The 72,089-nt window shown below is 39.3% G+C and overlaps 1 protein-coding gene across 1 annotated transcript; it reads left to right on the forward strand.

Annotated features, from left to right (window-relative positions):
* The first annotated feature begins 20,556 nt into the window (after nucleotides 1–20,556).
* syndig1l (synapse differentiation inducing 1-like) lies at nucleotides 20,557–55,968 on the forward strand. The gene is given in 7 exon segments (XM_029462593.1): nucleotides 20,557–20,853; nucleotides 28,976–29,365; nucleotides 29,367–29,441; nucleotides 29,443–29,634; nucleotides 44,874–44,927; nucleotides 44,929–45,012; nucleotides 53,102–55,968. Coding segments are annotated over 6 exon segments (804 nt in total). The 5' UTR covers nucleotides 20,557–20,853; nucleotides 28,976–29,125; the 3' UTR covers nucleotides 53,261–55,968.
* The last annotated feature ends 16,121 nt before the right edge of the window (nucleotides 55,969–72,089 follow it).

Consider the following 72,089-nt stretch of genomic DNA (forward strand, 5'->3'; position numbering starts at 1 on the left):
GAGGGAGACAGGAACAAGAGGGTGAGAGCAACTGAGAGGGAGCCAAAGAGGGAGGCAAAGAGAATATAAGAAAGAGAAATGAGTAGGTAAATGAAATGTGCACCACTGATGATGATTCTCTTTGATGGTGCATGGGTATAGCATCCAATGGGCCGTGCACTCATTAGGGGATGAACAGAGCGCCATTTCCCTCCATATGCCTGGTGAAAGGAGGCCAAAAGTTAAAATGACAAAACCTAACGCAATATTAATCTTGCTTTATCAGCACATTAGCGCAATCCTCAAAGTGTCGATCTTGTGTTTTTATTTTTAGTACCTCTGATGAGAAGGGTCCGGAAGAAAGAGATGTTACAGCACCCCATGGGAAAATGGGGTCAAACATGTCCCCTGTATGCTTGAGTTGAATTGTAGGACAAATATCGCATCCTTTTAATACTTTTTCTTGAGGGTTTCTGGGCCACTGCAAGTGCATGTGTCAATGCATTTGTTGTGTGTGATGAATTGCCCAACTCCCTTGGTTCTACGAGTCTAGAGAGAGGATAAAAACCCTGCTCCACACTAAAGGAGGAGCTTCTAAATGACTCTAAAGTGCTTTATTCACTTGTTGTTGACCACATATCACCGCTGCCATCACTGAGTTTTTTGTCTCTTCCCCTCTTGTCCTCTGGGTTTAGTTTTTCCTTTGATTTGTTTCCCTTTCACAGACTGTAATGAACATTTGTGAGAATACATAAAAGGATAGTTGCATGCTTTTATCTCCAAGGCAGTCTAATATCAGCCGGAGGCTTGGTATTATCATGCCAAAGATGATGCAAACTGCCTCACAGGCAAATGAAACCAAACCATTTAATAAACTATTTTTTTTTACCAATCTGTGTGTGATCGTCTGGCAATGCTTACAAAGAATAGGCTTACAAAAGCTTTCAGAGTGTGTGCCGCATTTATAATTTGCTTGAAATCATTAAACTAACATCACACTTGTTCCTCTTGCTTTTTGTTTGCCTCTGATATCAGAGGAGGTTGATGGCGGAGGCGGTTGGTGAGATCGAGGCTTAGAAATAGTAATGTAAGCACATAGACAACTCATCTCTATTACATTTATTTTTTCACAAGCATTGTAAGAGGAGGAGAGTAAAACACATGTAAACGGCAGAAGGTAAGGGTTCACATCGATTCATTAGAAATGATTTGCAAGCTTCTCTGTTAACTGCCCCTGCAGACATGGGATTCCTTTGGGTATAATACAGACACGGTGGGAGATGGACAGATGGACAAACAGATATACAGAGGAGCATCAACAATCAATAATCAATTTTAAATGACTCCTCCCTGTCCATGATAGGAACGAGGATATTAAAAGTGGAGTACATGCAGAGGGGAATCTACGGAAATGTCCATTCCTGCGAGCTGTACTAGCACACACCCATCAACGAGAGCTGTATTACTTCAGATTTTGCCCAGCCTGTCATAAATAATCTTTTTTTCTTTTAAATAATGCTATTCATAATGTTTGTCTTTATAGCTTTATAAGTCCAGAGAGACCTCACCCTTTAATCATCGAGGAAAACACAGCTGACCGCCGCGTCACACCTGTTATTTCATCCATGGACATTGTCACCGTCTTGATGCTAATATTCCATTAAAGTAATCAGTGTGATGTATATGAAGTGCGAGCAGACTGTATGAAAATAACTCTTGTCACAACATGTTACTATGGTGACTAACCTCTCCGACCTAATTACCTAAATATGTCAAATGTAATTTTCTGTCGCTTTGTCCTAGCACTAAGAGCAAAGTGTCCTCATCAGCTAAGTGATATGTTAGCTAATCAACAATTCCTCACATTACATTAAGTGAATCAGTAGTCATTGTACATCGCGGGCAGGCAAAGACCTTTAACTGCACATATCTGCAGATACCTTTAGAATTACCAGTGCAGGTTTGCAATTCTCTGAACATAATTAAACGATTCAAATAATAGTTCACATCTCTTAATATTAATTGCAAAATGAGTAAGAGTAAAAAGCTGAACAAAATGGATGTGGTGTCACAACACAGTAGCTCAGTCCATTGAAACTCGGCTTGGGAACCGGAGGGTCAAGTACCAAGTGTGGAGTGTGGGCTGGTGTCTGGAGAGGTGCCAGTTTGCCTCCTTGGCACTGCAGAGGTGCCCTTGAGCAAGGCACTGGAGCCCCTCACTGCTCCCTGGGAGCTTTATAGTAGCTGCCCAATGCTCCTAAAACTAAGATGGGTTAAATGCAGAGTCTAAATGTGTGTGCTTTGCTGTTTACGTGTGTGACCATTAAAGGTTGTTTCAATTTGAAGCCTCCATTTCCCACACTGCTTGTTTGTATGATATCTTATGAAATGTTATTCCTAATGTCCTGTGCATTCTTCTATGAATGTCCAGCACACCGTGTTACCTTCTGCTGGTTAACATGCATACATTGTTTTTGAAATGAACTTCTCTTTTCACAGGAAACTACTTTGTTAGGTTTAGGAAGAGATCGTGGTTTGGGATAAAATAAGTAAAGAAGTGGTAAAGTCACGCAACAAATACATTTTGTTTAAGTAACTACGGAAAATAAGGCAATTTTAGTTTCGCACGGGAAATTAGATTAGATTAGATTAGATTAGATTAGATTAGCGCGAGATTAGAGTGCATTACTTTTTGTAGGTAAATCTACGAACTGTGTATGAGAACAGCCCGACATTGTAGGGGGTTGTTTCTTTCTTGTTGAGTTTGTGTGTATATGTCAATGTGTGTCTGTGTGTGTGTGTGTGTGCACGTGCATGCTTAACCAGGAGATGCTGCTCCAGCCTCACCTTCACTTCTCTGGTGCATTTCAAATCTGGCACACAACAGAAGTTGACATTTTCTGTCCTAGATTTATCTCTCTCCACAGAGACTCACGCCTCTTGTTCCAGAAACAGAACACTAGAGGCTCATTCATTCCTGCAGAAGTCTGTCAGTTCCAATAACATGCCCCCTATGACTTAATTGAAATGCCAAGCAATGGCAAAGGTATAACAGAAACACCTCCTTTGTTTTAATCGTAGACTTGTCAGATGGTGAAAATTCAAATGAACTTTAGGGCTCTCTCAGTGATCCGATGTCCAGGCTGGGCTGAACAGGACTTTGCCGGGAAATGTATCCTTAGGAGAGAAAAAAACGTTCTGCAGATTTAGCATATGAGGCTAATGCAAATTAATCTATAATGATCTACAAGACTCATTCCCTGCTAAGTAAACAGAACATCTGTTTAATAGGAGAATAAAAGTGATAACTGAAATGAATGGTGTTTCCCGTAAGATGACTGATTGCACACACCCAGCATCAAATGTAAGTCTTTTGACAACAGCAGTGAAATAGAGATTTTATTCCCGGCAATTATCTTTTGATATATTGTTAGAATTACTATCCATGAAACACCCCTGATTATTTTGCATTCAAGTGAACACTAGCTTTATGCCAGTCTGTAATGTGCAATATTTCATATACTCCATTAGTGTTATGCTGAATTGTGCAGGAACACAACAAGTGAAAAAAGGTCATCGATTCCATTATTCATTTACTTGCCCTGCATCATAAAATGTACATTCACAATAGAATTCACAGCATGATACGGATTATCGCGCAGAATAAGGCAAAGACAAAGAAGACATGTGACTTCCCTGTCAGAATGAATGCTTGAATAGCTTGCATCAGTAGCAACTCCTCTGACAAATGTCTGTTTGTAATAAAAAAAACAAAAGCAGGCTCTGTGAAGACACATCGACCCAGACAGGAGGGATAGACAAGGAAACAAAACACATCAAACCCCAATGCCAAAAACGTTGCCTCTCATAGCATCCTATTCTAAGCTGACAGTCAAACTCTGTCTGACACTCAGAAAAGCCAGCATTCATGTGCCTTCTACTGGCTATTAAGATTATTTTGGCTAAATAAAGGGAGAAAACACAGAATTTGAGGTGAAGGCAAGGTGTTATTATATCCTCGTGTGCTTTAGAAGCTTATATAAACACAGCAAGAGAAGACAACAAGCTGATTTAAACAGCCAATTTGGTTCGACAATGTTGGGCTGTTTTAAAAATAGCCTTTACGTATAAAGCCATTTAAATGGCTTGGCTTGTTCTGTGCTTGCTCATTTAGCCTGTTCAGCTTTCCACAGGATAATGGAAAAATTGCCTCTGCCTGCTCAGGGATGAGGATTTTTGGAAGGCAGGAGCAGAGTGGGCTGATGTTGACAAAAACAAACAAATATCATGTTATTTTTTGCCTGGATTTCTCAATTTCAATATTGTGCTGATTTGAGAAAATGCTATGTATATAACTTCAGTGTTTGAATAAATATGAACACACATAAAAAGCTTTAGCTAAAGTAAATCTTTTTCCCAAGCATGGCATCAATAACTGTCCAGTTTGGTCTAACAGTTGTACGTGATATGCAGCACTGTATGCGCATTAGAAGTTTGGTTCACACATTTGATAGTTAAACTCAAATAGTTTTACTCAGTGGACAGAATTGGACTTTGAACACGATGTACATGTAGCTTCAAAATACCTGCCCAGTTGAGACAGTCTGTCTGTGTTTTTTCACTTCTACTCTAAAGTCTACTGTCCACTGTTTGTCGATCTGTCCACTCTGGTCAAGAGCAAGATGCAGTATCTTCACCACTACTGTCTGATTAGCATGATAGTGTGCATTCATGGTCTCCAGATGATGAATCACAATGATATTGGTGACCTTTGTTCTACAATTTCGCAAGTGATAATGCATTAAGTTCTTAATGAAATCTGTTGCACCATGTTCCCCAAAGGGTGACCCCTTATGTTTTGAGCAATGGTCTTTTAAAAGTGTTATCATAATCAGTTTAAAGATATATGCTAGCAGTTCCTGGCATCTCATTTCTCATTTTCTAAATGAAGAAGAAAAACATTCTCTAAAATTACCATGATTTTAGTTGTTGGTTCAGAAGGGATTCATTTACAGCTTGTATCTCTTCCTGGGAAGGTTGAATGCACTTTGTGTTAGTTGATTTGAACAAAACTTAATTAATTTAATGTGATTTCATGTAATAGACATGTACTGCACACATTCATGCTTCCTAGAGAATATACCCTTTTCATTTTGGATGGGTTTGGATAGCTATCCTCTTGCAACACCCTGAGGTCAAAATGATACACTTGATAATGAACCATTCAAATATGTATAGCAATTCATGCTCCCAGGATGATACGTTTTCTTTTATTTAAATGACCTCAAGCCTTTTGAAAATCAGTACACCAGATACCAGAGCTTTCAGTACACTCTGAAAGCTTTGGTATCAATATGCTATTTGTACCAACATGTATCCAACAATTTTGTAAAGAACACTGCAGCCCGAGAGGCTGTAACAGAGCTTTGGACCTTTCAGTCTTGTTTGTATGTATACTCTGCTCTGTCTCATACATCCAATTAGTCGCGGTGTGAGTCACTCCCTGTACGTATGTGTTGTCAGAAATAATGTCTGAGCACTCAATATCATTTCAGTGTTAATCTACGACGTAGCTGCAGCAGGGTGGTGCTGGAATACTGATAACATCTGACTGTTTTCAAACAAGAAAAAAAGATAACCCAGATGAATAAATCTGCCCATGACAGGACTAATGGTTTGGCGGTTGTATTAATCAATCCTCATCTGTAAAAAAAAGAAATGGCAGATTTATGATCTTCACACAGAGCTCTGCTTTGTCTGTGTCCGTCTGCTACACCAAAGATGGTGTGTAAGAAGTTGCAATTAATTGGTTTTGTACACGACATGCAGACGCGCTAATTATTTATTATTATAAAAAGTGTTTTCTATTTAATTAGGACATTGACCTACCAAGAGGGAATGTGGAAATTACCAAACCAAGTAACTCTGTCTGCCCACCTAGATATTTGATATGCCCTTTTTCTTGTATTACTCTGTAATGGAGATTAGGACTGCAGATGACAAATAATGATTTGAAATAACACAAGGAATAACCTGCAACAAAGGTCAATAGCTCCAAGTACTAAGTGCTCTTTAGTCTAATAAACAGAACAATAAATCATGCTCTGTTTTTGAATACATTTTAACAAAGAGAAATCCTTTTTGGTCTCTGGTCTCTACAGTCCAAGTCAACCAAACTTTCATTCAACTTCCTGGCAGCTATTCCATATTTCCTAGGACCTTGTTGCAAGCTGCTTTATTGAAAAAGTAATTTATTTACAGGGCAACCACTCAAATCTCCAACCTTCCCACCCACTCACTCTCTGTCTCAAAACATTTATAATACACCCCAGCGTTATGCATGGACCAACACAAAGTCTGATATTTTAATTGAATTTTCAGAAAAGGCGTTAACAGTCACATTATCTCAGCATGGTATAGTAACTCCAAGCTAAGTTTTATTTCCAATATCCACCTCCGGCTGAGTCATTCAGTCATAATCTCCGTAGCTTGGAGGGTGTCATTACTTTCTGAAAAGTGAGAGGAAATTCATTGCTCCACTCTTAACCCCCTTTAGTCGTCAATATATTTTACAAAAAGATTAGGCTATATAAGACATGCTGAATGAGGCTTTAATTGAATTGGGGCATTAGCAAGAAGCTTATGTCCACAAACCTATTCATTTATATCAAGCCCATATTTGATGTACTTGTGAGTTGTGAGTTTGTGCTGTCATAGATGTGACCAGAAAATCACAGTTCAGTGAAGAGATGTTCTATTATAAATGAATAGGCCGCCATATTTGAAAAGAATGGTGATAACTCTGCAATACTTGACAAATTCATTTTAACCAGAGCATTCATTATTAACAAGTCATTTAATATTAAGGCAAACACTAAGGGGGGAAAAGGGAAATGAGTAACTATATGTTCGGATCTACCTTTAGTCAGGACAACATCGTCGTAATCACAGCACTCACACAAATTAATAATTGCAGACATGCCTTTAATATTTGAATGTATTGTAAATATATATTTTCTTTTATTTGCTGAAATAGCCACATCTACACATTTTGCTTAAAGCATTAAAATGTCAAAGTTGTAGCGGTAAAACTGTGCAAGTAAAGCTCACATTAATTTTGTATTAATGTCAAAATGAGCTCAGCACTAGAAACAGTTTGAGCTAGAGATCGGTGATGCATAGTCCTGATTCTGTGTCTTGTTTTGCAGTATTTCTGCTCTCCCCAGGTGTGTGCGTGTGCGTGTGTGCGTGTGTGTTTCAAAACTCATTCTTGCCATGTTATCAGACTCCCTTGCCTCCTTCAGCACTCATCTGTGAATATTCTTGCTGCAGTCCCATTGTACATTCTGACTCATCAAGAGATTTCTTCAGATGTCTGCCCACAATGAAGGTGACTCCAATAACCACCTTTATACACAACAAAGGCAGATTTGCATTGTCAGTAAAGGATAAGGCTGTTATGCAGGTATTTTTGAATTTGACATTGTTGTTGACCTTGATGCAATAGTTAAGTCAAATTAATTTGTTATGTAAGATCAATATCACAATGAAGACTGATCACTTTCAGTCCATAATGATATATACTAAGATTTTTAATGAGCTAATTGTTTTAAAAGTAAATATATTTATTTGTTTCTTAATGCAAGAGGAGACTTTATCACCATAGTTTTCAAGAATCAAATGATTTGATATCCCAAACATGCTTTTGTGGTAAAAAAAAAAGAATAAAAAAAAGAGAAGAGAACAATGGGGAAAGAAATGCAAATGAGTTCATGATTATGCACCAGAGTCTATCTAAGTAAAAACTTTTTTATTTTATTTAATTCCTTAGAAGAACAATAGTAACATGGTTAACCTGGTTCTCACACTGCAGAGGGTGTGAAATAAAAAAAATAAAATGTGAGTTTGAAAAGCCAAGAAAGAAGAGCAGCAACATATCCTGGAAGCATAGTACAACCCCTGTGAGCTGAACGCAAACATGTCACACAGCTCTGAACAATCATTAGGATGAATGGCTATATACAGCTGAGTGTCATCTGCAAACAAGCAGACATGTATCCAAAAATGTATATGTGATCACCAAGAATGTACAAGAGCATTGAGGGATAATATATGGAGACACTATTTTAGTCAAGATAAACTACAACCTCTTTTATAGCTGGTACTGAAATGACGACAGTGCTAGGTTGCTGACGCTAATTGAACTTCTCTCCTTCCAGGCCAGAATTGGAGCAACTGTCGAGTTTCCTTTTCATATAGCAACCTGGATATCTGCTGTCTAAACTACTCAGACCACTGTCCGTCATGACTTCCAGTATGGGAGCGATGTTACAAATTGTTCCAGAGCTGCAGTCTCTCTGTTTTCCAAAATGGGCTGAAAATATATTTTTATGTCACTCCTGATTGGAGAAAATAAAATAAATAAAAGTCGTGGGATACATTTTGGGAGGGCATCAATAAATACAACCATGCTATCACAGCATGTGTTAAAAATCAGTTCCAGCGTGGAAAGATATGCAATTATTATTTATGATATATTGCAAGAGCATGGGCAAGTAAATATGAAGAAGAACTGAGGATAGGAATAGCAGAAGACATCTGGGACAAGGGCCTGAAATATGTTAATATCTGATCCCTTAACGCCAGGCACTGTTTGATACCGTTTAAAATGTTACACAGGTTTCATTACTCTAAGGTAAGGGGGGGCTGCACATTAGTTGAGCTACCTAATATTGTGCTCCATGGGGTTGTGTTTTTTTATGTTTGTATTTATATATTTATGTTTTTGTTTTGTCTTTTTTACTCCCCTTACAGAAGTCTGTACCAGCCGCTTACACAGAGCATGGGACATCACCACAGAGAAATATTATCTAAAAGCTTGAACTGATGATTAGAAATTTCCACAGGGAGCTGCATGAAATATCAATTGTGCCCTTTGACTGGCATTTGGACACGCTGCTCTACTGATTACCCAAGGTAGCCAGCGCTGTATTCTCTGCTAATAGGGCAAAACTGACATGCTGTTCATTAGTGAGGCCAAGTAATCAAAAGGTACACAGGCCCTCATTAAACAGTTGCCAATCACGTTTCCAGGATCCAGTCAGAGACATACGCAGGAGGCTTTTTTATGAGCACTAAGCTAGGCCTGGTATTCTGACAGGCACCCTTCCTTTATGTTACAACTGAAGGATGCACAGTAAGTGCAGTATATGGATTTGAGTTGGATTTTCTGCCATGCTGAAAAAGCCGGTTTTCTTTCCTCAAAGGAAGAATGAAAGGGACTGCACCAAATAAAAAAATGTTTAGAAAAGAAAAAACGATTAATAATAATAATAACAGAAGCACATTATACCCAGCTGCACAACTGCAATATATTTTCATTAAGATAATTATATTTCAGTTTAATTAATTGCCAAGGAGACTGTGATCCTGAAGTCATTATAATGTATTATAATGCACGCAGGGGCATTTGTTGGAGAGACTCATTTTCAAACATCAATGGCTCAGTATGTTGTTCCGTATTCACTGGTGGGTGGATTTTTTGACCGTATAGCAATCTTTAGGGGTTATCTGTGGTATCACAAGCAGACATGCTGAACGGTTGGTGGTTGAGACAGATATTGTCAGGCACAGCACAACAAGCGCAGGCAGGTAATGGAATCAAAGAACCAGAAAGGAAAGCTTAATAGGATACCTAAATGCTGGAAGTGATGCAACAGAGATGGAGAGGATCCTAATCAAAGAGGAAGATGAGCTGATAGCGGTCCCAAAGTAGTGAAGTAGAATTGTTGCACTGTATCTGGTATAAGGCTTAATATAAATGCAAAATGCAGGTAAAACACCATTCAGACTGATACTTGCAGTTCATTGGCAATTTTAACAAGAAAATACTGGCTTAACGGTCAATGCTTTGCATTCATAGACTTTATTATATGTCGATGCACCAAGCGGGAACCAATGTGGAAGTGCCTTAAACTTGCATTTTCAAAAAGGGGGCGACTTCTCTGGTTACAAAAACACTTCAGATTGTATAGTACAGTGGTTCTAAACCTTTTACAGTCGCAACCCTTCAGAATAATCAGGTTTGTGTTCGCAGGAAATGCTACAAACTCAGCTGCTAGCACACTAAGACTCTCACAAACACAATCTATAAAATATATTCTAAGGCAAATTAATATACTATAATATGTATTGTAGCACCTTGAAATTGCTTTTAGCCATGAAAGGCTACAAATAAAATGTATTATTATTATTATTATTATTATTATTATTATTACTTATAAAGGAAATTTAATGTAAAAGCCATTCCCCAATCTAAAATGTTTTCTTTTCCTTTCAATATGTTATTTTCTTTTTTTCTCCTTCACGATCTGGCGACCCCCAGGTTAAGAACCACGGGCATAGAAATCTATGAGAAAATGACCCTACTTTTACTTGATTAATTATCTCAGTAAACATTTTCCTAATGAGTTTATGGTCTCAATCGCTACTTTCAAGTATTCTTCAATACAGCATGATCAATCAATCAATTCTGCTATTTGAGCTGCTATTTTATACTATTTTAATTCTGCTATTTTTATAATAGTACTTCAGACTCATTTACATCTACACTGTGATTATTGTACTGTAAATGCTCTTATTCTGTCTAATCTTGTACTAAAAGTTATGTTTTTGCTGTGAAGCACTTGTGCAATTCTTGTATGAAAGGTGCTATACAAATAAAGCTTATTATTATTATTATTATTATTAATAATCAAAAACTTTATTGTCATTTCGAGCTATACAATGTACAATTCAAATGAAATATCGTTTGTCCTGGCTTACTGTAAAAGTGACTGAGTAAGTGGTCATAAATATTTGAAAGTGTCATGGTGCTGATGCAGAAATATAAATAATTAAAATGTGTACTGAAAATATAAAAATGATGCTTATTTAGTTAATGTTGGTCGCATTTAGAGCAAAATAGGCAACACAATTGTTTTGGGTGTTGCGTATTTTCATTTTAGAACTTTAACCCCTTCACAGTGTTTTCAGTTCATCGAAGTTAATTGTAACAGTTTGGTCGCCCAAAAATACCTTGTTAGCTTCGGTTGTTCTTATCTCCACCCTCGTGTCTTTTGGTTCCAAAAAAACAAGATGACGAGGTCCAAAATGACAAAATCAAGGCTTCAAAACCGTAGTCCCCACACGCACACTTCTTATATACTTTCTATCTACACTCGCATACATGTTCAGATCTATGTAAGGGTTAAACCTGAAGCCATGTCCGGGGCTTTACAGGTTCACTTTCAGGAACAACCCCGCCCTATTTTTCATCTCTTTTTCTATCATTAAAGGCACCACCTTCATGCCAACTCTTTATTGTAATAATTAATGTAAATTCAAGTCACCGGCATAACACTATGAATCTGTCCAGCCAGTTACTCACTAGAAAGGTTTATTCCAGACTGAACAAATCTGTGATTATTTAATTATCTTATCTTGAAAACCATCTATTAAGAACAACTGACAATAAAAGATTACTATGTACAGTTGAACCACCAAAGCATGTTCAGGTTGCTCTGACAAGAGATTTTGTGGTAAAGGATTAATCTAAGTCTGAGTAGGTTCTACATGCCTGAATGAACTATAATCATTTCTTCTTCTTTTAATGTCTACTTCCTCTTTTCTGCACCAGAATTCATTCATCTGAACAGTTTTGAAATAGAGATTATAATTTACTTACAACATACTCTGTGTGTGGTTAACGGAAGAAGATATGCATTTCCTCCCTATAGGACAATTTTAGAAGTAAAAATATGGAATATAAAAACTATGATGTATTAGCAAATAACAATTGCTTTTAATGGCACAAGTCAGTATTTACCCTTCTTTTATGAGAACAATAAATATCCAGAAATCTGATGTTATTCAGACTAGAGAACTAAGACCGACGAGAGTTATTTTTTGGCAATCTAATAGACAAAATGTAATGGATCTCTGGGGGAAAATGAAAATTGCGGCATGATTTTTAGAGGCAAAGTGGGTAAAATGTCAATCTCAACAAGGAACCGAGAAACTAATAAAATGAGATGCTTCATGGATTCCCAACACAGCTTATTAGTAAAAGGCCAGTTACTATAAACAGAAGGGTTCTTACATGCATAAAAACAATTAATGTTTGACATGTGGTAGGCGAAAAAGAAAGCATTATTGAGGAGTCGCTGTGGATGTACATTAAAGATGTAGCTGGGGTGGAGAGATATGTCTATACACAGTTTGTCTTGACAGCTTCAGTGCCTTCTGCAATAATCTGCTGTGACTGCTCTCTTCATATTCAAATCACAACACAATTCATGAAAGACTTTCAAAGTCCTTTTTAGAGCAGTGTGTGTTCAGCACCAAGGATGAGTCCACTTTTAGCTTGATTATTTTCAGACCCTGTTTTGTTCTCTATTTCATTGGAGAGAGCTTACAGCTCTGTTTGAAAAGTTACTGTGATCTGCTCTCAGTCATTGCAAAATGTCCATGAATGTGTAAACAAAGTTAGACTAACCTCTAAAAATGAATGGGCTTCCAATTAAATCATTGAGGCAAATGTTTTACATTCAAATGGACTTGAAGTCAAAAGATAAAAAAAAGCAATTAAAAAATACTAGTTTGGTTTTCTTTATGTTTCAAGTTCAGAGGGATGACAATGGTGTGTTGATAGCATGTGTCTCTCTTCACAGCTCAGAATGATCTGCAACACTGGTGTGTAGGCGCTTTGCTATAGAGGGTATGTGACTGAAGTTCTTACTGATCTTACTTTCAACAGAGTTTAAAGCCCCCACAATCTTTTTTTTTTGTTTACCTCTAGGTGGTTGTGTTTAGTATGCTGCATGCAAACCTTCAGCTCTTCTGCTATAGCCACATTAAATACATGAGGCGAAGGTTGGACTCTACCCACCCTGCAGCTATCACTATGAGAACACACTTTAGCCTGAGGGTCATAACTATAGGTATATTGTGGTGGATTTAACATGACTTTCAGCAGAGTTTTGGTAATTTCGTATAGATATAGATTATTATACTAATTATTTACTGTCACATTTGAAAAAAAACAGGGACCAGGTCCATTTGAGTCTGAGTCAAGATCAAGTCCAAAGGCAGTCAAGACGGAGTCCAGAGCAATTTGATTCCAGTCAAGACCATAACAAGCAATGGTGTTTTTCCAATGCTAATACTCTGCGCTCCTGTGTAACCATGCACACACATCTTGGATAACAGCTCATTGTGGTTAATGCAGGTTGTAACAAAGGTATATATAGACCATGTAACAAAGTTAAAAGTAGATCACTGGCTCGTAATACTTAAGCATTTGCGTTACGTGACCAAGACAATTCCAAGTCCATCAAAGCACAAGTCCAAGACTTCAAAAAAGTGAACTCCATACCGGGACCAAGCTCAAGTACTACAGCCCTGATCTCCTTACCACAACTATTGACTATTCTCAATGCATATATTACAGGGCGAATAATCGAATACATCACAGACACATTATAAATGCTTCCTTAAGTTCTCCTTTGTGTGTTGAAGAGATAGTTAAACATATAGAGAAAAACACTTTATTTTCGAGAGTTAGATGAGAACATTTCACTCTCACATCTGTGAGGTTAATGTAGTTGGAGCTGTACAACTTTATGTCTGTACAGCTTAGTTTAGCATAAAGACTGTAAGCAGGGGAAACAGCTAGCCAGGCACTGTCTAATACTAATAATACCTCTAAAGCTAATTTAGCAATCCGTACAACAACAAAATATATTATAATCTTCCGATTTCTCCAGTCTTTATGCTAAACTAAGCTAACTAGCAGCTTCGCTCCAGTTTTATATTTACAGTATAGCTGTGAGTGTGTATCAATCTTCTCATCTAACTTTCGTCAAGAAAGCAAAACCCAAAATGTGAAACTATTCCTAAAATGTACTGTAATGTATACTAAATTCCTATATGGTATAATATTTACACCAGAGAGAAACAGTCATATAACAGTCTTTATATTCAATACAAGCTTATGTTAAGAAGCATACACCCTGTTTAAGTTCAAGAACAGATGGTAATCCAACAGTATTGCCAGCGGCACATTTCTCCTTTTGTGACTTAACTCAATTATTACATAACTATCTATAATTTTATAACCTTTATCTAGTATGTGTCAACACAAATGTGTTGTTCAATGTAAAAATGTGAAGAATTAAGAGGCAACACACCGTACACACACACACATTAAACATAATAATACATGCAATATAAACTCTGCATAATGTATGATGATATACATTGGTGATTACCATCCAGCATCTGTAAACATCACCATCATCTGACTCAGCTGTATAGAAGTTATGGCTTTTCAAAACTTTCCACATTTCCACATTATTGCTCATTTGTATTCCCTCCTGTTCCTCCCTGTCAATGTCTGCTGAGAGGTATGAGTGACTCAGATGTTGTAACTCTGAGCACGACACTGTAGATGAGGCCTCTACCTTCTAAACTCATTTGGGAGAAGGTCTCTAAAGGTGATAGATGAAACCATGAGGGGAAACCAAGCAGAAGAAAAAAGGTGAGAGAGGACAACAAAGGGTTTATAAAGATGAGATACCACAAGACTTAAAGAATTCTCACCATGCTTCTGCCATTATCCCAGTGAGCATGTCTCCTGTCTGGAAACAGACCTGTGAGCCACTGACCCCAGGGATATTAATTTGCAGCCCTAATGTTCTGTGGCAAAGGAATTGGAGTCATCTCAGCACAAACAAATTGGATCTTGCATCTCATCTGTAATGCAAGTCATGCCTGCAGGTACAGCGGCAAGCTGAATGACCCCGTCCGGCAAGCAGAGGAGGATATGGCTAAGCTCTCCAGTGTTACAGCGGTTTAGTGGTCAAGCTGGGTTCCAAAAATAAAAAGGAGTGAAGGAAAGAAGTAAAGCTGTGTATGATATATATGATTGATAGGTTTCTGATGAACTCCTGAGTGCAGCTGGCCAGTGGATCAGAATCTATTTGTCAGATATGATTGCAGTGATATTGAGTTAGGGGGGAAAAAGAAGACAGTAGATGACAACATTATAAAAATACTGAAATGCTGAGAGAGTGAGAAAAGAATAACAGACACTGCAGGGTAAGAACAGAAGGTGGTTTGTGAAAAATGTTGAAGCGGAGATGTGATCAGTGTTTCGGAACACTCAGGCTATTACACAGCCTGTCAGAGCCACCTCCCTTTGTGCTTGCTCTCTTTTCACTCCCCCATTGTCCATCCCCTGGTCACACCTCAGCAATGTGCAGCTACAAGACTATATTTGATCCTTTCACTTTCAGGTTGTTTGTTGACCTTTTTTTCCCCCCGTCTTGCGTTGGAGTGCTCATGTTCACATGCCAAACGTACAATACATTGTACATGAAAGAAGGGAAGTGTCAATACAAACAGCAGTAGCATTTTCTTTAAATATCAAAATGCCCAGATTGTGGTCAGGACTCCACTTACGTACTTTTAAATAAGATTTAGATGCCAAATAATGATATGGGATTTGAGACCTGGCACAAGGCTACCTTTGAAGTTCACTCACTTAAACGAGCTACATGAACTTCACATTAACCCCGTGGAGGCTTGAACTTTAAATAATGACCTTCATTTAACAGTAGGAACATAAATCACGCTTCTTTAAGAGTTATTTAATCAGAAAGTTTAAGCTCTACATATATACTAAGGTTCAACATCGCGTCATCTACATTAACTTGTTATTTCTAATGACTTTTTATTATCACATTTCTAAATATGAAATCACCAGAGAAAATGACACCACTGTTATGGAGCTGCACTCTTCCGTCTTCATTTCCACAGCGTTAGTATAATATATAATATATATATATATATATATATATATATATATATAATTTATATATATATATATATATATAATTTATATATATATATATTTATATAGTATATCACTCTTAATTCTTTTGGAGATATTTGTTGAATTTTCTTCCCTTCAATCGCACTCTTGTGTAAATATGTCTTGACTTCTGTTAACACCAAAACACGGTTAAAAACAACTCATGTGCAAAAAGATATATAAAACGTGCACACAGAACATGAAGTCTGAAAAGAATTTGGATTTGTCAGATCAAAAATCAGTTTCTTTTCCTCACATCTTACTGTGTGTGTGTGTGTGTGTGTGTGTGTGTGTGTGTGTGTGTGTGTGTGTGTGTGTGTGTGTTTGTTTGATGTCTGTTATTTTTGTACCGAAGAACAATAACAACAAGAGATTCAAAACAAGAAGACAGCTAGCCATACATTGAAAATAATGTGCAAGTGCATGTGATTATTAACTCTACAGCAAGGATGGTCAAAACAATAACCCTATTAATGTCTGGTAAAGAGGTTGTGAGGTTTACAATAAATGATCAGGCATCAGCTCCACTTACAGCAGGGGTCGGGAACCTTTTTGGCTGGGAAAGCCATACAAGCCAAATATTTTTAAATGTATTTCCTTGAGAGCTATATATTTAATAAAATTGAGTTTTAAGTATATCACGTCTCCAAGTACTAAAAGCGGTATCAGCGGTAAACTGCCCCGGGACAAACTGACGGGACTGACGACAGACGGATTAGTGCAGGATGCGGGAGAAGATGCAGCGGGAGAACTGTGCAGGTGAGCTGACGGTGTATCACCGCATCACACACCAGGAAGCGCTGTGTTGTAAAGCTCTGGAGATGGAACATGTAATAAGCACCGTAACACAGACAGGAAACGTTATAAGAGTCAATGTAAGTCTTTTCCTGAAAAGATACATTCTGAACATGGCGGTGCGATGGCTGAGTCGAGGGAAAGTGCTGAATACATTTTTCGAGGTGCGTGAAGAAATCTGGCCGTTTTTGGAAGCAAAGGGAAACACACCACAGATCTCTGGGACGATGTGAGCTGGCCTGTTTGTGCGACATAACGAAGCATCTCACTGTTATACCTGCAGCTTCAGGGTGATCATGTGTGATGCAGTGAGAGCATTAAGAAAACTTTGGTCACTACGTGTTTCCAAACACTGACAAACATCTCCACCGCTGTGTTCCCGACTGCGCATGAACTGCTCAGCAATCTGTTTGGAGTTGACGTGGAAACAGCACATATGAACATCCAAATGGAGCTGATTGAGCTCCAGTGTAACGACACACTCAAGGCAAAGTGTGACTCTGTGGGCGCTGCACAGTTTCCAAGCTTCACCCCCGAAACGATGTCTTCATTTTGGCCCTCTCTGTGATTGAGTTTGACACCCCTGGTCTACTGCTTGCTTTGCGCAGTTTCTCCAACACACACACACGTGCGCACACAGTTACAGTCAGAGACTGAGTGGAGGAAAGGAGAGGGGAGAACTAAAACAAAAGCCGCTGCTGAATGTTTTACTTTAAAATGACACAGTATAATTATTTATTACTTGTTAATCATGTTAAAAAATGTCAGCTCAAAATGGTCTGTGAGCCATATTGCGTCATCGAAAGAGCCATATATGGCTCACGAGCCATATGTTCCCACCCCTGACCTACAGGGAGCTAGAATTATGAAATGATTCCCAAGTCTCCAGAAAGCACAGCAGATTGTTTCTATTATTTCAATTATGGTAAGTAATATGATTTCTTCGCTAGAGTGAGGGTATTAGCTTACTAGCATCATTGAAGGTATTAAGCGTTGAGATTGCAAACAAGATATAGGGTGGTGTCAAGGGGACCACTCTGAACAATAATTGTGGATATTTGTGTCCACAATTGGGATGCAGGGGGACAGTTCCATAATTGTCAGGTACTTGCATGGTGCATTTTTTTTTTTGCTACAAGAGAGGGTCCGAGGGTCAGTTTATTAAGAAATTCAAGTTTTAGTTTAGTGGATTTCCATATCTGCATTTCGAATGATTGGTTTGGAAGGTCGTATCTTGTAAAGTTCAGCTCGATCTTGAGTTGTATTAGTAAATGCTGATATCTCATTATTTATTCATAGTATTATAGGGTTGGTTTCATATCTTAAAGGCACAATGAGTAGGATTTGTTAGTAGCAGTTTGTAAACTCAACATTCAAAGTTGGAACCTCCTCCCTGGCTCAATGGGGATTACGGTGCTCGCCAGCGAGTGAACGCCAACCCTAGTTTCAATTTGTTTTGGAACGAGCTTTGTCCACTTACTGTTTAGCCTCGCTATATTTGCATTTTTTCGCCGCTGTCCGCCATTTTCATAGCTTCATCTTGGATGCATGCTTAGGATCTACCACCTGGTTGCTATGTTTTTTGTAGAGGTTGGCTCCGAACGCCTCACTCATTGACCTGGTTAATACTTACAATGATAAACTCTCCTCCTGTCTTGACATTTTGCCCCCATAAAAACCAAACCAGTCTCCTTCACACACTCCGCCCCCTGGCTGGTACACTGACCAACTCCACCTCCTCAAAAGCCAAGGGCCGTCAGCCGGAAAGACTTTCAAACAGAACCGGTCTCACTGTACACCTGGATACCTACAGACTTCACCAACAAAAATACAAATATGCTCTCAACAGTGCTCGCTCCACCCACTACTCCTCCATCATCCAATCTGGCTCCAACAACCTCAAAATACTTTTCTCTACCATCAACAAACTCCTCAAACCCAAGGACACCATCTCCAACTCCTTCCCCACCAGCAAATGCAACTCTTTCCTCTCATTTTTCAACACCGAAATTGACACAATTCACAAACAGCTGGCAAACCCTCATGGATTTCAACCCAACTACCCCCCACCTCCAAGCCACTCCACTTTCATCCTTCAGTGGAATCACCGCGACTGACCTATCCTTTAATGTCACCAGCATGAAGTCCTAAACCTGTCCTCTTCACCCTATCCCCACTTCTCATGTCAAGACCTCTTTCCCTTCTCTTACCACATTCATCATAATCAACTCCTTCTTGTCCACTGGCCTCTTCCCCCCCCCTCGTCCCTGCTGTAACTCCCATACTGCAAAAACCTGGACTTCACCCTGACATTCCCAAAAACTTCCGGCCTATCTCCAACCTCCAAACCCACCTCTTCAAGATTGCTTTCTCCTGCTGAACTCCTTCCCCCCCATCTCATGACTCCGCTACTTTTAACTGCTCTCTGTTCTGGTTTTTGTTTTGTTCTGTTTCGTCTTTTGTTTACACATTGTGTGTGTGTGCGAATTTGTGTATATGTCAGTTTTATACGAGTACGGAATGTTTCTAAATTATAAAACGTCTTTGTGTGTCCATAAAAACGTCTTATATATATATATATATATATATATATATATATATATATATATATATATATATGTAAAATGTTATAAAGAAACTGTATTATTATTATTATTATTAAAAAATATATAGGCAGAAGGTTACAGGATCCTTATAGATACAGACCCCGCCACGCCCAAGTTTGACTTGATGACATAAAATATTTACGACTAGATAAGCAGTAATCAAAGTTGTTTCTAAAATGGTTAATATTTATTAAGAGTTAATATTTATTAAGAGTTTAAAACTTAAAACTAGACTAGTCTGAGTCATTAGGAGTCTGTGACAGATGCCTGGCAAGATAAGCAAACAACCCCACATCTGTCATCAGACTTTGATTAAAATGTTGCTAAAACCTGACTGTTGTATGGAAGTAGGGAACATCGTCGTTATTCAAATGAGTCCCGCCCACTTCAAATCAGTAAGAAAAGCCAGGACAAAAACAAAAATACCGAAATCTGTCAAGAAAATAATATTAACAATAGTTCTAACTTAAAAATGCTGTGATTATGCTGTACTTCATCCATCCTAATAAGAGACTGATTGAGAAAAGATATCTTCAGCTCCTTTAAAATATACCATTCATTAGTCTCTCCACAGGTCTATTTTAAAACTGAAGAAAGTAAAAGTGACTACTTTGAGTACCACACAGGTCAGAGTGCTTTTTCTGACATTAGTTCCTGCCACTTGAACTAATCAAAACAGCTCACAACAGACATCACTGGTCCACTCAGAGTAATTGTAGTGGCTGTCTAAGAAAGCCAGGTGCTATCTGCTATCTGCCCTGAGACTTTAACTCATGGGAGATGACAATCCACTCACCCATTCACAACCCTGCTCACTTCTAAGTTTAATAACGAATATGTGCTATGTGTTTATACTTTATTACCACTTGCGTAACATTCATTATAGTGTACAGGCTTGCCATCTGCTTCAAAACTGTAGCTCCTACTGTGGGGTTGTGGTTTAAATAAATGAGTGTCCTGTTTGTTATTGTCCAGGATTGGGTTTTGGATATTGTTGCTTCTAATTATTTGCAGGGGGAAAACATCTGCTGTATGAGAACAACCTCCTTCACACACTGGAAGTATTCAGTGAAAGTGAGCGAGGGTGGACCCTGTTTTCTCTCTGTTTGCGCGCATTGCGAAGCGCATCGGACTCTCCTCCTCTCTCCAACCGCGCCTGCCTCTGTGAGCCTCCCTGCTCTCTCTCTCTCTCTCTCTCTCTCTCTCTCTCTCTCTCTCTCTCTCTCTCTCTCTCTCTCTCTCTCTCTCTCTCTCTCACGCACACACAGAAGAGGTTTTAACTTTCCGAACGTGACAACATTTCAGTCGACTCTCAAGGTAAACGCTGTATTGTGGGGGGAGACCTTCATATTTATAGAGGAGAAAGATAACGAGTCGTGTTTGACGGCGGCGTTTTTGCCGAGCGGAGACCTGTTCAGCCAGAAATTATTAAAATGAGAAAGTCTGAGAAATGTCTTTTTCCCTGGGCGACACCTTCAGAATCCCAGCCATAATGTACAGGCGGGAACAAGCGAGTGTTTGCATCCTCCAAACAATATTTGGATTGTCAAGAACTCAAAGGTAAGGCATTATTTCATCAATTAAAGCTAGAAACTAACCAGATTTTTGAGTTTGCTTTTAATAGCGCGTGTTTTGCTTTGTTTTAAAGCTGTAAAACGTTTGGTTATAATTGTCTAAAATTGACAAAAAAAATGCAAAATATGTTTTTAGATTTGCGCACATGTTCTTATTTCAGTGTTTCATTGATTGCATCGCAGTGTGTCTGTTGTGACGGAGGGTGTTGTTAATAAATAACTCTGCACACAGTTCCCACCTGCAACCGATGGAGCATAAATCCCATCCCCTATTGTCTTTGTGTGTGTTGTGATGTGAGATATGCTCATGGCATGAAGTCATCAAGTCACTGTGTGGGCTCTGCACTGTAATAGTGCCTTTTTATGTGTGGAGATTTGTCAGAACACTTAGTCAGAGAGTGCATTTTCAACCTGTAAACAAAAGACAACCAAGAAAGAAAAAAACAAGAGCGTGATCCGATAGATATTAAAAGATATTTTATCAGAATTATCTTAAGTTTTATACTCGCAGTAGGTTGTTGTATGCAGTGATGACAGGGATAAATGTTGCAGCCAAGATTTAGCAGCTTTGGGAAAATAAAGAGGCATGCAGCAAGGAGCTTATGCCCTGTTTCTCTAACACACACACACACACACACACACACACACACACACACACACACACACACACACACACACACACAGAGAGACACAGACACAGACAAACACACATGCACGAACACAGCTATCAATCTCCACCTTTTCCCTCTGACCGGGTGCCTGCAACAATTGGGATGACACAAGTGATGTATGCAGTCCTAATAGATTGCAGAAAGTAGCTTATTTTCCACTCTCTATTTCTTCTTGGAAATACAGATGTTACTAAAATGTATCTCAGACTCAATCGACTACACATTTATTCTACTGTGCTTGATTTAAGTGTTATGTTTGTTTTAGCTGCCATACTCTATCTCATCATATTTATGCATCCATCCATCTATGTATTAGGGGTGAACATCACAAGTTTCATCACAATATGATATTATATCGATTTGTTTGGACAAGGATACAATATTACAATGCCTGCCACGATATGATTTCAATTTGATTCAATTCAGGGGCCTGCTATCAATATGAAACAGTGTTATATGCCCATTTAACACTCTCTGTTACATTTAACTAAAAAAAAGCAGCTAAACTATAATTTTTCTATTATATCACCAGGCTCTTCTGGACATTTAAATGAAAAACAATCTATTCTTTTTAATACAAATAGACCTGCCACATTCCCCATGTTTAAGCACTGTTTTAATGTTTAGGAAGGACGTGTGCTTGGATGGAAATGGTGACACAGACGAGCCATAGGATTTTTTAAATAAAGGCGTATCTTAAGGATGATAATATGTATTAATGTTTTCATTTTTGCATCAATGATATTGGATCAATGATTATTGAATCGATACATCTACTAATCCATCCTACCTACCTACCTACCTATCCACAAACAGAATATCAAGCTCTCCAAAATGAATGCTATATAGTTAAAACTCAATCTAGATTCTGGTGTCTTGCCATCATCTACTGGAGACCTTAGCCTGAGCCTCTCATTTACAGCAAACCACTCTAGCAACATCGTTTACATGGCTGCTATTGACAGCAGCGTCCTATTGAATTATAGAAACACATTTACACATCAAGCAACACTTTAAAAACATCCGACAGAGGTGTGGAAAACACTAAGCCATGTGATAAGAGTGTAGCTGTACACAAGAAGATACAAGGGTCCTGACTCCTCTGTGGAAGGTTCCTTTGCTAAGGGTTTAATGTTTTATCAGCTCCGCAGATAGGCGTGTAGACAGAGGGGACAGACTATCAGCAGTGGCTGCTGACACAGGAATAGGATTCAGATTAATTTCAAGTGGATTATGACATTTTACACAGTCTCCTTTGATGATAATAGTTCATAAAGGGATCAGTCAACACGGTTATAAACCCATTACTCACTTCATCCTTTTCTGTTGCTTAATCTGTCAGTGGACTTTCATGTGCTGAGGCTAGGGGGTGAGGTTCACTGACAAAAATGTGCTTTGGGATACATTTGCATTTTTCGCAATAAGCTCTCATGCATTACCCTGATCTGTAATCATTAATAACTACCTGACGTTACCTTATTATGCACATTATACGCCAGGCACTGTTTCCAAAATGAAATTACAGAAAGATTAAGTTGTTGTTGTTGTCCGAGTGCAGAGTGAGCAGTTCTCCACATACGGTATCCAGGAAAATAGCTGCGAGAGACACAGGCCGGATGAAGTGGGTAGATAAACATGGCCGACAGATAAGACACATTGGTATTCAGCTGCATCTCGCCACACTGGCCCCGAGGCCTCGCTGATAATACCCGCTCTCGGCTTTAGGGTCAGAGGTCTGAGGTTGATTGGCAACGGGCTGACACAGGGAAATAGAGTGTGCTGACTGGAGTGTAATGGGTTTTAAACTCACAGACGTTTCAGCGTGGCTGGCATGTTAGCAATGCCACGATCTCACTCTTACCCTCGCGCACCTGGATGCTTACAGGTTGTTCACTAATCTTTTAGCCCCTTTGTCAGACACCTCTGGGCTCTCTTACGCAGCAGCACTGCAGCACACAGGCCTGTGCTTGTGTCATCTCTGTCATGCTGGATTGTTTTCCTCACACACAGTGAAGTGCTGTGCCTCATTCGCTTCAGCTGTACCTCCCAGCTCTTTATACCTCCCAGCCTCTGTTGTCTACATGCCCAAACGCACTCAACCGGAGAATCGCATATAAGTATGATCTCCCTCTTTCCTTCTTTTATCACTCTCTCTTTCTCTCACACCTCCACCCACTCATGCACACATATATTTACTCACAATCATCCATGCACAAAACATAAACGCCCACAAACAAATGTGCGCACACACAAACACGCAGATTATTTCTATGACTCTCCGGAGGTGTCCTATATTGCACAGCTCTTACTGAAATAGCTTATTCACACTTAAATTCCCATTTGCAGACACAAAAAAAAAATCCCTTTTCTGCACCAACATCAGCGACGTATTTGGAAGCATGACAACACCAAAAGGATTTCTCAGCGCATCCCTAAGTAATGACACGAAAAGTAATCCGCTGTCAGTTTGCAGCTTTTGTGCGGAGCAGGAGTGTTACAGTAGCAGAAACAGGGAAGTACTCACAGTATTATGGCTATATGCATGACCATGGATGAGCCTACCGGGCACAGGCCTAGAGGCCCAAAGTGTCAGGGGCCCCCCTAGCTTTTCACCTACAAAATATGTAGGTGTAGACATGTACCAACCAGGAAGAGACCAAAATGAACACAAAGAAACATAAAATGACTACAAAATGACCGAAATGACTACAATGCAAAACAGCTGCAAAGAGACACAAGACAACAAGAGACTCAAAATAACTACAAAGAGAAAAATAAAAATGCAAAGAGACTTGAGATGACAACAACGGGATACAAACCAACCATAAAGGGACTGAAAATGACCACAAAGAGACACAAAACCACAGAGAGATGCGTAACGACTGTGTGTCTTGTTCTTATGTAGCAGAGGTGGTGGGGCCTATTGCATGTCTGTGTCCAGGGACCCATTGTTTCATAATATGCCCAAGTGCATAACAGCCACCTTATCTGTTTCCATGTCAGAGAGGAGTTGATTAGCATTGATCAGTTTGCAATACCTGATGCCCTTCGCTTACTTAAGAGAAAACAAAATGGTAATTTTTGTCTGAGGCTCAACCATCAAACTCTGAAATCTTTTTGGAAGAGCAACATCCTCTCTTGTGTTGTTGAGGTAATATCTGTTTGAGCTGCAAAATCACACCATCAAAACTAAACTGTGGCGTAGAAGCCAAGCCAGTAGAAGCTTCCTCTTCCTCTTGCTGGCTGTCTCATTTAATTATGTTAATCATAGCGGAGATCCAGTATTAATGCGGTGGTGATTTATTGATGTTAAAATGCTATTTGTAGCCGTTTCAACTTAAGTGACTATCCTCTGATTTGAAAAATATGCTTTCTGACATTCTAAAAACTCACAAGGGTGCGTTATGTAAAAGTTGCCTTTGACACCCAATTCGAACCAATGAATAGAAAGCAGTACACATTTTAAAACACTACTTCATGTCCACAATATCTGTTTTGATTCTAAGTCAACCCCACCCAAGAGGTCACAGCCTACACAGCAACAAATCGGCAGTATTTTAAGGCCCTGTCACACATGTCCGTATGACAGAAACGTATGCTGGCGCATATGAAAATTAGTCAGAGTCCAAATATGTCCAACTTTTCATCGGATCGGATCTGAAAAGTGAACATATACAGATCCACATGTCTAACCTATTGATAGTGCATCACTTCCTTATACAAAATGTATCAGACGAATACCCAACGAATGCACAAGATATACAAAAATATGGCATATACAAAATATCGGCAACACGCTGGTGTACATTGATATAAGGTAAGGTATAAGTAGTATTCGTTAAGAGCTCACTGTGTTACGCTGGGGTGCGTTGTTGAACGCTGATGTTTTGAGCATGTTCAAAATTACTGGACGTACCCGACGTGTGCTTCATAAGATATGCAGACGTTACATGACGTTAGACATACGTGAATACGGAATACGTACGTGAATACTTACCTACGTAAATACAGTACGTGAATACCTACGTGACTACGTTAGAGGAACGTTAGATATAGGCTACGTCGGCTGACGGTGAACCCTACAGCCAGTTTATTGATAACGAGTGGATAACCTATTCCTTCCCTATGTTAAGATGATGCCTGACGACGGAGTAACTTGTTAACGTGTTTCTACAGTACAACTAGCGTTCAGCTTTGAATATAGTATATAGGGTCCCTGTGAGTAGTTCATCCTCACTTCTTCACAGCACGTCTTGATGAATACATCAACCCATCATCAGAGAGCATGGAGGATGCTGAGAGGCTGCGACAAGAGAACATTCTGTTCTCCAGCATCAGCATGACGTGAACCAGATGGCACTTTTCCAGCTCCGTAGGCCAGACGCTCTGATACATTTTGTATAAGTAAGTGATAAGCTATCAATAGGTTAGACATATGTATAATAATTAGTTATGTATTCGTTATGTATACGTCAGCTACAACACCGCTGTGGAAAAGTTGGACGTATTTGGACAAATTTTCATATACGCCGGCATGTTTCTGCCATACGGAACTGTGTGACAGGGCCATGTGTCTGGCGTGTTCGGCGCGATCGGCGTGTTCGGCGTGTTCGGTGTGTTCGGCGCGTTCGGCGCGTTCGGCGTATCGTCTGCGTCCTTCGAACGATGACAACTTACCCTTAATTTATATCAACGTATTGCCGATATTTTGTATACGCCAGCATACGTTTCTGTCATACGGATATGTATGACAGGGCCTTTAAGAACAAACCGATGCCACTACAGGTTTTAGAGACCATCCTGCCCCAGAAAAGTAGCAGTAGATGCAACAATAGCATTCTGAACAGAATACAACCTCAGCACCTGCTCATCTTTAGTTTATCATTAGAATGTGTTCATAACCTCAAGTACTCACACTTCCCCTCAACTGACTCAAGACCTGCAGGATGGTGCGATCCCTTGAGCTATACGTGGACCTAAGTGCGCACTGGTGTGGAACAACAATGTCAGCACATTCAGACGCAGGAGGTCCAACAGGGAGGAACCATGAAAACTTAGTTGGCTGTCCGGTGCTTACTGAGCTACAGGAAGCACGGGGAGTGTGGGGCTTGTGTTTTATTCATGAGGTAGAAAAACATGAAAAGTATAGCAAACCAAAAAAAAACCCTATGTTGGGGGAAATGAGGAAGAGAAAGAGAGATTTAGAGAGAATATAAAGAACCGCAACATAAATTAGTAAGGGAATCTAAAAAGCAAGTGACTACACTGTAAATAAAAGATTACAACAGGAGTTAAATCGTTATATGACAGATGATGGTGCATGAACGTGGGGAGGAAACACTGCAGGTTTACATTACAGTCAGTCTCTTTCTTCTGTCCGATGGGAGGTTTTACTAGAGTACATGTTCCATAACATGCTGTAATACGGAGCTTAACAAGTTGAAATAAGGAGGAGAGATCTTGATATTTTCATTAGTCGTCCTGAACCTCTCTTGGAAAAACATGCATAATGGATATCTTTTTAAATTAGTGTATGACACAGAATGTAAAGGTTAAGCAAAAATAAAGATAAACATTGTGTTTGCTGAATATGAATCAGCAGAGGTTTCTGACTATGATTAACTAAAGGATAAAGACAATATAGGAATCATCCACAAGATGATTAATGTACAAGTTAACCTGTGCACCAACAAGCTATTATCCATATCCCATCGCCACAATGCTATTTGGGATTATGTGTAATCTTGTTGTTTTCAATTGGAAATACCTTCTCTTCAAGCATTTGGAAAAAGTGCACACATGCATGATTGGGGTCATGAACGCAAGAAATAGTCCTTTTTTAGGCATTTCTATTTTATGCGCAGAATAATCCGACAAAGGTTCAGGGTGACAGAATGTTTTATTTTGCATTGTGGGGGAGGGAGAAGTTTATAATTTGGTTTTGATTTTGTGAATGATTTTGTGAATGTAGAGACACCCAGAGACTATATTAGTATTCAGTAATAAAAGGATTGATCAATGGTGGCTTACTTATGCAACTTCTAAAGGCTGAAACCGTCTTTTTGTGGTTTCTTTGGTTTTTATGCTCCTGTTGACTGGTTTACATTTATAGTGAAATGTCAGAACATTTAAGGCCCCAACGTTGTCAGCTTTGTGACAAACAACCCCAATTCTTTTCTGGGGGAATGTATGGAAGCAAATAATGGCCACAAACATGTAAATCTGCTTTCAGAAACTGAAATGAATCTATTATTATCTACTATTGTTGTGAAAAACATGAACTTCTGGTCAATTTTCACTTTTGAATGATTATTAGAACACAATCAATGAGCCTGAATGTCCTTACTTAAATATAAATGTATTAGAGCACACATCTGATATAAGAAAAGACCATGGTACAGCATGTATGCATGCGTACAGATATATCATACACTTAAATTAACATTACATTTGTTCAGCTTTATACAGTATCACATCACACAGAAGCATGTATAATCGCGCGCCCAGGGAGGAAGCAACAACGTTGTATAACCCTCGGTCTGGACTTTTTACAATCGGAGTCGGGAACATCATCAAGGTCCTCATCTTATCTTAACCTCCAGACAGCCAGAGCTTTCTCACATAAAGTATTCCAAGTGAGAAGGAATCAATGAAATACTCAATCTACCTGCTACCAAACACCAAATTCCATTGTCAAATTAAAGTTTTTTAAGTTTCAATAAATATTTATCAGAGGTAGCTCAATTTGACGTGGTCAAGTTCAGACACTATAGAATTTATCCAGCGAGTGATTACATTTCACAGTTACGTGTTCAGTTGTTTATAGGATTCACATCTTAACAGCCACTGGTGATTACATAGAAATGAGACATTAATGATTATAATAAAGTTACAGGTCGGTAGCAAATTCTTCCATTTCTTCCATATTCTTTCTAACTGTGTTTTTGATGCTCATTTTGAACCCTTAATCTTTTTCTTTTTTCTTTTACTTTGTATCATATATTCATATAGTTAATAGCATTTGTAAACAATGTCAAACCAATTAAGGTGTAGGAGGCCTCAACTGATCCATATCAGAAAGTCAGACTAATGGCATCTTGATGACACCTAATAAGACCCAAACAATGGAGTGATAACAATCTAATTATATTAAAGTAGATGGCAACGCTTTAATGTATTGCTGTTACTACTCCCGTAAGTGAGTGTGTGTGTGTCGTTGACTTAATGTGTCTAGAGTGAGGAAGCAAATTAATTGAATCCTCTGCAGGGTGCTCTTGACAGGCGTGATGCTGTAAAAGTTGTTGCTGCTGAGGAAACGACATCTAAACTTTGATCTAATGTGAGCAAGTGTTTGGTTAACTGTTACCTGCAGGTAGATGTCAAATCAAATCATCATATACTGGATCTAAAACCTCTCCCCGCTTGTTTCCTCTTTAGATCTCAGAGTGCTGAATGGCATTAAAACCTTGACTGACATCAACACACTCCATTGAGCAGCACGTCCCGTCTTATTTCACCTGTCACTTTCCTTACAAGAGCTCACGTCCCTGAGAAGCTCCACCCGCTCACCTTTTGACCCCTGTTGCTATGGAGAATCTCAGTGAGCTCCAGAACCCGTTGTTGGACAAAAACAGTAAGCACATGGTCAACGGTTATGGGGGCGACTTCCCTAATAACCAGTACCAGGAAAACATTATTAACTACTTTGCTGGAGGTGGAGGAGAGGGAGGAGGAGGAGGAGGAAAGGTGAATAACGGCAACGTAGTGAGCGGCGGTAGTTACAATACCAACGGGAAGATGAAATCTCAGCAGCTTTTGGACGCCACCCTCGCTGCATCTGGCGGTAGAGGCGTTCTACAGGCCCAACTTCATCCTGTACAAGGAGGACAGTGGCAGCATCAAGGACTAAGGAATACAAAAGCGAGTGCTGTGAGACCACATTCACAGAGAAGAAAGCGAAGGAGGCGTCTAACACAGCGGGGGCGGACACGCCTGGCACTGAGGATCCCCAGGCGAAGCTGCTGGAAGACGGCGAAAACATCAAGATCCAAACGGTTTCCTATGAGGTGGAGGAGGAGGAGTACGTGGAGTACGAGGTAAGAGAGAAAATGCATGTGTGGAATAAATGAAGAAACCAAGAAAGGTTGCATTTGACCAGAATGTTTGTTTGTTTTTTAAGGTGATGAAATCAGCTGTGAGTAGCTAGTTTCTGTAGTATTCAGTGTCACATTTGATCATTATAATTAAGAAACGTATGTGTAATTTTCTGCCACAAAGGGTCAAAACAATAACAAAAGATGTAGTTTGGTGGCGTTGTGAAGTAGCGTGGAAGTTGTTGCGTTCACCACCATTGTAGTTAGGATTCCTTCATTGTTTATTGTTCAGGAGGTTAAACACTAAATAAAGTACTTTCAGTGTTTCAAGACGCTGTTCGGTGGACAAAGAGCTACGAACCGCGCTGCTGCTAATGTTTGCTTGTTTCTCTGATCATTTGAGATCCAGACATTGGATGACTAGAATCCTTCATCGGGTTAAAATATATAGTTAAAAACGACCAAGATCTAAAGTGTATTGTAAAAATAAAACTTAAAACTGTATAAAAGGTCAACTTATGACAGGTTCTGGCAGATAAGCACAACGCTGACACATAGTACAAAGTAGATACATTGCCATCACATGCGACCAAATGAAACTGTTACCTTGATTCAAATGATGTATTTACGGATTTCTCTGGGTTTGAAAATTGTTGGAAACATTGGAGATATCGTAAGTACACAACTCAACAAAATACATAGGTTTGAGTATTTTTTAGACATTGTATTGCAGTAAAGTTACATGTTATACCTTTATACTAGAGTCATATGCTTCAAAACAGTGCATAGACCATCAAGGATGCTAAAACAACCCGAAGAGAGAGAGAAAGAGCGAGCATGCTTGTATCCCTGTAGTATTCCTACACTTGTAGCATCACATGATTGGGCTCGATGCCTGGATCAGACTGACGTTTTATTAACCACAAATCCCATTTGAGCCACTGACCTTGGCCTCAATTCCCAACTCTAGTCAAATTCCCCATCAGATAATAATAAATCACCCATGTCTGGCTCACCCAGGGATACAAGGTGCTACAGTACCACAGCATTACACAGTATTTCACTCTCAACTGGTGCGGCCAATAGCACAAAGCACTCTAAAGTATTTAGGGGATTGGACATGGGGGAGAGGTTGTTGAGTTTGACCGATGACCTGCAAGACCTGCAAGACTGACTTCCACAAACCCAGCGAGTCTGCTGGAATTAACCTGGATTTCTGTGATAAACATGTAGCTGCTGAGATGCAACGTGACACTGTTATATATAGCTTCGGAGGTCTGCAGAGAGAGAGTGAATTTCACATCATGAATAAAGAAGGAAAAAAAACATGGTTGCTCACTAACTTCACTCAAAGAAATAGATTAAAAAGTGCAGATACCAAAAAGCAAATAACCTAATTGAATTATTCCTTCCGTTGTACTTTTTCACTTGTAAACGTAGGTGGATGCACACAAAAGAGAGAAGAGATGAGTTAGATACAATGTTATTGCACCAAATGGAGGATCCTCTTAGCCGTTCAAAGGTTAAGTGAACACATTACCATATTGTTCATATATTTCCACACTCTTCCTGTTCACAAATGAACAAGCGCATAAAAAAACAGCATCATCAGCCAGTGTGGAGGAAAATACACAGCGGGACTTATTGTGTAGACTCCCAGCAGTAGACCTTTGACACCACAAAGAGCAGGGTGTCTGCACACAGTCTGACACAATGCAAGGTATATGCAGGTATTTAGACCCGTCCGTAGAAAAGAAGTAGAAAACTGGTTGTCATAACATAATCGTAACATTATCCAGGAGTTCAAGGTTCTATGTTAAGTAACATTGAGAATATAGTTTATAGAAAACATTGAAATGGGAATACATAATGAGGAAAAACAACCTCTCCTACTTTATTATGCATGTTGCATTAAATGGAAGGATTGTATGAGCTGTATGAAATGACACAGAAACAGTTTCTTTACATGTATTACTTTGTTTCTGCACTTCACAAGTAATTATTGGTGCTCAAATTTGATTTGATATGATTTAATTGATCAAATCCCGGGTGTACTGTGGGTTTTCATTTCTGTGTGTGAGTGTGTGTGTTTGTGTTTAATTAAGTTTGTCTTTTTTTCCAACTGTTAACACATACCATACATTCACCATAGTAGTAGAGTTATCTCCTAAAAGCCTTCACCAGGAAACTCTGAAGCAGAACTGGACTGAAATAGAAAGCAATCTCTTATTCTCTTTATGAGGGACGTACAAAGAAGAAGAAAGGTTTAGGTAGTGAGACTTCCTCGGAGGACGGTAGGATTGGGAGTGTGACGAAGGGATGGAACATGATGTCCAATTTCTGGTATGAACTAAACTGTTCTGTTCTTCATAGTTACACAGCGGGTTTTGTGTGTCTGTATCGGTGGATGGGGGAATTTTAGGGAGCTCTTTCTTTGAGGAATATATGGTTGAGGCACAGCATGAATCCTCATGTATTTATTTTTAAGCGGTACAGTAAGACAGTGAGGTAGCTTGGGAGCAATGATACATGAGAGGGCAACTTATGCTTCTATTATGGGTATGACGGCAGTAAAATAACATCTTCAAAGTTATTGCTGATCATTATGTCCTCATACTTTAAGCATGACACGTGCACTGCTTATTAGCTGAAGTATAAACTGCCACACACAAATGATATGGTTTACAGACTCTTATGAGATATGATGGAGATATTATGGTCAATGTTACAAACATTTACCACCTTTTTAATAAACTAGGTGAAATTGCTCACTTACTGAGTGAGTCAGCTGTGCTGCTGTTTGGTGTGAGCAGTTCTTACGGAGACCTTTTAAAGCTGCTCCTTTTTCAAACTCCACATGTCAACTGTGTTTTTAACGTTGCTCTTTACGTGCAGCTCCTCCTTAGTGTTTTGTATAGATTTAATAAAGGAATCGGTAAGGTGTGATAGATTTTTGCCTGATTCAGCTCAAAAGTGTTTGGCAAGAAAAGTCTGTGTCACAAAAAATTATGTTTTCCACAAATCACGTTGCTTGACTGAATCTGCTTCTTGTGCGATGTCTAATCCATAATCATTATAATCCTGCGATGTGGAAGGGTACGAGCATTACAAATACATATTACACATTTTCTGAATAGTTTTCATCAGCATTTTTGAACTAGTTGAGACAAAAAGAGTGACAAAGCTAGAAAACTGGTTTACCTGCAGAAGCTTTCTTTGCTTTTCTTAACACTCAAAGGTCGATACAGCAGCACACATGTTACGGTTCAATACGTAACCTGCTATATACAAAGGATTACAGCGATCAAAGTTATTATTGTGAACTTCGCTAAGAGATGGAGAAAGACTTAGCTTGAGGAAGTGACAGAAGGATTTTAGGAGGTACGGCATGTAAGGGAAGAAAGGGAAGAATGCCACTGCTCGCCAGGTTTTACACACAATACGGAAAATTGTGTAAAATATAAACTGCAAAATCCTCACATATTAGTAAAAGGTCATTAACTGCAGGCGGTACAAGATGTGCTCGTTCTCCTTCTCACTTGCAGATATTAAAAGCCTGCTGTTTTTCAGAACCCTTCATAACAAATGTGAAAAGGGAAACTATTGCAGTGGAAGAAAGCATTTTATTTTAAAACGGATTCATTAAATGCAGCACAAATTCTCCAATTATCAAGTACATGAGTAAATTACAGATACCCTCTGAGGAGAAGTTTCATCAAACAGATTTCAATTTTATTTTATTTTATTTTCATTTTCCTACCTGTCAATCTTCAAATGCATTATAAGAAACTACTGGAAGTTATTAATGGTATCACTCGAGACATATGTGCTTCTCCTATGATTTGAACATTTTGTTCTCACTTTACAGTTCAGTAATAACGGCAGAGGTCCTTTTATTCAAGCGTAAACACATCTATTTATCACTTCTCGGTAAGATTCACCGAAAGGGTTTTTACAAAATGTATTCTCTTTGTCAACAACCTTTTTGTGCCTTACATCTCCACACAACAATTCCCTTTATTACTTTTAAATCATAAGAGACTTATCCGTTTTGTATATCCTCAAGTAACAACACTTTCTCTTCCTCTTTTTTCATTAACCTGCATTTATTCTCTTTGAGCGGAGTATTGGAAAACAACAGCGCAGTTTGTAAGAAGATCGTCTGATAAACAAAGGGTACATGAGGATAAGCCTTAACCCTGCTCAAGTGCCCCTGAGCAAGGCGCTGGATTGCTCACAGCTGCGAGGTCGCGGTCGTGCGCTCTGCCCTCTGTGTAGAAGATTAAAGGCAAGAGGATTTTGCCTTCAGAGGCCAACAAGCCTAACACAGAGATACAGTCCTTCCGAGTGAGAGTCTGCTGTGCCGGACAACCAAGACAATTGTATCCGTCTCCTTTTATAAGCTCCAGCCTTAACATGTGTACAGTAAGCACTGGAGGTCTGCCTCTGTCTCCCTCGGAGACTCATTGTTCTCCGAAAGATAAAGCTTCTCTGTTTTGGCTTTCCATCCATACCCACAAATCACATAAGACATACTGTCCTGCTCACATTGCCTCAGTTTACATCAATGTACAAAGTGTCATCACTTCATCATTTTATCCTTTCTGTGAAATTGCCATAATTAGTGTATGAATTCTTAACTGCACATTTTAATCAGTTCATCCTGGATTCCAATTAGATGTTTGTGCAAAATTTGAAGACATTCCCTGAAGACGACATTCACGACATTCACGACATTCACGACATTCACGACATTCACGACAATGGTACGGACCCGACATAAAGCCATATTGCCGGTCTTGACTGTGAATGGCGTGGGGGCATATAACAAGTCATTTGATTGCTAAAACAGCAGATGACACAAGAGAAGCAAACCTGTATTTATATGTATTCTGTCAGAAGGTTTCTAAAGCGTGAAACAGTGATTTGATTGATGTTGTCAGCGCCGCAGTGCCCAAATTACAGTTAGCACGTAGCATTTATGAGCCGCTGGCAAATTGCTGCTTTACTTTATACTCATTCTGTTTTCTGACAACAGAATCAGAAAAATGTCAACGAAAGCAGATAAATTGTGCGTATTACTATACAATTAAAGTGATCATGGGGAATAGGAGTGGATATAACAAGGGTTATGTTTGTTAAAAAACATTAGTTTGTCAGTGTTGACGGAGAACTTTTTGCAAATGACCCGAAGATGCTGGTTTTACGGTGTTTTTAGATTTATCTGACATTGTGAGATGCAGAGACAGAGTCCTGGCTGAGAGGGGACAGAATACTGTTGCTCCTTGTTAAACCATAGGAGAAAATAAAATACAATGGTTCACCAAGAACCATTGAACCAACAAGGTCGAGTTTAAACCACTCAACCCTGTGGCCAGAGACAGCCAATCAACAATCAACAAAAGAAACGTTTTGAGCAGCTACTCCGTCAGAAATACAGCAGAAGAAGATGATGAACTCACGCAACTTGTATTATTCACACTGCAAATCACTGTAGCTGTACAGACCTGATTATGCTTTCGCTTCAAAATGGCTGGATGTTCTATTCTCTGGATTACTGGAATGGCAGACTTCGCCACTGACTTTGCAAACTGTTGTATAGAGAAGTAACGACTGAATAGAAATACATTAAACGGTTATAGCGGATGAAATACGAGGACAATGCTCCCCAGCTGACGTGATCCTGGATATCGCGGCTCTTGCCATCATGCATTAGAGTCCATTAAAATGGACAAATGTATTTCACATGCATAGGAAATAGCACTTGAGCTAAGGATAAGACTTGCCAGTTCTATTTGTCTGCCATCTGCTACATCGTCTCCAGTGCATGAAATTTGCATTTATCAGACCATTTTCTATTCACATAATAATCTGAACATGGTGATAGCCTGCCGCTTTGCAACATTTCAATAAAAATGGCCTCGATTCACCTTTTCTTAATGAACCCTTTTTCTGCCGCTCAGGCATTGTTGTGCTAAGATTATGGGCGTGGGTGGGAAATCAATAGTGAGATCAGTTTTTAAATAAATATATACCCTCTGCCTCACCTCTGCAGCATTTTAAACCAGAGGGGTTATCCGTCCTCACTAAATCTGAGGGGACATGAGCTCTTTCGCCTTCATTAAATCTAAAATGTAGTTCAGTGCACACATATTGTTCCTTTCCTGAAGGATCCAGCATCCAATATGAGCCAGTCTCATGTACTCTATGGTGAAATCTTTCACAGATATCCCATTTCTCATTAAGCAGTAAATGACAAACCGATCTCTTGGATCATTTCAATTCAGCAGTAGGCGAGTCTTTCCTATTGGATTTTAAAGCTTGCTCTTAATAAATATCGATATCTATCCCACAGTTTGGTGGGTTTCTCTGAGCTATAGCACTCATAAGCTGCTCTCTGTGGCTCCAGAAAAGAAACAGAAATTGTAACATGTCAAAGAATATAAATATATTGCTGAATTACTTCTGTAATTGTACCAAGAATAAATAAGTCCCTTTTACTCTTTTCCAGATCCCATAATTCACAGTTTTTAGATGGTTTAAAACCTGTGAAACTAACCAACCAATCAGATATTTCAAACATTGTAATGTCTAAGCAACTCATAGATGTTTAATCGTTCAAAGAAGCAGCCTTGATGAGAATTCCAGACACAATTACGTATTATTTTCTATATTTTCATTTCCGCTTGGTACAAGTTCAAAAAAGTCAAACGTTTCTCTGCCTGCGCCTTTTCACATAGCTTACAAATGTGACATGTCAAATCTCAGAACTATAGAGAGGTTCAAACGCTGGCTCCTTTCTCACTTTGAAGAGGTCTGATTATAGAGAAGGATGAATGATGATTAATATTACTCAGAAAAGTGAAGAAATAATCATTGTAGCTTGAGTACTTTTATAAATAAGGTCTTAAACTTTGCTTCAATGTTGTTTAGTTACACTTAACATGCTGTGGGCATTGTGCAGAGGGGAATAATAAAAGCTCACAGTGCATACATCCCTTACACCATCTGAAAGACCATCATTGATCATTGAGAGGAAGCTTTCACCCACCACTGCAGCAGTTCTTTAACTGTGGACCACAGCTATAGTGATTGAAGCAGGTTGATTGTTCGTCTACTCACTTCTTCTGCCTATACTCTTCCCAGAGTGAGTGAGAGTTAGCAGCACAACAATCTGGGCCCTGTACATATGCAGCTTCAGGTGTAGTCCTCACGTACACAGTTGTTTTTACAAAATGTAGATTTATTCTGTGTTTCTACACACAAACTGTGTTTTAGGTCACTGAAAACTGACCTTTTGAAAAACTCCAGGGGGAAGATTTTCAAAAACTTGTTTTTTTAGTGTTGACGTGTACACAGGGAAAACGTTTTGGCTTGTAACATCAGAGTGTGCAGCGTTATCTCCAATGTAAGGCATTACTAATGAGAAGACATTTTGTGTAGTGACGTGAGTGGCCAAAAGAGTTCTAACCTTGCTAACCCGGATACGTGTGGATTAGGCATCATTGGGCCCCAGTAACCCATAGTAATACATCCATTGTCACAACTCTACAAATAAACGAAACAACCAGTAAACACCTGTAGCAGTTATTAGGGTATTCAGTAATGTTTATTTTTGCCATACGTTTGATGTTGTCATTATACCCTGAGTGTAAGACAAAGGTAGAAAGCCATCTTACTCTGGTCCCTACACTGAGAAAGAATTACCTAATACTACATAATAAAACAACCCCTTAAGGTTGTAATGTGTAATTGATAAGAACTGGTTGTACGACCTCGTCACAAAGCTAATAGTTGTTCTAAACGGCCACACTTGAAGGCGGGGTGGAAAGCGGACCATCAAAGAGAGTGAGGTGACGCAATATGGGTTAAATATGGGAACAATGCTGCACTTTATCAGAGAGTAGCTCCTGGAAGACTTATAGTGTTGCACTTGGTTGTTCATAAGGAAAATGACAGAAGAGAGAAGTTATTTTCTTCTGTTCCTCATACGCATTAGTAATGTTTTAGCAGTATATGATCATACTATTTAAATTTCTAATGTACAATTCTGAATTACAGTTTCAGTAAAGAACATTAAATGTGAAACATGTGGCTATAAAAGTTATCTAGACAGTAAGACATTAAAGATTCTCCTCTTTCTTGGTTTGGAAAGTTCCTGAAAAAGAACAAAAGTAGCACAGAATTCTGTGTCTCTGCCAAACTTCACTGGTGCTTCCCTAATCCTCGCCTGAACAGCGGCTCAGAGTATTAAAAAAGTAAATAATGAGAGAGATGCTTCTGTAATGCAATGAGTTCTGAGTAATATCAGCCCTTCGGGGATGATTACATGTTACAGAGCTGAGCAGTTTCTGGGGGGAATAATTGTCCATCAGTCTGTTGGATTTTGATGGGTTTATATTTTTTTATTCAAAAAGAAACAAAAGGGACATAAGACATTTTTTAGATGCACGTACAATAAGTGGGAAATGTTGCTCACCATTACTCTGGCAGGTCACGTTCTCATATGTATTACAACCTTGTCAAATGTTATATTAAACTGCGTTATGCACAGGCTAATTGATTACCCTCTTCATTGTCACAGTCGCACTTATCTGAACATGTTAACAGGTGTTGCTTTAGCAGGACGTTTTTGGAAATTGGATCGTGCTTCTTGAAGGATGAGTGCATACAGTCCTAACGTTATTATTTTGATTGTTTAACCAGTAACCTGCTTCCTTTGGCTAAAGTGTTGCTGTGAATGTAATTTCTTGCTGCAACCAGTATGATTTGTAATATGCTAAGTATATTATTATTACCTCCCCAAGGAGGACATGTTTTCGGCTCGGTGTGTCTGTCATCAGGGTTAAAGAAAAACTACTGGCCTGATGTTCACTAAAACTTAAATTTGGTGGAAGGATGCAGCATGGGGAAGGAAGAACCCATTACATTTCAGACAAGATTCGAACCACGGGACAGATACACAAATGATGTTTTACTTTGGTTAAACTTGTGAGATAGGGCATTTGTGCTGCATTCATGTTGTGTCGGATATCGGAAAAATAAGTTCTCGACTGGGAAAATTCCCTCAAGTTGGAACAATAACTCAAAAACAGAAATCTATGTGTTGTTTATACGCTCTGACCAATAAAATAAAAAACATCTTTCAACTCACATTACAACTTAAAGCTCATGAACACACCACAATTGGAAGAATGACTTGCTAAATCTGTAAATTGTATCATCCCAGGAGCATGTGAATGCACTATTGACCTTGGCGGAGGTCTGCGCTCTCCGACTGCCATTCTAGTTCATTCTATACTGTTTTGTTTTTAGTTGTGATGTTACTACCTGATCTGAGATTTTTTAAATAGAGGCTCGTTAAACTTGTAAGCAGCAAGGCCCCTGAACAACTGTTTTTTTTACAAACATGGAATATACAAGAAGTATTAGATCTCATGGGACAAGAATTTCTTGTTATTTTTGTCAGATTTAATCTCTGAATTCTTCACAACACAGTTGTTGTTTTTTTTTCACTTCAACCCGTTTACATAGCACAGTGATAATACCAAGCGTGATGTGTAGTGTTTCCCTGTCGTAGCCTCATTACACCATCCTAATTTGCACACCTGTCAACAAGAGGCCACGGGGCAATAAAGAGAGAGAGAGAGAAATAACAAGTATTTTATTCATAAATTCACTGCAGGTAGTACATTCCCCCAGAAGACTGTAATACATGTTTGAGAGGATGCTATGATGACGAGCCTCTTATCATTGTGATCACACACGCTGTGACCCTCTGATGTTCCTGAGTGTGGTGGACCTCATAGGGCGGCTGAGCCCAGGCACTTTGTAAATCACAAGGTCGTATTAACTGCACGGTAAAGCTTGTAATTAATTTTTACCAGCCGTCCCCTTTGCTAGCACTCACACCGCCTGATAAATGACAAACCCATAAGACAACACCCTAGTCACATCTGGGCGTATAGGCTCCTAAACCGGAATAACTTAACATGACCATCTGGAGCATGGATACAGAGTGGATGTTGCACTGATGCTGCATTAGGATGCAAAGTAATATTAGTTAATTAATATTAGTCTTAGCTAGAAGTTCCTCGCGACAGACAGAGAGGCCAGATGACCTGCGGATGATTCTTATCAAAAGTGAACATTCACCATGTTTTGTTGAAATATAATTAGATGAGAGGAAACTATTAAGAGGCAACAGATCCTAATGACTTGGTGTGTTTTCTCATCTACATAAAACACTGTTGCTTTCATACAACACTTTATATGACGCCCATGTAAATAATGCATTATAAACATATTTATAACACATTATTATCTGCTTATAGCACCATATATGTATGGTTATAAGCACTCATAATTATTCATAATGCTTTATAATAATAATCATAACACATTATACATATTTGGCATTTTACGTTTTTGCAAAACCACAGATACGTTGAATGTCAACGTTTCATATTAGCCTGGAAAAACACAGCATACGCATTTTATCATAACTTATAAGTATCATAATACTCCCTAATAATTCCCATTATGATAATTGTATAATGCCATATCATCAAATAACACATTATTAGTATGCTTATAATGCATTATAGACATGGGTGTCATAGAAAGTGTTAACGATGACATCGTACGTCATCATTTGTGATTTCACAATGAATTCTCTATCGGGATTGTAAATGTGCTGAAAATGTCATTGTGTGCCGTATTGCATCTTTAATGGCACTCATTAACTTTGCTTATGCATTCAGCCAAGTAATTGAATTCCCTTTGGTTGTGCAGAAGCTTCTTCCTGCCTCCAGATTTCTCTCTATACCGCTACCTTTGTTTTAGTACAGTACGCAATATATTGATGTCATTTCAAAGCTGGCTTTTTGGTTGAAAAGACAATATTAATTTCTGTGGGTGCTTTAATTTGAGTGATTTGATTTCAGTGTGCTCAGTTATTTATGTTATGTTATGTCTAGTTTCCCTTTGTCCCTCTCTTACACATTCCGGCAAGCTAGCTGCATTGCTCAGATCCAAAAGAGGCCTTTTTTTCCTCCCAGGCATTCGACCTTTAATTGTACGGTTGTTATCGACTGACTGCCTATATTGGATGTGTTGTTAGGCATGGCAAGGGGAAAATATATTTTCAGAATTTTCCCTATAGAGCCCTGTGGCGTCAACTCTCACAACATGAATCTGCATTCAAAGCAAATTATTGATATATCCTCAAAGACAATACGATTTAGTATTATCGCTTTATTTGAAGGGGGACAGAAAAATAATGTTGTTCCTTAGAAATAGCCAAAATATGTGGCAACAAATGTAGTACCACAGTAATTTTACATGCTCCAGCCACATTCACGGCGTCTTTTTGTCACAACACGATATTTATATATTTTCTTTCATGAGTAAATCATGAACAGGGATCATCTCCGTCGTGCTTATTTTGAATTCGTAAACAGGTTCGCGCATCACAAATAAAAATAAAAGCAAATAAATGTGACATCCTGTGAGACACTGTGTACACTGTGGAGGGGTTCAATTGACAGATGCCTTTAAAATTCATCTTCACCCTCATGCCATCCTCACATGATTAACATCTCCCATACAGGACTGATGGTACGACGCATTCACTTGACATCAGGACAAAAAAATAACGGTATAAAGGCAAATCTCTGGGGAGAATGAAGAGCAGCAGGGAGTAGAAATATGGACAGGGGAACATTTCCTGCATGCTGTGGAGGCAATTTGGCAACAAATAAATTACATGAGCCCTCCCCTTGGTTATGCTGTCATGGCAGAGTGGTGAAACCATCTATTAGTTCTCCATTACCTGTCAGCCTGTTGCCACAGGTTGACAGGATTTACACCCCACAAGACATATCTGAGCGCAGCGAGCACCATGGCATGCATAGTCATTAGGATCTCTGGTGTAGGGGAGGTGGTGAGCGAATGTCAACGCGCGCACACATGCTCATTAAAAGTCAGGTAGGAAATTGGTAAACAAAATACTGTTTACCGGTACTTTAAATCAAACACAGACAAAACAAACGTCTGGTTTGGACAACTTCTTGAGTGTTTTGAATTAATGGCTGATATGAATTTGAGGAGAAATAAACGGTAATAGTGGGATTACAATCTAATGATCGCACCATGAGGCAGCTTCGCAGAGGCATCGGTGGCCTGTTTGCATCTGTTTTGGATCTGCTTGAAGGTTTCATGATAAATATCCTTCCTGCACATCCCGACAGGCCAGCATGTAGCTTCCTGTACAGTACACACAGCCCTGTCTGCAGGTCTGCACTGACTCCTGCTGACCTCATTGTTCGCTCGCTCGATTGATTTCCTCTGCTTCTTTAACTTCTCTCTCCCTGTTCCCTGACATAGCCTAAGCCAACCAAACAGCTAGAATCTCTGGGTGATGTATGTTTTCATTCTCCAAACAGCCACAAGGCTGTGCAGATATTGTCAGCTCTGCTCTGATGCACAGAGCAGAGCTGATTCTCTGCAGAGAATGCACTATAGCGCTTGCTAAAGGCCACGAAGGCAGACTGACTGATTATGCAGAGAGAAGGCTAGGCATTGTTATTGTTTGCCTCCGCAGTGCATTATGAAGACAATGAAAATATATCGATCAGCTCTGCAGGTGTCTGTGTTCACAGCTTTTAACAGATTCATAAACTTCGCAGCTTGAAAACACATGTGGCAGTGTCTGAGGCTGCAGAGACCGATTAGAAAGATTTTGCTTGCTCAGTCATTTTTGGAGTTTAATATACTTGTTTTGTCCATTAGGATGTCTATTTTTGGATTACATTTGTGTGTGTGCGTGTGCATATGCATGTGCGTGTGCGTATGCGTGTATGCGTGTATGTGTGCGTGTGTGTGCGTGTGTGTGTGTGTGTGTGTGTTTTCCCTACCATTAGTGTGCAGGGCCCTCACACATTTCAACCACCTACACACTAATCCCCACCATCAATCAGGCAACATGACTTTAAGGGCCGGTTGTTATTCAAAGTAATTGAAAACTGTTTCATACCTCAACTCAAGAACAAATTCCCAACACTCTCACAAAGTTACAGCGATTTAACTTTTAATACAAAGCAAACCCCGCTACACTGGACTCATTGCTTATTGAAATAAAACACTCACACTGTACACAACATAATGTACATGTTTTTAAGAGAGTAGTCTATAGTGCGCTTGTTCATTCAAATTATTCATCCTAATATCATTCATAAATTAACCTTATTAAGATGTGGTTTTCCTTGTGGTTTAGCTTTAAATTGAACAAGCAACGTTGGGATGCCGTGGTGCTGCAGCATCCCTGGTTCTGTAACCTCTCTGTAATGAAGGATTAAAACGCCCCCAAAATAATTAAATTAAAACAATTCCTGTGCCCTATGCCGCTTTGATTTTACAGCTCCTAGTTAACTCAGAGAAGCCTGAGAAGACTACCCTTAGGAGTAAAAGCCCGATGCAAATCAGGACTGCAATGTTGTTGTTTTTTTAGAGCAACAACACCTGCTGCTGAAAAAACAACTCTATCCTGGAGTGACATGGGAAACCCCCCCTCCAGGCCTGAGGCCAACACACATCAGGGTCAGCTGCGGCTTTGCTGGAAGACACTGCATTAGATACTGTACACCACAGCCACAAAAACATGCAGGGATTAAGAGTTTTAAAGCCACTGACCATACTGACAAGCATAAGGATTACATAGAGTGACAAGATGTCAGACTGAAAACAAAGGACAAGCTTTTCCTTTGTCAGATTGTCATCTTAAATGTGATGATTGGACTTTTGATAACTGCCCATATAGTTTGCCTGATTTCCTCCATCCCTGAAGAAAATATTGAGCTTCATATGGAACTCAATTTATTTGACACAACAGCATGTTGTTTGCCTTGATTTCTTTCATTTATTTCTCATGTTGCAGCCTCATGCTGGATCATCCTTCAAACAGGATGATGTGTGAACGATGCAGCTTAATGGCTCATATAGAAACCGTGGCCTCAATCTGCAATTTCTTTTCATTACGGGCACCGTGGAAAATAAATCTCTATTCTTAGTGCCTTTGTTGTAGGGGAAAATACACTTTATGTGTGCGTTAAAGGTTGTTTGGCCTAATGTGGTCAATAAAAACAAACTCTGAAATTGAAATAAACACTTATATTTTCTGCTGTGGATCACAAACAGTTTGCAGATGTATAAGCGTCTATTCTCTTTTGCTGAAGGCATTTCAGTTCCATGTGATGAATGCTGGGTGGAGCGTGAAATAGTTTCATAAAGCTTTAGGGAGGAGGTGTGTTTGATTCATAACTATTTCACATTTGATATGAAGTGTACTGTCAACCGTAGCTTTCTTTTAATGCCATCTGTTGTTTGGATGCCAAAATGTGTGAATCTGCATATCACAAAACTAATGAGAAACTAATGGCCCATCACAGAAAAGTCCATGAATGTGAGCTGTGACATTACGTGGAAGGAAATGATCCGGCATGCAGTGACTCGTCTAGGTTTTGTTTCCCATTACACAAATGGCTTTTTTCTTTTTCAGTGAATGCAGATTATTTCTCCTCCCAGTCGACTTAATGATCACCTCTACCTAAAAACAAAAACAGAGCAAAATACAAAGTCAAAGTGACGCATCCTGATAAACACAAGCACGCAACTTATATCAGCAGACCAAAACATTAAAGATATAATAAAACAAAGGAAGAGTGTAAACGGTGCTCATTTCTGACAATTATGCTACTATATTGTATAAAGTTTGTCAAATTAAAAGATTTTAAAAATGCTGACAAAATGAAGAGGGAGAAGATTTTGACTAAAGGTAATGACTTAAAGTTGACAGAAATGTAATTACTTTTTGTCGCCTAAAATGGGACTGAACGTTTTGAGTTGTCTTTGTCTAAAATCTGAAATAGCTTCCAAAATTAACACTCGTTGCAATTAATTATAAATTGTTTACTTTAAATACAAAGTATGACATTTTGGAAAGTACTCCTCATCACTTTCTTGCAAAAAGCTAGATAAGAAGATGGATCCCTTTGTTTGGAGTAAAAAAGCAAATAAGCATATTAGCCAAAATGTCTACCTAACATGGTTGTATGTAAGTCAGATTTAACTGGACCCGCCTGTTTGTATATGGCTGCATCACCACACATGAACTGTAACATTTGCACATGTACACGCCACTAAACTGGTGTGTGTTTTCACCCGTGTTGCTGTTCTCTGTGCAGACGGACTGTTCCAGCGACAGCGAGAGCGAGGACAACTTCATTGTCGTCCCTCCATCGAGACCACCTGGGCCTGGCCATCTTCTCCATGCTCTGCTGTTTCTGGCCTCTGGGGATCGCAGCGTTTTACTTCTCACAGGGGGTGAGGACACACACATGTGAACACATACGTGCAATGCAGACACCTCCACAAATCTGTGGTTTGTCACACATCCCGCTGAAGGATAAAGCATGTGTTTGTTGGAGTGCATCCTCCCACACACACATGAATCCGCAGACATCTAAGCACACAAACACACATGCTCACACCCAGTTGTATGTATGATGCATCACTTAAATCGGAAGGCGTATCACACATGATAAAGGACTGACAGCTGACTCCCTTACTGCCAACGCAAGGCTGCTTCTGACTGGGCAACCCATCAATAGCTCAAGGCCAATCTTTAATGGCTGCTTGATGCTCTGTAAACAGGCTAAAAGCCACCTTTAGGAAGAGTATATAAATCACTTCCCAAGGCTTTAAGTGCAAACTCCAAAAAAAAAGGAGGTGATCAAAGTGCTAAGAAGAGATACAAGCGTTTGAACGGGTGGAAGAGGATTGAAGATTAACCCAATTACAGGTGTAATTATAAAAAGGCGAATTAAACATCTTGTGAGCTGTTTGGAAAGCCATATTTGTGGGAAGAAATTCAAGAGAAATTAGTTTAGTCCGCCACAAACAAAGTCATTTTTCTTTAGAACATTTTTACTCTCTAGCTTTTATTCACAAATATACTGTTTTTGAATATTAAATGTCAAGAAATGTAATTGAAGGAGTGTCTTTACATTTAAAATATTAGATCTAGAGCTTGGTTAAATAATATTGCCTTGCGAGTGATATTTATATTTAGCTCCTAAAGAAGTTAGCGTAGATAGATGCTTTACTAGCATCCGTTATACTAGACTGGCGAGTATTTCTTTATTGAAAGAAAAGCAAAAAGCTGCACTGAAGGCTTTTCTTAATGGAAAAGATGTTTTCTCTCTTCTCCCGACCGGCTTAGGCAAGAGTTTTTGATCAGACCATCTGGCGCGTCAGGTTAAGAGATATTTACTTTGACGGAAAGATATAGTGACGTTATTATGAACGAGCCTGTGAGATTTTAGACTGCCACCTGTCTTGTGTGACGAGTCAACATTGTTTATTTTGAAGCCGCTGAGATTTGAAAACTGCCAATAATGGTTGTCTAATGGATTCCAACTGGACTTCCACCATCTTTTCAGTTCTGTGGGAAACAACTCCGATTATGTCAGTCAAACAAACAGCAGGGATCGCTACTTGTCTTGCTGTGAATCAATTTTGTCTCTTATGTGCACCATCAACATGGAAAGACACACTTAAAAGCTGTCACACAAATACAGCGTGTGTTTAAAAGCACAAATAAACACACACAGCTTTTCAGTAAATTCTTCTGCCTTTGACTATAATTTCTTATCAAAAGCTCGAGCATTTCGCTGATTTATCTGCGGAGGCGAGGAGTCCGAGGCAGATTAAGGCAGTCAGTGAATTATCTTGTCAGGAGCTAATTTGATTCTTCCTGGGTAATTATGGGGAAGTGATGGCTGTGTTTAGGGATGGATGGCTTTCTTGTCAATCCTGCTCCTTTAGAAGGTGTTGTCCACAAGAGCTGTCAGGAAAAGATACGGCGGGAGTCTGGGATCGCTTCATTTTATAGCTCAATACCTCACTTCACTGGTCTTCATTTCATTCAATCGTTCAGGGAGCCCCCCCTAACTAAATGAATTAATTCTGTAGTATTTAGAGCGAGGAGATTGTAAGGTTTTAGCAGAACACGGCCTGAAATTTAATTATCTGTGAGGACTCTTGCACCAAGTTACTGAGAGAAGAGTGTAGGGATCCATACTGACCAACAAAGTTTATGTTTTTAATCATGTGTTAGGTCGTAAGGGGCTTAAAAAGACATAATTAATAACACTGTATATGCACACAGTTTGGCTAACTAGCCTAAAGACTCAAACCCTCTTTTCTTAATGTTACTGTTTTTGTAGTTACCGCTCTCTGCCTTCAGTGTAAGCAGATGCATTGTGGGATTAGAGAAGGGCAGTAGAAAAGTTTTTATAGCATATCAGTTTCGTCACTTAGCCTGCTCCGAGGACATTTACAAACAAACAGCTTAGTGACTGTAATAGAGTCTCTGGGCGGCCGATCAATAGTGTTTTTATCCCAATGGAAGGTCAGACCTCGGCAAACAGAGAGTCGCTGTTTGAGGAGTTTGAGCGAGGTCATCAACGAACACACAGAAACAGACATGCACTCATATGCTGCTTTGAACATGCTCACATCCTATTTTCTAAAGACTGAATCTTTAATTCTGTCACGTCTTTACGGTTAATAGTGCTTCACTGTTTTAGGATTCACCGCCCGCACTACTGATAATGACTACAATACCGTGTGTATCTGGTGGAAATTAGCTTGGAGCGTTTGATTGGGAAGCAGAATTGAGTTTCAATTATTGCCACTAATAGGGTGAGTGTTTTGTGTGGAGATGCTGATAAATGTTTTTCTCAGCTCTGAGACATTTGTGCTGGAGAATGCAGAGTCGAGGAGTCGAAGCGATTCCTTTCCTGATCATGCAAATCAGACTCCCCTAAAGATATTTTACAGCATACAAGTCATCATAGTGAATGAAAATGAATGAGCTGATTATTTTGAAACAGTTTAGGTATTTACGTGCGTGTTGTTTATTTGTAAGAAAAACCTGTTATGGGTGCTGAATTGACTTCTTAGAGCGCATCGCTGTATGAGTCTCTGTGCAGCTTTAAGTCTGAGATTTTATCTTTTTTTCCATGACACCACATTTCAATCATTTTGTCAAGGTTGTAGAGATAAAGCCTTAAAACTTCTAACCATTTTCCTCTCAAGGGGATTCAAGGAAAAAATCCACACAATGACATATATGGTACATTATACAAGGCTGACGCTCACAGAGAGAATAAGCACACGCACTTTAAACCTACTACATACTAATGTACATATATATATATATATATATATATATATATATATATGTCTGCAATATAGTATTAGTATGTTTAGTATTTTATAGTTCAGAGCCACAACATGCTTTCGTTGTTAGGTGGAGTAAAAGATTGATAAATCAATTAGTGTTTAATGAATGGTTTCACTGGAGAAATTAAATAATAAGCATGTGCCCTTTAATTCTATTTCCTGCCAGTGATGCAAACAATTAAACTCTCCACTGTCACATTATGACTCTTTTTTTTAGGATTCTCTCTTCCTAACGACATTGCTGTGATGGGCTTTTGTTTCAATAATTACTGTATTGACATGGCAGCTAAAGGCTCTGCCTTGAATACATGTTCTTTGTCTAGATTTGCTTCCTGACCTTTCGAGTCTTTCTCTCTGGCTCTCATCTGGCTGTCTTTGTCTGGGACCATTACGCTTTGTCTTCTAAAACCTTCTTGGCACGAATGAAACATTTGGTGCACAGTGGGAGAGTGTTTTTCAGTAGTAGCAACCATCACTGAAAAATGTTAAATTGTGTTTTTATTTATTTATTACTGTAGATAAAAGTGCTGTACTCAAAGATGCTGTGAGATTCAAAGCTGTCTGCGCCATAAGGAGAAACAATTCAACCACAGGAAGCATTGTGCCTATAACAGGCTCAGACTGTTGCACTGAGTCTGTGCCATGGCGGCCTACCCAGATTCTCAGTGTAAGCATGAGACTGTTTTCTCACTGCAACGCAGATTAATGTTTAACAATTCTGATGTTGTTTCAATAAATGTCTCGAAAGAGTCTCCCTAGACAACCCTCATAAGGTGACGTGCAACGTTGCAATCAAGATCTCATTCCTCTAAAACAAACCACTTGAAATAAGTAAATAGCTATTATGCCGTTTAGGGGTTGAGCTATACCAATATATCGTGTAACTAATCCAGCGCCTCTTGAAACAATTATATTCTTTATGTTCTTGCTTTGTCTCCCTCCCCTAACGCCCCACACACAAATGAGTGTGATTCATTTGTCAAAAAAGTAACAAAGCACACAATAAACCAGTTAAAGTTGAATATCTTTCTGCATTTGCTTTGCTGAGCATTATTATTTTGCGATTTCAGATTTTCACTTTACAATTACTGTGGCCAAAACAATTCATGATAACGATTTTATCGCAATATCAAAAACTGAAAAATGCAATTCAAAAATACATAAATAATGCTTTCAGTCAAAATATTCAAAAGCAAATGTAGGGAGGTGGAGAGACAGTATGCAACTGTAACTGTACAAAAGCGTACAAAAAAACAAATTACACTCATGAATAGTGAAAAGGCAACCAGATGAACAGTAAAGGCCTGAAATCTGCAAACACAATTTTATTATGAAATGTGTATCATTGACAATATATCAATATACTTTTTTTAATATTGCGGTAATCGTCAAAACCGGGATATTGCGAAACCCCTATTTTGCAGTAATACTTTCTATTTATATATTCCATTTCTGTCCTATTATTGTAATATTATAGACAGGATTAAAAAATCTGACTGTGTCGAATGTAATTTGCATCTGTTTTACTGAATTGACTTGCTACAAAATTGCAGACGGAAAGATACAGAATGACGAATCAAACAAGGGAAAGTAGCGTGTAGTTGGGGGTTTGCTGTCTGGGCCGGCGGCTCTGGCCCTGTTTCCATGACTGTAGTGCAAATGAGCAGAAGCTATACATAATACAGTAATTATTAAATAATTCTAGATACAATGTACAGATGAAAAGGCATACAAAAATATTAAATGTTGATAAAAAACAAAAAAAATGTTTGTAAAAAACAAAAAAACCTGATAGCCTTGTGTAAGAGCTGTTTGCAATTACCTTTTTCGAATCCGTTTAAATAATTAAAGTCTTGTTCTTTTTTAGTTGTTGACTTACTAACTGCTAGTCCCTCCAGTGTGAGTTACATTTACTTCAGGCTCTCCCTTCAGTTAGCTGAGCACACCTAAAAATAAAAGGAGTACCTAAACTAGCTGGCTTCTCACGATGAGGAAAAGCAGTGGCCCCTTTCCAAAGTCCTTCTAGATTTCTCCCTGAGCTTCTCATTCTGTTATGATGACAAAGGTTAGGCATCCTGCAAAGAAACCTATCTCGAGCCACTTCTATCCACAGTCTGAGAGCTTGCGAGCAAAGAATCAAAGGTCGAAACAAGGGTTTGTGTCTAGCCATGCTTCGGTATATTTTTTTCTTTTCACTGCCAAAATCCAAATCAACTCAGACTCTGCATCTAATTCGCAGTCGCAATCCCTCTTAACCTTAGCAGCAAATAAGAAACGTAACCTTGTCTATTCCGAGCTTCCACTTCCAAAATGAATGTGACAGATCTTTAGAAGCGATGACCGTGGTCTCAGAGTTGGAGGTGTGATGCCAGCTTCATCCCATTCACACACATCAGCATCATTTTTGTTTGAATGAATTCAACAGTATAATGAAAGTCGTTTCACACACTCACACGCTACATTTCAAACTGGTCTGGGATACATTCAGCACAATAGTGGGACCAATGTTTTGTGTTATAGGTACAATAAATTATTGTTTTGTATTGGCACCATTGAATCAACTAGAAAATAATAAATTACTATGGGATGGCATTGAAGTTAACAGAACATAAATTACTTTAGGGGAAGACAATGGACAAGGGAAATGAAAAAGCCAATGCAAAGTCCAAACAAAGCCACTGAAACCATTTCCACTGTTGCCTGTGTGTGTAATTTCTGTTCCACCGCTGACCTCTATTCAGCTATGTGAATGAAAACAACAAATCAAAAAAGAGTCTTTCTTCCCTCCATTTCCCTCCTTGCAAGCAAGTTCATTCAAAAAGCAAGTTGGCTGGGGGATATACAACGCAGGCAGCACTGTAAACACATCAACAATGGGCAGGATATACAAGAGAAACCACTGTTCATTGTTGTACTTTCAAGCAAATTACTCATATCAGCTATTCAGCAGGCAGTATGGAATGATACAAGAAGAAAGAACGCTTTTAGCATCAGTTACATAGCTGATGTTACGTATCTGGCTAATTAATAAACAAGGGTTCAGTTGGATAGTTTACTTTGTCTAACTCATTAACTGGGACTGGATTCTTTATTAAAAGTCTTAAAAGTATTAGAACACTATGAAGAGTCTGTTTACAAGAAAAACTCCATAGGGCACCTTAAAATGTTAACTTAACTAACACATGATTTATAGCCGCTGTAACATTTTTATTATTGTTTTCAGGTTGTCCGTCTATACTTACGTCCCATTCTCGTAAAACGAGGCAAGCCTGAGCCAGCCCTAACTATAAGCTTTATCAAAGAGGAAAGTCTTTAACCTGCTCTTAAATGTGGAGAGGGTGTCTACCTCCTGAACACAAACTGGAAGCTGGTTCCACTGGAGAGGAGCTTGATTGCTGAAGGCTCTGGCTCCCATTGTACTCTTAGAGACTCTAGGAACCACAAGTAACCCTGCAGTCTGAGAGCGCAATGCTCTGGTTGGTTTATAAGGTACTATGAGATCTTTAAGATATGCTGGAGCCTGACCATTAATTGCTTTGTAAATCAGGAGAAGGATTTTGAATTCTATTCTGTATTTTACCGGGAGCCAGTGCAGAGCAGCTAATACAGGAGTAATATGATCCCGTTTCCTTGTTCTTGTCAATACACGTGCCGCTGCATTTTGGATCAACTGAAGAGTCTTAAGGGATTTATTAATTAAGGGACAACTTGATCATAAGGAATTACAATAATCCAGCCTAGAAGTAACAAATGCATGGAATAGTTTTCTGCATCGTTATGAGACACCTTTTAAGATTTTTTGACTTTTGTTTTAGTTTCCAGGTTTGGGGGTTAATCCATGGAGCTTGCTTTATTTGTCTTGCTTCTTTTTTAGAGGAGCGACAGAGTCATTCGCAGTGAGCCTGCAGCACCAGCAACAAGATGATTCATTTGGGAGGCACTACAGTTAGCATAGGATTCCTCCATTACATCTAATGTAGGATATTTTGCCTAATGGCTTGAAGTCCAGTAACAGGACTTCAAAAGTTATTAAAAAATGGTCTGATAAATGAGGATTATGTGGACAGACTAATAAATGTTCAATTTCAATACCATATGCCAGAACAAGTTCCAGGATGTGGTTTAAACAGTGAGTTGGTTTATGTACATTTTGACTGAAAATCGAATATAATAATGAGATAAATGCAAATAGGTTACAAACGACCACTTGGACTCAAAGATGAACTAATCAGATTTTGGTCGTCAAAGGTCACTGTGACCTAAAAACATGTTTTTGGTCATAACTCAAGAATTCAGATGCTAATCATGACAATTGATTTCTAAAAGATTAGAATGATGAAGTGATGACATTTTGGACAAAATGGCTGTAAACTGCAACTGTGAAGCAGTAGTTATAGTTAGCAATGGATCAAAATAATAAATATAATGTGAAAGGGGACATTCTTAGTGAGGAACTCAGAGAGAACCGTCCCCTGACTGCATTTAAGGATTTCAGTTGTTTTATACTGCGGTCAGTAATAGTAAAACAACTGTTTTTCAATGGTTAACATCACACAGAGGATCTATATGTGTCTATAGTGGGTTGTAAAAATGCACTATAACCTTAAATACATGGTAACTGGGTCATACTCGTGGGGGTTGTTGTCTGGGAAAATAAGTATAAAATCCCTCTTGCAGCAAAGCAAGAACCTGCTTTTTAATGACCTGTTTTTTTAGTAGGCTTTACAATGTTTAGCTTTCACTTGTAGCATAAGTGGTTGAATTCCTTTCATAATGTTGTTTTCCAAACAATAGCAGCAATTGCAGAATATCCTCTTTTTATTTCATTTGCGAGTCTTTAAAGAAGTTTTTTCTTCCTTCAATGACAAATTATGATAAATCTGTTTTTCTCATATGTCATTATCATTTAGTGCTAGCAGCCGATACGACCATAACCTCCAGTCCTTGACATTTTCACACAAATTGCCATTTTTTAGTCCAGCTATGCATGATGAACTCTCCTGGGCTACACTGAGCCACTCGGTCAATAGGTACATCCTCCAATTGCATGTTTAATTGCAGAAATAATAAACAGCTTCTGTCAGAAAAATGGGACAACCTTTCTGTTGACATCCCTTCAAACTCTATCTGATTTTCTTCTTTGCTTGTGTTTTCTCCTTTTCAGACCACCAAGGCAGTGAACAAAGGTGACTTCCCACTGGCTAACATCGCCTCCAGACGCGCTTTGTTCCTCGCTGCCCTCTCTATCACTATAGGCACCGGTGTGTATGTGGGGGTGGTGGTTGCCCTCATTGCCTACCTTTCTAAACCAGGACACATATAGCAGTCACACCTTCCCTCCAACACACCTCCAGGGAGCCCAGGAAGAGAACAACCCCCTCATGGGAATGCCATTGCTCCTGCAGACTTCGTGGAAAAGTTTTTTGGGGATGTACAGTTTTTCCCTCCGCCTTCCCTTCTTTCCATCTTTCTCTCCCTACAGGCCTTCTGTCAGCCAAGATTAGCCATGGTGACTGGAGAGAGGTCAAGCTGGAGGGTGAGAAGAGGGGGAATTGGGGATAGACAACTTTTTTTTTTGAGCGTGTTTGAGTAATGGAAATATTCCATGTTGGAGTCCAGTTTCCATCCCATTGACTTAAACCCCTGTTGGCTTCATCCTCTTTTGGCTGGTTTTTAACTTCCAAGATCCCTACGGACATATCAAGAAGAAAATACTGGGAGGTTAACGCTGCACACTTAAGCAATTATTTAAGAGCAGAGTTTGAGGAGGGTTAAAAATCAACACAAAATCACTCCTAAACCAACTTTATGTCGTTGTTATTTGAACTGGAGTTTAGAATTGGAGCCTCTCTGTGGAGTCCCGTCTCCTGTCATTTCAGTTTGCCTCCCAGGGCTGTCCATAATAGACCGTGAGCTGCCCTTATCGACTCAAAGGTACCAAGGCTGCGTAGGTCTCTTGGCTGATTGCCTCACAGTAGATGACCATACTCACATTTTCTTGAATCATGATAAAGGAGGGCTTTCATTTCCGGAGAAACTTCAGAAAAAAATACAAAACTACTGATTATAGGCCTAATTTCAATCAAAGAAGAATAAAGCTCTGAGAGAAAAAAAAGAGATCAAACATGATCAGAGGCTGTTTCTGTCTCATTGAACAAAATGGCATGAATTACAAGAATTTCAATGGAGCCTCAGGCCTATATTTTATCTCTGAGAAGGTGTCCATCCATCAAAGACATGCCCTGAAATCTAACTAAATCTGTTCATGCCAGATTTGGTTTGCCTACATAAAAGCAAATGTGCTTTGTTTTATGTTTGTCTTTTTGTGTTCCTTGCTATCTCAAGGCACCTTGTTTAAATTCGCTTTAAGGAATGTTCATTTATAGCCTTTGAAGTAAAGCACACATGTGAGGTGGCCAGATGGTCAGAAATTCAGGGGAAACAAGGCACAGTGTCTCCCAAAAAACGCTGCATCTGGTAAGGCAATGGGAAATGAAACATCATCCATTCAGAAGTTATAAATCAGGTAGATAATGTCATTAAAAGGCAGGCCTTACGTATCCTCCAGGGCTACGCAAGTGTGGCAGTCTGACAGCTTTAAATTTAGCTGTGATCAATTATTCTTTGCATGACTCTAGCTATGCCAGCAGTATACTGCGACGCATGATTGATTGGATTTAGAACTTGTTGTTGCCACATCATAAAAAAAAGCTTAAATTAAAATTGATCAGGCGGTGAAGGGGCTCATATTTTGTGCAATGCTCAACATTCCACAATGCAGCTATTAATACAGAGGACATTTCATAGTGACAAAGCATTGAGACTCTATGTTCCTTCGCACTTTCAAGACTTATTACTCGAGTTTAAAGACAGACAGGCGACAGACAAATTCACTGATTGTCTTTGTATGAAGGGCTTATTAATAACAGAGATTTTAGTTTGTGTTTTTATATTGTAGATGCAGGCAGATTCTAGTTCCATCCTGGAGAGAAGAGATTATACACTTAGTTTCCCTTCACAGGTTGTGCATTAGTCATACATGACATTTATGGAGCACAATTAGCTCCCTGTAATGGCTTTTTTTTTTTAGATGTAATGTCTACTCTCTGGAGCATAGCCTTAAAATAGCACAACCACATTAATTTCACTAATAAGCCACTTTTGTTTGTCGCTAGTTGCTGTCAAACCCTACAAGTAAACAATCCATTTAGACATGCTCGGCTCTGTGAACATTTTAAAACAACCATGTAAGTCGGTTCTGCTGTGCTAATGAAGAGTGAATATTGCCCGTAATCTCCACGCGGAGAATTTTCCAGTGTGCTTTGCTCAAATAAAACTGCAGCTCCCAAGACTTTTCTTTGAATGTTATTTTTGGCTGCCTGTATGAATAAACATTGAGGCAGTCAGATAATGATAAGCTGAATGCCGATTGATTTTGTTTGGGGCCCCAAGAATCACCTCATTAAGTTTCTGGTCATCTGAAAAGCTGATCATTACACTGTATATGTTTGACCTCTGATCCCTTCTGACCACATGTTCCAGTGGTAACTCATGAGCTACTGATTCCACGTCAGTGTACACACACCAAGACCATCGCTGTAACTATACTGAAAGACTCTGTACGTCCGCTTTCATCTCTTGGAGATCGTTTTATTGCTGATAACGATGAACATGCCTAGTGTTATGTAGCGTGTCATTCAAAATGCTGTGTTTTTATCTGGCTTCTTTGGCAACCTGGTATTGTGCAATGTGTTACAACAGTACGTGGGTTTCCATGCTGTTGGTATTTCCTTCTCGAGTATGTTAATGTGAACATCCACGCAACAAAGACGTTTTCTGAATGCATTCCTCAATGCCAGGGTGATAGTGCTCTCTTTGTGTCGTGCCCTTAAGCCGAATTAAAGAAGATTAAATTTTTTCATTATCTTTTGGGGATTTTTTTGTGTGAAGGCAACATGTACATATTGCAAATAAAGACATGTTCAAATGTAATGACAAATAAATCAGAAAGGAAAGATGTCCTTTCTTAAAAGCAAAGAATTGTTTTTCTCTGTGGTCTATGTAATGTGAAGCTCTATAGTCGGATTTATATCCTAAAAACCCTCCATGACCTGAGAGAATTAGCCTAGTGCTTGAGATGCTTGAGTTGTCCTTAAAGCAAAAGCAAACACAGACTGAGTCATGGTGTGTAGGTGGTTTTCACAGAAAGAAACAGAGGAGCAGCTCTGAAATTTGTAGCTGCAGTGTTCTCATAGCTGCGTGCAGTAAAGTACACCTTTCTTTTTGCTGTCACCATCATGGTTATTGAACATAAACGCAGAGCCGCACTCAACTCCACACTCTACACACTGGATAATACAGGTACGGGACTGACATTCCACACTGTGCTTTTATATTATTTTGATAGTCACATTCATGCAGTCTAACAGAGCTTTAGTGGGTGGTGATTGTCAGGTAACAGTGTTGCCTAGCCTTTCCTGTCTGACGTACCCCCACAGCGATATCAAATGAGCTCGAGTACCCCTTCATCGACAACACCCAAATAGTTCTTATGAATGGATTATAAACTGATTTAACTATTTCAACTGTTTATTTCATTTTTTACACTAACTATTTCACTACTTTTAGCTATTTCAAGCGGGTAAGGTGTTATTTTTTGTGCATTCATATTATTAGCTAACTATTTTTAAATAGTTTATCCATTATTTTACCTTTCAATCCATTTTTATTTATTTATTATTTATTTCAAATATGAATTAATTACTTTAGGCTAACTATTTAAACATGTTATCCATTACTTACTGGTTATTGCAAATCTTGGAACTCCAACCTCCCCCGACAAATGAAACTCAGCTTCTTCCATGCAACAGTGGAGTCTGTTCTCCTGTATGGCAGTGAATGCTGGACCCTGAAGCCCACCCTGCAGAAATCCCTAGATGGGTGCTACACGAGAATGCTGTGTGTGGTACTTGGCATCAACAAAGATGAGCATGTCACCAACACGCACTTGTATGGGGGGGCGCTAAGGGTGGGTGAGAAAACAGCGGTCAGGAGAATGAGGCTGGCAGGTCACTGCCAGAGACACCAAGAGCTGCCAGCCAGCAAACTTGTGCTGTGGGAGCCAACACACGGCCACCGATCACGAGGGCGTCCCGCAATAACATACGTGGATGTACTCAGGAAAGATGCAGGAGCAGAAAAAACTGGCGAGCTAGCCAGATGCATGAGGTAACGTAGGTTTAACATGGCTGGCCAGTGAACATGCAGCACTAGCTGGGGAAGAGCTCTCATTACAGGAGTGAGTAAGAAGTGAGTCACAAGCTGATGTCTTTGTCAGTGAACACGCCTCTGCACAATATAGACGATGTTGAGATGCTTCCCTAGTCATCAGGGGTGAAAAATGCTCATATAAAACAAAACAAAGAGAATGTTCCACCTTTTTCCCCTTCACCGGGATATGCTAAACACCAGACACACAGGCAGATTGAATTAATTAGCACTATAGATTAAAAAAAAAAAGACTGTTGTGTTCCCTTGTGTTCAGTCACTTTGCCTAAGCAAACAAGACATTGAGCAGGAAAATATTTTGCTCGTCTTCCGGTGTTCTGTCTGATTTGTGCGAGAGGGATTTCATATGCTCTCTTTAAAAATAATTTGTGAAGTTATAGGATCTTCAAGAAAAGGGCCTGCAGCTGAAGCCTAAAGCTACAAATAGAATCATCACAAGCCTTCGATCATTACAGAATAGAGAGTTTTTGTTTTTTTTACTCTAAAAAGCAGTGCTGGGCGTCTGACTCACCCAGTTCCTCTCATATGTGGATGAGTCAGTTTTCATAATTTTAACAAGTCATGCCAGAGATTATCGTGGGAGAGAAATGCCTGTTTTTATTTGCTCTCCTCGTGTTTCTAATTTAAAGCTAAACTGCGCAGTGCAGTTCTTGAGATTTAGTTATTGTATTTCACTCAAGGATGGTGCATTATCCTGGAAACCTCCACTTTATGAGCTCTCACACTTGCACACACATGACAAGAACTGCAAGTCAGGGGAGTTTTACAGCTTCCAGTTACAATGTAAAATGCAGTTATGGGTGGATTAGACGAAAGGAGTCGTGGAACAGCTTCAACTTTGAATGTTATCAGCCAATTAGATGGGAGTGGTTATCGCTACTATTCTGTTGCATCATACAAGCCAAACTGCCCCTTCAACTTAAAAACAACACATTGTAGCCAAACCTGAGTGGTAAAAGCCTATGCGAAGGTACCAAAACCTGCAGTTCATTGAATGCTCACTTGAGGCTCGCTCCAAAAGGGAGTCAATCTCCTCTGACCCCCCATGTTCAAATGTCCAACTTTACAGCAGAAATAAACTTGTTTACAGCCTGGTGAAAAAGAAAAAAAAAGTGGTTTCTACAGATGAATTGATGACAACTCTACGAGAGTTAATTTTTATATAACTCACCAGTTTTAATTATAATAAGGCTCAAAGCTCCGCATTCTTAGTGGCATCGCTTTCAGTAACAGGTCGGTGCCGTGTCATGTCTCTAGCCGCTTGTTGTGTGCTTTGCTGCGTCCACCCGCACATGTCCCTCACTGATAGTTTTCTGAGTCTGACTTATTTCTTAGATAGCAGTGGTTCACTGCAGTCATTATTTTTTTCCTACAGAGGTAGATACGACAGCTTTACAGAGAATGGAAAGATACTGAATTTGATTATAAATGTTTGAAATGTGTTTTACAGGCAATCATATTGTTTTGCCAGACGATTGGGGGTGAAATACAAAGTATAATCATGAGATACCAAACTCCTCTCAAATCTTTTTGAGGAGTGTTTGGTGAGATAAGTGCTTTCAAGGAAATTTCAATGGAAAATTGAAAGCGAGTGAGTACCCTCCTCCCACTGAGGTCATTCCCTCTCATATTTCCCCACAGCTGTAAAATAGGGGAAAAAAAGCTAATTATTTTTCTAATATCAATACTTTTGGTATTCATGATGCTGCCTTAGCTTTTCCTGATATGCTAATTTTAGGTTTTTATTGGAATTGCTTGGGGCATTTAAAAGGTTTTTGGACAGATTGCAACCTCAGATAAAGAGGCTCATTTAGCTTGTACACTCATAAACTTTATAAAAATAGCACAATGAACAGGTGCTGTTTTTTTCTTTAAACATACTTTGTGAATTTGTAATGCATATACTTGGGTAAAAAAAAAAAAGGTGCTTAGAGGAGTGGGCACAGAATGCCTCCAAAGCCCCAAACCATAAAATAATAAAAGGCACGCAGATGTTACGTTCTCCAAATGTTCTCATCTTGCAAGACAAGACTAGCCGGGCTGTCCATTTCCATAGCAGTCCCTAAGGCTACGGCTATAAATCACGAAAGCATTCTGGTCATGAAAAAACCCTTTGGTACAAAGAAATTTGCATTTCCAAACTGAACCCTGCTGTGGAGCTTCACTTTTCCCTCCATATCCAGGCTGTATATTTAGACTGGATTTTCTTTGTGGGTATATTTGCTTTTACTTATCTCTTTCAATGAGGAAAAAGAAAAATGGTGTCCCCGCTGAATAATACTGATTATAAGACTGTGCTGCATTTGTTATTCATGAGAAATATCTACACTCGATCGAGAGAAGTCCATCAAAATCCTCCCCATTTAGATTGGCAGGAGTTAACATTGAAGCAAATTAGTTCTCCTTTTTGTAAGCAAAACACAAAAATACTGCACAGACTCAATGACAAATCTAATCATCATTAAATTCAGTAAAAACAATCACGCTGGATGTTTGATTTCAGGCATCATAAGAAATAATGTGGAAGCTAATTTATTGTGGGATTGGACTTTTCCACAAATATCAATAACAATAATGAACTTATGGCACTTTCAAGCAAGGGGAGATGCATGGAAGAGCTCTTGAACTAAATTGTGCAATTATTTGCACATGTAAACTGTCAGTATAGTACACATGTACAGCGTCAGTATGGTTATTTACATTGCAGCAGCAGTTTCTTTCTGTGAGCAGATATTCGGGCTGTTACTGCAGTTGAAGAGTGAGTGAATAATGCAGGGCTGCCTGATAACCTCTCATACAAAGGAAAAAAATAACTCCTCTCGGAGAGTACAGGCTGTTCGTTTCCAGGATAGCCCATTCAAATGCAATGAAAGTGTTTTCACGTAATAATGTTTTCACATAACTTTTGCTGGGCTTTTATCTTGCTTTTGCGCTTGTCTGTAAGCAAGGGGGGAAAAGGGGACGAGACGGTACTCATTTTATGGATTTTAAAGCCCTCAGAAGGGATCCAGTTACCTCTGTAAAGATTTGTTTATCAACTCAAAAGCAAGCAAGGAAAAGAGAAACATATGATTGTTCAGTGTAATCTATGTATGTACAGCTATTCACAGTTAGTCAGAGGCAGCAGCTGGCGGCTGAGGGAAACATATCTTTTTTGAGAAGATAAGATTAAGTAAAAGACTAGCCGGGCCCCAGGCTACAATTATCAATGTGGATAACAGATTCATACTACAAGTTATATTATTCAGCTTTACGGGCCTGCGGACTGTTAGAATGGAACAGTTGCTTTACTTGGGAAATTGGCTTATTCTATATAACGAAGCTACAGCAAACCTGTTAGCTTAGCCTAGCATAAAGACTATGAAACAGCTAGCCTGGCTTTGTCTAAAGGTAACTAAACCCACTAGAACCTACAGCTCGAACAACAATTTAGAATTGTTACACTTTGGTTTTTAATGATTAAATTAATTAAATGTAATATGTTATTTTATGAGTGTATTTTAGAGTTGCTGGTATGCTAATTTGTCACATTTGAACAGAGCCAGGCTAGCTGTTTCCCCCTGTTTTCAGTCTTGTACTTGTACTCGGCAAGGATAACCAGCTGCTGGCTGTAGCTTCTTAGTAACCGTACAGACATGAGAGAGGGGTATTGATCTTCTCCTCTAATTCTCGACAAGAAATTGAATAAGCATATTTCCCAAAATGTGAAACTGTTCCTTTAAAAAGACCAGATTCAGTCATTCAGTGAATGAAGTCCTGGTCATTGGGCAAAATATACACCAGTAAAGCCTCTTTCCCACTGGACAAAAAACCCCACTAACATCTAACTTTTTAGTGGGAAAGGTTTAAATCGTCATTCATTCAACAAATGACTGCAGTAGTCACAGGTATTTATCGGCTCCAACTCAATAGGGATTTGTACAAATATTGTAATTGAACGCACAAAACATACAAATGAGTTCTCCTTAAAGCCACCAGAGTCCATTGACATAAAAATAAATGTATCTGCCTCAGGTGCTGGCCGGCACTTCCGTGACGCTGAACATGATACACCAGGAAAAAAGGGTTAGGGTTAGGGTGGCAATGGGAGAGAAGTATATCGCCTATTTTTGACACGTTTTTCCGTGTTTAAAAAACCTGCAAAATGGGTGCTAATTCTGTTGGGAATAGAGTAAAAATAAACACATTTGTCCACATCAATAACAGCGAAAAAAGTCTAAGCATACTACAATATATCAGTACAGACTTAAACATCTTGAGATAATTTATGTCTCACCTCCTTGCACACACAGAACCAAGAAAAATACACAGTCATTTAATTATGTTGCCTGTGGCAAAAGCACATCAGCCGAAGTGAAAACTAATCTCTTTTTCCGTATTGGCTTCTGTGTGCGTTCAGGTTTGTCTGCCTCATCAACAATTCTGAGCAGTCACGACTGTCTATGAAATTCAAAAGCTATCTTTCTTGGGACAAAGAGGAGCAGGGTGTGGATGAAACGTAATAAAATGTACTCAAAGCAACCTGCACAGAGTAGTGCTGCGGGTGTCTGGTGGTGACCGATGCAGGTCCTGAAAGAACTGCCATTCAAAAGCATCCATTTTCTCCTACATTGGTGATAAAAAAGGACAGAATATAGTCCCTTTCCTCTGTTCACAAAATAATGCTAGAATGGAAGACGGACGCGTGTGACACAAGTTGGATTAAAATGTTATTTCATTAACTGAAACATTAAAAAGGAATCAGCACAGCAGTTAAAGGGGTTTAGACCTTTCACACGGCAGAGGTATGGCAGAGCTGCTGCTAATCAAAACCAGCGTTTTGTCTCAAGCAGATACACTCCAGGGGAAATATCGGCATCCATTGCTTTTATGACTGTATAGTGCCAATTTGACGTGTTAATTGAGAGCAATTGAATGTCTACAAGGCAAAACTGTCTTTCAAATGTCAAGGTTGCACGAACACCACTCCAGACTGAGGGAAGACAAGTCAATTATTTCATCCTCTTTCCCTTTCTCACATGGCTTTCTCACTTCCGCATATGTATGTAATCATTACATGCCACTGTGGTGTGTGAGAGCCAATTAGATAAGAGATCATTCTAGATAGACTCCTTTCTATAATAAAGCAGTCATACAATAAGAGTAAATGGGAAGAGTGATGACATGCAAAGCTCTCAAGTAATAAATCTGTCCACTTTTCTTTAACTCCAGCCAGATAACTGTCACATTAATGATTCCTAAAAGATTGCAGCATTTCAAATGACATCTGGACCTCCTTGTCTTCAAGTGTGCTCATGCTTGATTGAGTTCACAGCTTCTCGGCGGGAGTTTTACTACAGTCTCTCTCGACAGAGTAGATGAGGCCTACAGAAGCATGCAGCTAAAGGCGACATGAAATGGAAACAGTAATATTTTTGAATAATGCACCAGCCACCCACAGACACACACACCTGCTACTTTTCATTATCTTTAACAATACAGAGGGCTCTGTGGGAACACCTCCTGCAGCCCCTACTTGCAACTTCTCCTGTTCCTGTTCACTCAATATATAATTGTTCTCTTTCGAACATGAGTCTAGTGTTGGCAAGTTTCCGATGGCCAACTCCACTATCTCAGCATCAGCTGGTGAACTGGTACACAGAGTTTTCTTCAGATTAGTTTCAGGTGAGATTTCTCTCCTTTGATAATATGGAGGTACACTTGTCGTCGCTCTCTCAGCATAGAGGTGTTTGCAGGAGACTGCACTTAACACTCTCAATTTTTCCAGCTGGAATCAAGAGCCTGATTATGAGCCTGGCTAAATGCTTCAGCGTTACAGCCTTTTTAATTAGCAGTAGTGATCCATTCTAAACAAATTAGCACTCAAACAACACACACAATTGGAAGAATTTGCTGCCTTGTGTGCAAAAGCAAACTTCCTTTCTGGGAGACATACTGTAGTGTAGATTTGTTCCAGCTAAAGCACACAAACCGGTCTATTTGAATAGCTCTTAAACTTATTGACAGCTTCACAGCTCTGCATCTGTGCTTTTAAGCACACACAAAAGCTAGCAACTCAATAGAGCTTACCAGGATAAATTACGCTTTGGTGCCACGAACGGGCTCAGATCTCGCAGAATGACGAGATAAAAGGGGGGTTAGCTACATACATGAGTCAATGTTTGAAACATGGGGACTGTTACTGACACTGTTTGGCCTATAAGCAAAGCAACACGTGAGAGCAACAATCAGGTGGTGGCAGTGGGAGACCTTTAAAACAGGGACCATTCACTCAGTTGTCTAGACGCGGCAAATGGGACGATCGCTCCTCGAAAAGGTTGTGAGGACCTACAACAATGTTGCTTTACGTACAGTAAATACCATCAGGGGAAGCAGCACGAGGCAAAGCGGGTGAAAGCAAAAGAGCATGATACTTCAGAGAGAGCCATGTTTAAGAGAGAAATGTCGAGAGAGCAAAGGGAATGAAGACGCGACCGCCTGACGGACAGGTAGTGATTTACTGCCTTCCTGCTGACTCTCAGGTTGTTGTCTCCATCCATAATTGACAGTCAATGACAATGACAGCCCCTTCCAATGGCGAGCCAGTCTGCGTGAAGGCTTTGTTGATATCCCTGGGGGCACGGCCAAGTTTACGAGGCTCGACTCCGTTGACAAATCTCGCTTGTAGACATTCTTCCCCTGGAGAATCAGGAGAAACGCCCATTGTAAACATGCGTGTGTGTGTGTGTGTGTGTGTGTGTGTGTGTGTGTGTGTGTGTGTGTGTGTGTGTGTGTGTGTTATGTCTGGGGGACACAGCCACAAAGCAGGAATTAAAGATGCTTTTATACTTTAAAAGAGGCTGATTGCAGTATCAGTGATTACACTTGATTGTCATGTTTCACAAAAAAGGATAGAAATGACGAGGAGGAGAATGGGTGTGCTCTTCAAAATAAATGTCAGATCAAGCCGGATTTGGAGAGTGCGTTGAGGGAGACTCCCGGTTGGACGTGATGGACGTTAACACAGCTATAGTGTTTCTAAATAAAAAATATACACACTCTTAGACTCTGAGAGCTTTTAAATGGACAAAGAAGATACAGACTGAGATCTGCTGAAAGCTCCCGACCCTGTGCTTTTGAGCATGATGCATTAGCAGACCAGTCGGCTGCTAATCAATTCTTAATTATGCTGTGGGCAGAGGAATCCAGCTGTTAGGGTTATTGTAGAAAAACTCTTATCCCTGGTCAAATGCTACTTGTGAAGCATGGTGGCGGCAGAATCAATGTATTGATGATGTTGCAGCAGCGGGATCACAGCAGTGTAAAGCACACAAATACAGCTAGACATTAGAGAGATTCGGAAATGTTAGCCAAAGCTCGCTTTGCTGTGTTTGTTTATGTGATGTGTATCTGTTTGTATTTCTAGAGACTCAGCTCAGGTCCCAAGGATCCCTTTAATCACAGCTGTTGTAGATGGCTTTTTTATACGATATATCTCATCTCCCATCATCAATGAGAATAGCTCGATAAGGGTGTGTACTTGGCTTGGTAATGAAAAGACGTGCAGCGTAATGAAAGGCAACGAGAGAGCTTGCAAACACCCCACAACACCTGTCCAATCAGCCTACAAGACCCATCCCAAATGTTTTCCATCAGGGCTGCTGGTGTTCAGGAGCTCTGAGCTCACAGGGAAATGCTAATAATTGGCTTCTGTTTGTTCCTGGCCTTATCAGCATATTACTTTCATGGATAACTTGGAACTAATTAATCAGAGTATGGATGGGGGGATGGGATTTGCCTTTAACTTTCGCTCTCTTTCATTTTCTTTTCATTTTCATTGAAGCACCAACTCTTCTCACAGCGTTCTGCAAGCCAATTTGGAACTGTTGTAATAAAGATATGGAGATGGAGAAGTGGTCGAGATTAAAGAGGCTTTGTTTTTACACGGCTAATCCTACGTTTTTGTCTCACACTGCCTCCGATGTTTTGTTTGAATGTTTACAATATGTGTCTGCCGGGTGCCCCGCAGCATCTCACACTCATTTGAATGCAAAATAACACAATTTCACTTTTAAAACAAAACACATACACTGTCTTCAAATAATTGCTTTGATACAATCTTGAAATTTAATTTATTAATGCCTGGGGACTTTTTTTTTTTCAAATGGAAACTGACTGAGTGTTGTTGAACAATGATGCTGGAATCAGCTCTGAATCGCATTGTTACATAAAGAACATGAAAAATATACATTCTTGAAACAAGGGAGGTATGATGCTTTATTAAATTTCTACAAAGACGTGACCCTCATTACTCTTCAGTTATTTCTTGTGATGAAAATAAATCAAGGGCATGTTCTTTTTTTATGACAGTATGTGTTGCATTTGATGGTTAATCACCCATTGTGAGATATAGGTCTATATACAGCCACAAGCTATGTGCTGGGTGAACAACCTTGGTATGTCAAGAACCAAAACAAATTCATACCATTGTCCTGGGATCACAAGCTCTACAGGCTTCACCACTGCAGAATTATGTACTTGAGTAACTCAGACATGTCCAGTCTTGTTGCGCAGTGCTGACCCTATAAGCAGAACCATGAAACCAACTCTGCATCCACAAACTGTGATCATACAACTAGAGTCACAATGGGTAACGCGTTATTCTAGATTACACATGCTTTCTAAATATGCTCATGAATCTATATGGACCAAAAAGGCATCCATCTCCAATCAAGTATAAACCTCCATACTTTCTACCCACCAGCTAATTTGAGTAAATCAGGTCCGATCAAGCATCTTAGAAATGTCCTCTTATGCTCCCATGAACTTCACTACATTTCTGTTTTAATGGTCGTCTTTTCACCTTCGTTACCTGAGCACTTATGGCCTACATGTATGAACGAAATACACTCATTAACATCAGAGCCAGACATGTCGGATGAAATGTCACTAATGGCGGAGTGACCCAGGAGGAAAGGGAGGAGAGCCGGGATGGGAGTCTACTCCCGGCTTATGTCAGTTGTAGAAGAATAAGATGGATGAAATAAGAATTCAGGATAAAGCTATTGCACTTGAAGGTCGGACTGCAGGAGAAAGCTCCGATGGGACAAGAGGAGGCCGACTCTGTGTTCAATGATGCTTGGTGCTCAGATGTCAAAGTTGATGGAAAATATTTCCCTGATGTTAAATTCTAATGTCGGCCATATTATCTGCCTAGAGAATTCATCATTGGTTTTGTTTCCGCTGTTTACATTCCTTCAAAAAGTGCAATACGGGAATGCATTACTGCTTTTGTTTTGTGTTGTATTGTTTTTCTTGTGTAGAATAACTGGATTAGGCTACTGCTGCATTTAGTTGTGTAAACCCGTGTTGTAGAATGACAATGATCCTTAAATCCTTCATGTGTCCAGTGCCACGATGTAATATGAACCCTCAGAAGAATCCATTCAATTTCAACAGATAGTAAGAAACCAAGACACTGCCACACAGATGTCTACTACCGCTGTTGCATTAAGCAGAGCTCCTAAAGTGGCCGTACTATTGGTTGAGAACCCTCCCTCTTGGATGTGTAAAGCCTTCATATAGCGAGCGTACGAGCTGTTGTTTGCATAGCGTCTTGCCCACAAGCTCCTTCAACATAAAAGACAAACAGCTGCTGTGAGCTTCTCAGGAATGCTGCATGTTCTGCATAACATACCAAAGTACACACACACACAAGACAAAAGTGTTGCTTTTCCTTCAGGATGGGTTGGAGAAAAAAAGGCATCGAGGTGCACAACCAGACAAGAATGTCAATATTGGACAACTCTGCACAACCCTGGATTAGGTTCAATGTCAAGGTTTTGCCAAAGTATTTAAGTCTTTTTAAATTCTCACTTTCTACCATCTGTGTCAGTTCACATTGTCAGCTTGATGAACTGAAGCTAGCAGCTGTAAGCAGTCCAGGGGTTCTGGCAAAAGGGCTAGGTCAGCCTGCTTCTTAGTCCAACTGATGGTAGCAAAGAATGACGAAAAGAGAAAGCACATACCGGGTTTGTTGCTTGAGAGGTGAACCCGTTAGTGGTGAAGCTTGCTGACGATCTATTAACTGGAGGGAACAGAGGAAACGTGCATCATTAAGCATGAAAAACTTGTGACCGGTCCTTCATTTCCTACAAATGAAAATTTGCTTACAGGCAATTCATGTGCGATTGGTTTCATACTGATATTTGTAGCCCTGTAAGTTGCCCTTTTCCATTAGTAGCCGTCTCTACTTTCCATTTGGCGAGTCAGTTTCATCATGTGCCTCCATGCTTGATACAGCTAAAGGTGAGACAAGGAACGCCACTGAGAAGACAACTTAGAATTCCTCCTCAACCAAAGACAAGTGGTCATTCCAAGCCCTAAACATGAAATATATAAAAAACATACATCATACATAAATTATATTTTTTATGTTTCTAGTAACTGTGAATCTAATGCCATTTACAAATAACTTTATTTGAGTATTCTTTCACGTTTCATTATCCAGAGGAAATTCAAGCCTTACGGAGGTCTTCTATTATTTAAGAACCAGCAGGGATCATATTTGGTGTATAAAACACTTTGACACATTTCTTTGGTGATGAAATTTATCCTTATGCTTTTGCCTAGCATGAAGTGCTTTCCCTACAAATCTATCATTTGAGTAGCAGCCCATGGGAGTTCTGCCTTGTCACCCCCCCCCTCCCTCCCCTCTCTTCTCTCTCCTCAGCCTTAGAGTGTGGGAGGAGTGAAGAAGGGCCTCGCATTAATGCCTCGCGCTTTCAAATGGAAGCCCATCAACTGGGGATGTGTGTTCATTTCATATGCCTGATATCTAACTCGAAAGGACGGATGGGAAGTGTGAGGATTAACAGGCAGACAGACACACAGCATGGAGTTCTGTCTGGCTCTGTTGACTCTGTGGGATCCCAATAGACTGCACATATATACAGGGGCCAGAGGGTAGCAAGATGCTGTTGATGTTTGAAAACACACACATAGTGATATGTGGACACGTAAGGGCATACACGCACAAATAAATGTTAATGCGAACATACAAATGAGAACATTTCATTAGATACACTCCTGTTATAAGCTCCCTTCATTTTAGAAGTAGCTCAATGACACGTTTTCATGCACTTCCTGATATTAAATGAATTGCTAGGAATTAAACACACACTTTCACAGCATTTGTATGACAAACAGTAAACATATATATTATTATATTTAATATAATGAGCAATATACAACCTTGAGAGTCTGGGGCCTTTGAGGAACTGCAGTTTATGTCACTTACACATAGAAACTACTACTACTACTACTACTACTACTACTACTACTACTACTTCATTCTCTTCTCAGGATGACTTTTCTCCACTATATCATAGGAAATACTTGTGTGCTGCTATATTATTTTTCTGAATATGTATATATGTATATATATATATATATACATACACATTCAATACACATTCATATATATATATATATATATATATATATATATATATATATATATATATATATACAGTGTATATATGGGGATAATTTTGTAGCATTTTGAGTACACTACAGATGTTTCATTGTTTCAGGGATTAGTCTTTTCAAGTACCCTAAACAATTTAAAGCACGTTGTTAATATACTTCATATCTATTTCAAGAATGTTAACATGTTATTTCTGCTGTAGAGACTGAAGTAGACATGCATATGTTTGTATAGGTAGATTTTAAATGCCATGGTGGAAGCTGTTGTGCATTGGTCAATGAATGTGCACCACAGTTACCATATGAGTAACCAGCATATTACTTTCAGCAATAAATGCAGAAAATGGAAAAGCATATCACTAGATACATGTTAGCATATGCTTTTTCATGAGCTTAAGCATAAACATATACCATGTTTTCTAAGCTTTCAAGCCATGCTGTGAATTAAATGCATTATTTCACCATTGGTCGCCCTTTTACACCCTTCCTCAATTTACATAAATGTGTGTATGTGAGTACAGCCACGTGTCAATGCTGCACGTGTAGGCTTGTGTGTGCGAAGAGTGCTGCTGTGATGATGTTGTGTGATCCATGCGGGTGCAGGTGGCCCATATTGGCCAGCTTTGCCTGCGTATGTGCATTTATAATAGCGTGTGATCCTGAGCACAGCTGTGATGTGGCAATATACTCAGCTTCAAGTTTAGCTCAGGCTATTCATACATCATCCCTACAATTGGAAGATCCTACAGTCATTTGTGAGGATGCACTCTGGAAACCGGCTCCATCTTCAGAGCCACTTGTCATCTGTACACTCGACATCACCGATGCCTCTGGGCCCCTTTAGAATTAAAGGTGACCTTAACAAAAATTCATACATTTCTAATCTCGTCATGGATTACTGTATTGTTCAATTTATTAACTGTGACTGTAGGTGTGTCAGTGCAGCTGTGTGATTGTGTGGGTGGTTGAGTTTTTTAAAGCTAAGATGAAAAGCTATGAGATGAGAAGAACAAGCCCTTCATTATTTTCTCAGAGAGATTTATGTGCTATCTTTCGTCGCCGGGGCTTAGCGGGGCCGGATGTCGGAAGCCACTAATCTCAGCCATGGATTTAGTGCCAGAGTCAATGGGTCAACAACCTCTCCATCCACACTCTTAACATGTGATGAATAACCTGCACCACAATGCTCAGTCATGTTGTTTCTATCTGTCAGTACTGGCCGCCACCATGAAAGCGCTAAATGTCCATATATGTGTCAGTTTTCAACATACTCTGGCGTCACAGCTGCTAACTTTTATTTGAGAGGCTTGCTTGTTCTTTCCTCCCACTTTCCAAAAGACATGTTTTTTGACAAACAATTTTCTTACTGAAAGCTATTGTAAGAATTTGTGTATGTAATCATTTTCTGCAATCCACTTACTTTGATATAAGTGAGTTATTTCAAAGTGTATGTCAGAATGGGAGTGCCTCTCTCATAATTGGTGGTCTGAATCAGTTTTTGGTAAAAGAATACTCATTTTAGGCATTTAATAGACGCTTTAATAGAACCAAGTTTGATATCTCCTCAGATGATCTTGTACCACAAATAAGAGATACTTTATTCTTGTCAGCCACATACTGTCAGTTTCAGACAATAAGGTGTCACTGCACCACTGTGTGGCACATATTAAAACTATGTAAGTGTTCCTTATAACTGATAAAACCTGATTTTTTTTTATTGATGACAGTATAATGAAAGCCAGCAGTGGCTTTCCGTATTCAATTTCTCCATTCACACATCCTTATTCTGATTATTCAGCAAATCTCTCCCCTCTCTCTGAACGCTCTTTCAGGCATTTACTTTGAAAGCCCCTGGGACAATTACCGAGACACATTGACACCAAAATGTAATTATAATATCATTAAATGATAATCAAAAACAAAGACATCATAATCCCAGCGTGGGCCACTACCTCCACACAGTCAGCTCAGTCATCTGCAGGGCATTACAGGACATCAGCTTGTAGCTAATTAGCTAATGTTAGCACACTTACAAGCTAAATGTTAGCGTAAGGCTGCTAGCATGGTAAACATTATACCTGCCAAACAACAGCATGTCAGCATTGTCAGCATGGTAGCATGCTGACGTTAGCATTGTACTCCCACATGCTAATTAAGTCTGAATAACCAACAAATATGTACATTTTGAAACCTCTCAGAGGCTTTACACACATATCATTATTCCAAAACAATGGTCATGATGAGTCCAGCCAAGTCAGGGCTAGACTTTTCCGCCGGTATCTACTACAGGGTTTCAGCAATCCTGGAATCAGATTGTACTAAACATACTGACCCTTATCTATCAAAGACCCACATTAAAGCAGAAATGCAGAGCTCGGTTGGATATTGTTTGTTGACCAACTCTTCACCCTCCAACAGGTTTATCCTGGGTCAGTCTGCAAGTACTACTTAAAATGCACATTACAATGTTGTTGTTGTTTTTTTTATCCTCAGATTTCTCTTTCTTGTTCCAGAATTATGTTTTTCGTAGCTGCTAATTTCAAGGTTTATCAAGCATTTGTTTTTCTTCTCACTGAAGCCAATTTCATTTCATTCCTGTTGTGTATAAGTGTTGCATGCTTGAGAAGCAGCTTTAACCCTCATCTATATTGTTCTCTTCCTTAGGTGGGCTCTGACCCTCTAACCTACCAGCCAGCGAAAGTATAGCAAAGGGATTCTCAAAGTTAGGTCCACTTGCCAAGAGATCTGCAAAGTAATTTGCTTTAAATGATAAAATTGTGTTGTATTATTTAAAAAGTGCATATATATATATAAATGGGGACCTTTTGCAGCAATAAAACAAGCATAGTGTGTTCATTAATCCCACCTACATTAGCTTTGGGCCAATAGAAACTCTGATATGATTGTGACTCATCCCGTCAATCTGTCACAAATCAGTCACTTCACTCAGCAAACCATTCCTGCCCTGCTTGGCTTATTAGCCAGCAAGCGAGCATGGATCAGTGTTTAATGACGCTAAACACAAACTAGCTAAATTGAGAAAATAAGACGACAGTTATATCGAGTTTGGTTTTATTGAGCGATGGGACACCAAAATTGATTCTAATTAAAATCTGTTTCATTTTATTACTTTGAAACAATTATGAATTATTTATCATGAGAAGTTCTAGACTACAAATAGTTCCAATAGCATCTAAGAGTATGGAAGTAACCATAATGCTTAATCAGTGTTACCATTATGAGGGCATCCTTAGAACAATTTGGCCCCAAAACGTTTGAGAACCCCTCGTTTAGCAGACTGCCAGTACCCTACAGCAGATGGTGATCCTGCTCAAAAGACCAAACTCAAAGCATTGGTCTACCCTGTGTTTTTTTATGTGCAGTGGATTGCTGTAGAA

The sequence above is a fragment of the Cottoperca gobio genome, chromosome 24 (assembly GCF_900634415.1).
Source record: "Cottoperca gobio chromosome 24, fCotGob3.1, whole genome shotgun sequence".
Lineage (NCBI taxonomy): Eukaryota > Metazoa > Chordata > Actinopteri > Perciformes > Bovichtidae > Cottoperca > Cottoperca gobio.